General features: G+C 39.2%; 6 annotated features.

The window, feature by feature from the left end:
• Positions 11,618-11,687: an enhancer, noted in NCBI's record as "active region_19588". NCBI's record gives its function as "activates an Ori minimal core promoter by ATAC-STARR-seq in GM12878 lymphoblastoid cells {active_cell/tissue: GM12878}" and the evidence as "EXISTENCE:reporter gene assay evidence [ECO:0000049][PMID:35858748]".
• Positions 11,698-11,747: an enhancer, noted in NCBI's record as "active region_19587". NCBI's record gives its function as "activates an Ori minimal core promoter by ATAC-STARR-seq in GM12878 lymphoblastoid cells {active_cell/tissue: GM12878}" and the evidence as "EXISTENCE:reporter gene assay evidence [ECO:0000049][PMID:35858748]".
• Positions 13,063-13,202: a silencer, noted in NCBI's record as "silent region_14137". NCBI's record gives its function as "represses an Ori minimal core promoter by ATAC-STARR-seq in GM12878 lymphoblastoid cells {active_cell/tissue: GM12878}" and the evidence as "EXISTENCE:reporter gene assay evidence [ECO:0000049][PMID:35858748]".
• Positions 14,260-14,961: an enhancer, noted in NCBI's record as "NANOG-H3K27ac hESC enhancer chr3:23109558-23110259 (GRCh37/hg19 assembly coordinates)". NCBI's record gives its function as "activates a minimal SCP1, AML or CMV promoter by ChIP-STARR-seq in primed H9 embryonic stem cells {active_cell/tissue: H9 hESC(primed)}" and the evidence as "EXISTENCE:reporter gene assay evidence [ECO:0000049][PMID:30033119]".
• Positions 23,416-23,585: an enhancer, noted in NCBI's record as "experimental_68455 CRE fragment used in MPRA reporter constructs". NCBI's record gives its function as "activates a minimal promoter by MPRAs in K562 erythroleukemia cells, with activity observed for the non-introgressed 3:23101019 variant allele {active_cell/tissue: K562}" and the evidence as "EXISTENCE:reporter gene assay evidence [ECO:0000049][PMID:34662402]".
• Positions 46,877-47,377: an enhancer, noted in NCBI's record as "H3K27ac hESC enhancer chr3:23077142-23077642 (GRCh37/hg19 assembly coordinates)". NCBI's record gives its function as "activates a minimal SCP1, AML or CMV promoter by ChIP-STARR-seq in primed H9 embryonic stem cells {active_cell/tissue: H9 hESC(primed)}" and the evidence as "EXISTENCE:reporter gene assay evidence [ECO:0000049][PMID:30033119]".

The raw sequence follows: 72,089 nt of genomic DNA, 5'->3' as shown, positions 1-72,089 counted from the left end.
GGATTATAGGTGTGAGCCACTGTGCCCAGCCTAGGCATTTATTTTCTCACAGTTCTGGAGGCAAGAAGTCTGTGATCAAGGTGATGGAGGACAATTTTTTTGTTGTTGTTGTTGAGAGCTCTCTTTCTGGCTTGTGTCACTGTGTCCTCATGTGGCCTTTTCTCTGTGTGGTGGGCAGGGAGAGAGTGGGAGAGAGATCTCTGGTGTCTCTTCTTCTTCTTGTAAAGACACCAGTCCTATTGGATTGAGGCCCCACTCTCATGATCTCATTTAACTTTAATTACCTCCCTAGAGGCCTTATCTCTAAATATCGTCACATTGGGAGTTAGGGCTTCAACATATAAATTTAGTCCTGGGGAGGGACACAATTCAGTCTATAACACATAGTAGGGTCCAGGAAAGAGTAAGCTAGCAAGCAAGCCAGAGAGCATCCAAGATGGAAGCCATGGAAGCCACAGCCTTTTATAACACAAGTGTCCCTTCACTCCCACCATAGTCATTTGTTTAGTAGTGAGTCAGTAACTTTAGCTCACACTTAAGGGGAGATGGGTAAATGACAGTGTGAATATTAGCAGGTGAGGATCACTGGGGGCCAACGTAGAAGCTGCCTACCATGCTCCACTTTTGTGTAAAAGCAGTTCTTGGACTCCTTTCCTGTCCCATGGACCTTCTGCATTTGAACCAGCTAGTTCCTGACTGTCCCACCAAAGATGGGTCATCCCACTGCAGATGGAGAACCTATGGGACAGTACTTGAGGCTGAGGGCTTTGGGGTCAGGGAGGCCTAGGTTTGATTATTTGCTTTGCTGCTTATAACCTGCGTGACCTTGGACAAGTTTTTAAAAACTTCTCTAAGACTGAGTCTCTTTTATAGGCAAATACAAAATAATTATGGGCTGGGCATGGTGGCTCATGCCTGTAATCCCGGTGCTTTGGGAGGCGAAGGCAGGTGGATCACTTGAGGCCAGGAGTTTGAGACCAGTATGGCCAACATGGTGAAACCCCATCTCTACTAAAAAGACGCATGCACACACACACACAAACACACACACACACACACACACAATTAGCCAGGCATGGTGGTGCATACTTGTAATCTCAGCTATTTGGGAGGCGGAGGCAGGAGAATCACTTGAACCCGGGAGGCAGAGGTTGCAGTGAGCCAAGATCGTGCCACTGCACTCCAGCCTGGGTGACAGAATGAGACTCCATTTCAAAAAAAAAAAAAAAAAAAAAATTACAGAACTCTATGTTCCACCAGAAGCTGACTCAGTGGAGGATTTGAGTGCAAATTGTTTGAGAGGTGATCCTAGGAACCACCAGAAGGGGAGTAGAGAAATGAGACAGGAAAGAGAAGAAAGCCAGTGAAGGTTGTGTTATTAAGCAAGTGACCACCATGGGCAGATAGAGAGCAGTCCCACCAGGGACCCTTGGAAGTTGATGTGGAACATGCAACCTAGAGTTATTTCAACAAAGGGGCAAGGGATCTGGGGCTTTCGCTCACCAACTCCCTTCATGGGTTGAAGGCTGCTTCTGGGTGCATTAACTCTTCAGCACTGGCTTCTCTTTTGCATAGGCCAGTCATGCATCTGGTGCCAGGACAAGGCCCTTGGCGTGGAGTAACATGTTCATAGTAAGCAGCTTTCAGAGTATAGAAGTGAATAGCTAATGCAGCACTGTTCAATAGAAATATAACATCACCCACAAATTCATGCCACAAATGTAATTTTAGGGTGCTTTAGTAGCCGCATTTAAAAAGTAAAAAGTAGCAGATAAAATCATTTTTTTCTTTTTCTTTTCTTTTCTTTCTTTTTTTTTTTTTTTCGAGACAGGGTCTCACTCTGCCTCCTGGGCTGGAATGTAATGGTGTGATCACGGCTTACTACAGCCTCAACCTCCTGGGTTCAAGTGATCCTCCCATCTCAGCCTCCCAAGTAACTGAGACTGTAGGTGTATATTAGCATGCCTGGCTAATTTTTCATTTTTTGTAGAGACAGGGTCTCATTGTGTTGTTCAGGCTGGTCTCAAACTCCTGGGCTCAAGCTATCCTCCTGCCTCAGCCTCTCAAAGTGCTGGATTATAGGTGTGAGCCACTGCACCTGGCAAAAATTAATTTTTATAACATATCATATTTAATCCAATATATCAAAACTATGATTGCAAAAATATAAAAATTATTGAGATATTTTACTTCTTTTTTCTAAGACTTTGAAGTCCAGTATGTATTTTAGACTCATAGCTTATCTTGATTTGGACTAGCTATATGTCAAGTACTTGTAGCCATGTGTGGCTAGTGGTTACCACACGTGGCTACAAGCCATGGTCAGCGTGGGCCTAGTGGATATGGAGGGTACCTATGTTGTCTGCCATAAGTACCCATTTCATTAGGGTTTTGTGAGAAATAAGGTCAAATGCATGTAGCATTTCAAATTTTATAATGTTTCCTACAGCCAGCATTAAGGGGGATCCTACTAGTAATTAATAGGTTGTGATTCCTGGAGGGAGGTATTCATGGAACAATGGTTGAGACATCAGTAAGGGATGAGCTGTATTCTGAAGGGGTACACTGAGTAGATTTTAGGTACTGTGTTAGAAGCATGGCTATCATCTACAATACATAGGTTCCTTTGCCCCATTTATCTCAGCTCTGCTCCCCGAACTCCCCAAAGACATTCTTTGAATCAAGCTCAGGGATAAAGCAAACATCGGTAAGATTATGTAAGAAGGAGAATGAATCAGTTGTATTTATGTGCATATAACGAGGAAAGAGAGGAAGCTGTATTCTAACCAAGGGTGTTATAAACTGAGAACTTGGGTGAGAAAGGTACACAAAGATCGATTTATGGAATCCTGTCAGCAAAGCTGCGTTTTAAATAGCACTTATAGACTTTTTGGCAAAACAAAAGTGAAACAACTGGAACTGCTCCAGGCTTGTAAAACCACCCGTCAGTGAATCCAATAGACAGATGCACATTCCTACCTTGAGCCACGCCTCCTCCCCCACACTCTTCTACAATTCCTCCACACTAGCACTCACAAAGATACCCAAACTGGTTTACAAAATCAAGGCTTAACCCACACTCACCACAGCCACACTCTCTGGTCTTCTCTCCTTTGGCCATTTCCCGATACACTGATTCTCCTTTCCATATTTGCACATCAAAGCAGAGCTTGTCTTCAGCCAGGTCATTCACAAAAGATTTTGAATGGGATGGGATCTTGTGCCACAGTATTAGAGACTTTAATCCATATTTGGATCCATTCTTTAGCTTTCTACAGGAGTGGGGTTCAACCAGCTGAGAATCCCTAGAGTTCTAGGAAATATTTTGAGCTTCTGTTTTACACCAAGCACTGTCCTAGGCACCAGGGATTTAGCAGGGCACAAGTCCTGGTCCCTTCCCTTAAGGGAAGCCTGATATGGAGGGAAACAGGCAAATAGGATGCAGTCACCTTGAGATCACATCGGAGGGGGTGGCACACAGTCATGAAAGGCTCCTTGAGACTGAGTATTTAAACTGAGGTCTAAGAGTGAACAGAAATGAGCAGAGTGAAGTTGGACAGAACAGATGTGAAAGGAATTGAGAGAATAGCATATACAAAGTCCTGGAGGTAAAATTTCATACTAGCTTGCTAACAAGGTTATTATAAGCAAATTAAAGATAGCACCATGTCCCTTGGGTCATGAATTCATGGCCCACAAGCCGGCCATCATACTTGATGAGTTGGAGGAAGAGGATGCAATATTGGTCAGAAGCAATATGCTGAGACCAGGGTGAGTTCTGTTGGGCCAGTAGAATGTATTTGAAAGTTAAAATTTTTTTTTTTTTTTTTTTTTTTTTTAGACAGGGTCTGGCTCTATCACCCAAGCTGGAGTGCAGTAGCGTGAACTTGGCTCACTGCAATCTCCACCTCTTGGATCCAAGCGATTCTCCTATCTCAGCCTCCTGAGTAGCTGAGACTACAGGCACATGCCACCATGCCCAGATAATTTTTTATATTTTAGTAAAGATGAGGTTTCACCACGTTACCCTGGCTGGTCTTGCGCTCCCGAGCTCAGGCAGTCTGCCCACCTCAGCCACCCAAAGTGCTAGGATTACAGGTGTGAGCCACCCAACCGGGCCTGAAATTTAAATTTGAATGCCTTTAGGAAGTGTAAACTTTCTGCAGTTTGTCCCAAATCCTGACACTCTCTGAGATCATAAGCCAGTGGCTTACATAATTATGTTACTTGCCCGACTTCTTTGAGATCTTGATCCCTGGTCTGTATCATTTCCTTGATTTTTAACATAGGAGCTTGATTGCTAGGTAAACAGATCATTCATCTGTTTATTCAATCAATATTTATTTTGACACTATAACGGGGGGCTGTATATACACTGTTAAATTCAGCTTTAACAGAGCTTATAGTCTGGAGAGGAAGACAGGTAAGTAAATAAGCAAATGGGTGTGTAATATACCAGTTGTGATAAGTACTTTGAGATGGTAATAAGGGCCTTCTTTGAGGGGGGCGAGAGAAGGCCTCTCTGAGGATAAACTTTTAAGCAGAGACTGGAAGTCTTTGGGTTTTTTTTTTCTTTTTTCTTTTTCTTTTTTTTTTGGGCTGGAGTCTTGCTCTGTCACCCAGGCTCCCAGGCTGGAGTGCAGTGATGCCATCTCGGCTCACTGCAACCTCTGCCTCCTGGGTTCAAGCAATTCTCTTGCTTCAGCCTCCCGAGTAGCTCAAACTACAGGCATGTGCCACCATGCCTGGCTAATTTTTGTATTTTTAGTAGAGATGGGGTTTCGACATGTTTGCCTGGCTGGTCTCGAACTGCTGACCTCAGGTGATTTGCCTGCCTTGACCTCCCGGAGTGCTGTGATTACAGGTGTGAGCCACTGCACCCTGCCCCGGCCCCGAGACTGGAAGTCTTTGGAAGAGTATGGGGGAAGTGTGCTCCAGGCAGCAAAAGTGAAGCCTAAAGTGAAGTTGGGCAGGTTGGGACTTACACAAGTGCTTCTGCTCTCCAAGCCATGAACCCTGGTACAAGGCCGTGTCTGTCCAGAGGAAGGAATGGGCAAATTGCAGGATGACTAGCAGAAGCCCACTGAGAAGGCCTTGGCTAGGAAAGACCAAAGACAATAGATCCTTGCACCCTGTAGAACAGATATTCTTTTAAGGTAAACTGAATACTGGGGAAGTAGGTGGAGTTGGGAGCTGGATTAAGCTGTAGGAGTTGGTGGAAGTCCAGCAATGCTGGAGAAAGATAGTTTGTGGAGACCAGCATGATGGGGGATGCACTAGGGGGACATCTTTCTAGGAATGCCCAATGAGGCAAGTCTGGTTTCCAGGTAGATCAATGCTCTGGGAAGCAAAGACTTAGTAATATAAAGCAATGAAGGAAGGGAGGCAGGTAGAGCAACCCCAGCTTTAGGCCAATGGGCCCTGACAGACACTGGCCTTCAGCAGCGTGGGAAAGAGGAAGGAGCAGAGGAAAAATAAGAACTAAGTAACACTGCAGGAGCCCAGTAACCAAACCTGGGTCCTAGAATCAGAGAATTAGGACAAAGCTCTCTGGATGTTGCATTATTGATCTAGTGGGCTTTAAGTTCCTTGAATAGTACCCAACTCTGAGGAGTACCTAGGGCAAAGTTTGGTTTGTAGAAAGGAATTAAGCTGAATCAGATTTGTAGATTAAGTGGCTGACGGGTCGGTAGAGGTCCAGGCATGTTGTCACATGATATACCTAACTGATGACTTAAATGAAGTATTTGGGTGCACCAGTGGTCTCTCTCAGTCATTTCTGCATTTTTTCTTGGTTGCATAAGACGTTTCTTCTATACCATCTCAAATCTTCTCTAACATTCCTGTCTGTGGGGTCCTTGGCCATTTGTTTTCCCCATCTGCTATGGCAGCTGGCTTCACGTGGGCATAATCCAGTAATGCCCTGTTTTCTGCACCTCTGCATTTTTTTCTTGCTGCTGTGGGCTTTTGCCTAGCCTCTAACATGTGACATTCTGTGGGATCTGAACTAGCATCATGTACAAGCAACCTGAAAGTGTGGGGGCATTAATGTTCTGTGAAGTGAACTGGCCAATGTGAGACAGAAGCTAGCTGATAAATTCGTCCTTCCTCCCACAGAGACATAGTACCTTATGTGTCTAAGAAAATGATTGTATGAGATGGCACAAATAGTTGTACCTGTACTTGTTTCCAAACAGTGGCCAACTCAGAAACACATCCTCCTAATAGCTCTCCTTCCTTTCCCACTACACTCTTCTTCACCTCGTTTCTATTTCCTGGAGATTGCACCTTTAATAAAGTCATAACACATAAGCTTTTGCCTCAGGCTTTGCCAGGATACAATGATCTGTTTTAGATTTGTGCTAAGGTCAGTAGCTTACAGCTCAGTAGCTGCACAGCCAAGCTGTCCATGTGGCTACAGCGCACTTGAAATGTGGCTGGTCCTAATTAAGATGTGGTGTGAGCATAAAATACACATCAGATTTCAAAGATGCAGTATGACAAAATATGTAAAAGATCTCATTAATAATTTTTTTTACATTTATTACCTGAAGAAATGATAATATTTGGATATGTTAAGTTAAATAAAATGTACTATTAAAATGAATTTCATCTGGTTCTTTTAACATTTTAACATGGGGCTACAATATTTCCATCAGCCAGCATTTGCCTAGAGTTTGTGGAATCCACTCTTAGCCCTTTTAAAAAATTTAGAAAAACACCTGGCAATCTCCCATCTCCTTTTGTTCTTTTGGCACTTCTTTTGTTTTCTATGATTTCTTAAATGTTATTAATCAGTGATGCTGTGAATAAGTGATACTTTCAAAGCAGAGGAGTGCTTTTATTGGGGTCAAAAGAAATAGCAGCACATGTGCACTGACTGCATGAATATGTTAAAATAACCATCCGTATTTGTTAATGTCTAATTTTGCAGGATGTTAGGTTTGTAACTTGAACTACAAATGAATTAGGGCCTCTATCTGATGCCTTACTAAGCATATTAGGATAAGCACAATAGGTGTTGAAAAGGCTAACAGTTTAATCTTCTGGCATATTTTATTATATGTATTTTCCATGTTTTAATTGAATATCATGAGCACAGTGCTTAAGGATTAATTTTGTGCTGTTTTTTTTTTTTTGTTGTTGTTGTTGTTCACTGCTACTTTCAATTACATGTTGCAATTTGGTGGGCTAAATTACATTTGTTGCAGAATTTGGCCCTGCTGCTTTCTGTGGAATTTTCTTGTGGCTTTCTTGCCCAGGGTATTTCATCATGAAATTGTCTTATTAAGCTTTCGTGCACATGACATTGGCTATGCGCTATATACAGTACAAGTCAAATAGCTGTGGATTCTATTCTGTTCTATAAAAAGATAAGCTTCTGGCTTGGAGTCACATTCCTTCTCTTGGAATTTTGTTCTGGCTGGATTGAAATACTGTTAAAGAATAGTTTGGTGAGAAGTTGCTTGGGGGGCAAGAATTGAATGATTTCATACATAAAAGGAATGTGAGTTGAGATGGAGGGAGTAACAGGGTGGATAAGAAGTCAACTTCAAGCTGAGTGGGGAGTGGATGGAACAGATTTTAAAGATTCAAAAAGAGCAATGGTTTTAAAACAACAAATCAAGATTACTTGCCATGGCTCTACTCTATCTAAATATAAGATTTTTGGTTTTAGTTGTAAATCAATGTGATAGCAGAATATCTTACTTACAATTTTGGTTATCAGTTTATTGTTATAGAAAATCAAGAAAACATAGTCTCTAAAATTGTGAAATAATAAAGCTGGACTCTTCATTCCCAAGCATACTTCTAACGATATTCTTTCAACAGACACAGTATTTGAGTTGATCCCAATAGTTATATTCAGGGGTGAGTTTCACATGCCACAGGTGTATTCATTTCCCTTCTTTTGTAGCCCTTAAATTCTGTTTTCTTTGAAACTGTGTTTCTTTTCTTCTCAAATAAAAGAAACCAAATGTAGAGAAACAATTCTATCAAAATTCATTTCGATAAGAGAAGAATTAATTAAAGATGTGCTCATATCTGAATTGTTACAATAATATTAACTTTGCTGAAAAGCATAAATAAGCAGAGTGCTGGGACAATCACAGTAAATCATTTATCTCAAGCTAAAGTCCCTAAACTGTTTTGTAGCCTTACAGGGAGATAGAATTACATGTGGTATACTTAATAGGAAGTAAACCTTTTGTCCCGTTTATATCCCAGAAGAAACTTTATGCCAGATAAATTCTTGTAAAGTTGACATAAACTCATTCAGCATTTGGTGGCAATTGGGACAGCATCCCAAGGTTGTGTCAGTCTCCCACTGGATCAAGGCCCACTACCACACTCATGTCCAATTTGGTTTTGTGTTAAACATCTTTCAAAAGTCAGGATTAACAACTTTCACTGCTCATAAAATTAAGATGACTTTGTTAAAGTTTTATGGCCCAGAGAGGTAGGTTATCCTAGGCAGAAAATAAAGGAAATAAACTGTAGTTTAGAATTTTTTGGCCAACCAACATAAAGTATAATCTCAACAGCAAACATCATCAGAGCAGCCAATTTTGAAAATTAGAAAGAATTGGGCCAGGCGCGGTGGCTCACGCCTGTAACCCCTGCACTTTGGGAGGCCAAGGCAAGTGGATTACTTGAGGCCAGGAGTTTGAGACCAGCCTGGCCAACACAGCAAAACCCTATCTCTACTAAAAATACAAAAATTAGCCAGGCATGGTAGCACGCACCAGTAATTCCAGCTACTCGGGAGGCTGAGTCATGAGAATCGTTTGAACCTGGGAGGCAGAGGTTGCAGTGAGCTGAGATGGTGCCATTGCACTCCAGCCTGGGCAACGAAGCAAGACACTGCCTCAATAACAACAACAATAACAAAATTAGAATTCCAGGGATGATATTCATGCTAAGCTTGGAATACAGGATTTGGCTAACCTGCAACTGCATAAGCAATGGGAAGGTTGGGGTTTGAGTGTGCGGCAACATATTGTATTCATGGTTATGAATAAACTTCCAACTCCTAACATAGCCTTGATGCTTAGTAAGCCCTCTGTAAATGTTTGCATAATGTGCAAAGAGTGGAATGCTGGGATTTGTCTTAGTGGCCCTGGCAACTCATCAGGGAAAGTATGAGATGTGTAACCTGGATGTGGGGCCAGAAAGGGAACAGGTGAAAGCTGATGAGGTCATGAGAGATGGGAACATAGGGAGAACTTGCTGAGGTTTTCTGGTACATTTTGCCATTGACATTTTTTTTGCCTAGAGGTTTTTCACTTGTGCCTTTCTGGGGGGCACGTTAGAGGTGCCTCCCAGAGGAGAGGTTGATCCCGATAAAGACACATCAGAATCAAGTGGAGAAAGGAAAACCTTGAGGCTGCAAAAGGAATATAAGAAAAATTCAGTAAGTATAAGCATACTAAAAACACTGAAAAAATGCTAAGTTCATCTCTGAAGAAAATTTTTAATATGGATTCTTAAAAAGGGAATGAAAATTAAGGGCATAATTGCATTTACAGTATTTCTTACAGTTTTCATTTTTTAAGCATAAAATGACATTTGGGCCATCACAGTTAGTGTAGGATACTAATGACGATGGTATTAATGGGAGGACCAGGGAAAGGGAACTAGGTGAGAATCTTTTGTGCCAGGATTTATGATAAAGGCTTTGCACGTGTCATTCCCTCCAACTCTTACAATAAATTACTAATAATTGAGAAGCTCACAATGCTTGATAAAGTACAAGAAAACCCTTTGTTTTATCCTTAGAATAATTCCATAAGCAATGCACAATTCATGCTTATAAGTTTCAAATGCCAAAGAAGACAGAATAAGATGGAAAACTTTACCTTCAATCCTTGCTACTTTCCATAATCTCTTCCCTTTGTATATGAAATTACTGTTAACAGTTGATATGTGGCCTTCCAATTCTTTTTACTTGCATATATTTAACTTTTAAAATATGAAGAAAATTATTGAGAACAATTCATTGGAACATAAATATGAAATGATTTCATTTCTTAAAAATGACTTTCTCCCATATGTGATATTTTAAGTTTCCCTTTTTTGTTGGGTGGTGAGTAGGTTCCTTAATGAAACTTAGCCCTTTTCTATAGCTTTCCTGTTACTTTCAGTTACTATTAAAGTGGTATTATTTTTGGTATTTCACATTGTATTTATTTTGAAACTTCAGTCGTAAGTGCAATTTGGAGAGGGTCTCCCCCCAGCCTCAGTGAGGGCAGAGCTATGTGTGGCTCTAGCTACTTGGGTCCATGTGGGAGTGGGGGAAGGGAGCTTGCTTACAGCTTTTTCTTGGTGACTGTATCTGCTATTCCAGCCTTTGTGAGCTCAATGAGGATGGTGAAAGTATCAATATGCCCCATCTAAGAGAGGCTTGTTTCCATCAGCGGTGGTGGGCATAGGTATCCCTTTGTCATATTTAGACATCTCTTCCAGCCAAGGATGATATCCAGTCTCATTCTTTGATGGGGCACATCTTTTTCCTCTGCCACACCCAGCTATGGTAGTTCTAAGAAGGGTTCTTTCAGTCTCAACCGCTTGCTGAAACTACCCACCTCCAGAGCTGGCAGACATGCGGGATCCCATCTTCCATGTCTCTCAGAAATCAAGAACTCGAGGCAATTCTGACTTTCTTTCCACCTGGCACCTCCCCTATTCCTGCTTGTCGTCTCTCTCTGCTCTTTGCTATGTAGGTAGCATGGAGCAGATCATCAGGTCATCTGGATAAGCAGACATCATATAGGGATACAATGCCAGTCTTTTATTCTTGCGGTCACCCCAAATCTTTACAAGTGATTCTCTTGGAGCATCAGTGGAGATTGCCTACCTTGTTTTGGGGAAAGGGAAGCAATCCTTTCCCAATCCTCCATGGGAACCAGAGGGAATAGACTCTTGCTGTGAATTGCTATTCTAAGGCTGGTGATCTCCTCCCCTCTTAGTTCTCTTTTTACATAGACTAAAAGAGGGTCATGTGGTGGTGGGTGGTAGGACTGCTTCTGCATTTTTGTTTCCTCTTGTAAGGGCTGTGGGAGGTGGGTGGCCTCAGTGTTGGCTGCTTTGTGCACATAAAAACATGGAGTGTTTAGTGACTCTGTCTTCAGCCCTGCCCATTAGCGGAAATTCTGTACCATGAGATGAATCCAAGTTGACATCTTGTTTCATATCCTCAGTCACTAGAATGTGCTGTCATGCTGGTTGTTCTCTATTTGTCCCTCTGCTCAGGTTCTGTTCTCCATCCTTTCTGTCCTGTAATGTGCCCTGGAGAGCTGACTTCTGTGGATTATATTATCTTGGCTTCCTTCTCCTCTTGCTTCTGGTTTGTTTTGACTCATGGGAGGCACTGGTGTAAGGTTGGAGAGTAATAAGGAAATTGGGGTATTTATAACCCTGACCCTGTCCCAACTCATGTTCCTCTGTGGCTTCAGCTGCTGCCTGGTGGCCCCTCTTCCTTAGCTCCAGCTGTAACTATTCTCTCAGTTTAAGGCTGGTAAAACTTCCTGCTGGTGCTGATCCCTGTTGTATTACCATCCTGTGTGGGTTTCCTCAATCTCTTGCTGCTTCTTTGACTCTGTCCACACCTGTGAAGAGTCTCTTCATTAGAACAGTTTCAGTTAAATCCTTTGAGTGGGCCATCTGTTTCCTGCTGCGACCATGACAAATATGATCCCCCTTTCTATTACCAAAATATCTCGAGGTCTTGAATGTCATTACATATATATTTACTTACATGAGAAATGGCTGTGTAATCTAATATGAGGAAACCTCAGACACATCCAAATTAGGAGGCATTCTACAGAAATAATTGGAGTGAACTATTTATTTAAGAGATAGGGTCTCTTTCTGTCAGCCAGGCTGGAGTGCAGTGGAGTGATTGTGGCTCACTGCAGCCTCAACCTCCCAGGCTCAAGCTATCCTTCTGCCTCAGCCTCTTGAGTTGCTGAGACCACAGATGTGTGCTACCACACCCGGCAACTTTTTAAATGCTTTTATTGCAGAGACAGGGTCTCACCATGTTGCCCAGGCTGGTCTTGAACTCCTGGGCTCAAGCAATCCTCCCTCCTAGGCTTCCCAAAATGCTGGAATCATAGGCATGAGCCATTGTGCCCAGTTGCCTGTACTGCTTAAAAATGTCAAGGTCTCTGGGTGTGGTGGCGCAGGCCTGTAGTCCTGGTTTCTTGGGAGGCTGTGGTGGGAGGATCACTTGAGCCAAGGAGTTCGAGGCTGCAGTGAGATATGATCATACCACTGCACTCCAGCCTGGGGGATAGAGTAAGATCCTGGGTTAAAAAAAAAAAAAGTCAGTCATGAAAGACAATGGTGTCATGACCGCTGCAAAGTTAGAGATAACTGGGTTTATGCATGTTTGTGTCTTTCCATAAGGTCAGGCTTTTATTAATGCTATTTCAATCACAAGAGTCACAAACCGGCTGGGGGCGGTGGCTCACGCCTGTAATCCCAGCACCTTGGGAGGCCGAGACGGGCAGATCACAAGGTCAGGAGATCGAGACCATCCTGGCTAACACGGTGAAACCCCATCTCTACTAAAAATACAAAAAATTAGCTGGGCATGGTGGCAGGCACCTGTAGTCCCAGCTACTTGGGAGGCTGAGGCAGGAGAATGGTGTGAACCCAGGAGGCGCAGCTTGCTGTGAGCCGAGATAGCAACACTGCACTCCAGCCTGGGGGACAGAGTGAGACTCATCTCAAAAAAAAAAAAGAAAAAAAAAAGAAAAAAAGAGTCACAAACCACACAGAATTCCCAAGGAGGCAATTCTCCTTAGCACTTCCTGTTCACCCAGTAGTCAGAGCCACATGCACACAGGCTCAAGCCACTCCACAAGTCAGTCAATATTGCAAACCATACATAATAGTATACTTAATATATAAATGTTATGGATTAAACATTCCACAACAAACAAAGAACATTTAACATCAACAGGAAAAAAGAGATAGGAGAAAGAGGTGGTAAACCACCGTCCAGGATGAGTGAAGAAGATAAAAGGAGTCCTGGGCTGGGCTGGGCTGGGCAGGGCAGTCTGTTGGTCTCACAAGGAAGAGTCTTTGATGTGGTACAGCCTTCTGTGGCAGATGCCGAGTTCTTTTTTTTTTTTTTTGAGACGGAGTCTCGCTCTGTCGCCCAGGCTGGAGTGCAGTGGCGCGATCTCGGCTCACTGCAAGCTCCGCCTCCCGGGTTCACGCCATTCTCCTGCCTCAGCCTCCCGAGTAGCTGGGACCACAGGCGCCCGCTACCACGCCCGGCTAATTTTTTGTATTTTTAGTAGAGACGGGGTTTCACCGTGTTAGCCGGGATGGTCTCGATCTCCTGACCTCGTGATCCGCCCGCCTCGGCCTCCCAAAGTGCTGGGATTACAGGCGTGAGCCACCGCGCCCGGCCGCCGAGTTCTTATCATGAGTGGCTGCGAGACAATGTCAGTTAAGATGGCCTTTTCGAGCTGCTGAATGTGTAAGAGTGTGTTTGTTTGTACTCTTACCTGGTTGGATGCAGTCTTTATGTTTTTTTATTTGTTTATTAAGCTAAACATCATATTCTTGTTGGCAAGGTGCCCTGTGAAATATAAAATGGAGTCTTTTTGTAAGATGCAGTTAGTGTCAAGGGTGCTCTATACAAAAGGAAAACCAAGGAGCTATTACAGATTAAGGGAGACTCAGGAGACAGGACGAGTAAATGCAATGCCTGGTCCTGGACTAGGAGAAAAAAAGTTTATGAATTTTGCTGAAAATGACTAATGCATACGTGTGTATGTGTGTGTATATATACATATTATATATATATACACACATATATACACATATCTACATTATACATATGCATATATATACACATATATGTATATACATATACACACATATTTATATATGTATATTCATATATATGTAGAGAACGAGAAACGAATAAAGCAATTGTGATAAAATGTTAATTTTGACAATCTGTGTAAAGGATATATGGGAATTCTTTGTACTATTTTTGTAACTTTTCTGTAAATCTGAAATTATTTTAAAATAAAAATTCATACAGTGTTTCATAACCCAGATATACATAGCCACTGCCTTGCTCTTAGCAATTTACATAGGTTGTCTCCCATTTTTTTTCTATTGCAAATCGCCCTGCAATGAACACATATCTTTCTGTATATCAGCCAGTATTACTGCTGAATAGAATTGGAGAAGCAGAACTGTTGAGCCAAAGGTCATACACACCTTACATTTCGGTAGATTTCGGCAAGTTGCCAAAGGCTGTTTAGCAAACATGAGGTTTTATTCTCTTGCAAAATTATGAGAAAGGTTTTATTAAAAAGTTAGATTATAACCTATACAAAGGTCATCTTTCAAACTGATCAAATTTAGGTCCTCGGAGTTTAGAAATTTAGCCAACCCTAAGTTGTTTGCGTATGTGTTACTGAGACACAGCAGGGACTCCTCTGAGGGGCCTGCTGGGCCCGCTCAAGCATAAAAATGAAGGCAAATCTTGAGTTTCTTCAAGGAAAATTCCAGGTACCTAGCTAGCTTTGAAAAATAAATGAGCAACCTGACAAGCAAGAAGGTAACAATAGCTTGAAACAATAGCCAAGGAAGTTAGAGCCACAAAATGTTTAGTTCCCTATAGAAACTAAAGATAACACCTTAACACATATCCTTGAGTTGTTTTTCAGAAACCTGGACACCTACCAAATAGAAAATGCCATCCATTGGCACATAGACCTCAGATAAAGGGGAACTGAGGACTGAACTCTGACTTCTGTTCTTTGTTCTCAATTTCTTCCTGAGGGACCTGGAGGAAGTTATGCCCACAGGCCAGAGCTTAACATTCCTTTCGACTGACCCCAAGTTTTTAGACAAAGCTTTACTTCCTTAATCAATTGCAAATCAGGGAATCTTTGAATATACATGACCAGTAAGCTCCCCTGCTTTAAGATATCCTGCCTTTTAAAGCCAAACCAATGTATAACTTCCATGTATTGATTTATGATTTTGCCAGTAACTTCTACTTTTCTGAAATTTACATCTGCCTTTAAAAACCCTTGATTGTAAGCCATCCAGGAGGTTGGGTCTTAAGTGTGAGCTGTCGGATTCTCCTTGCTTGGTGTCCTGCAAATGAATGCCCTTGTTTCTCCTGCTATAAAACCTCAGTGTGGATATTTGGTATTACCATGCTGAGTGGGCAGACCTGAGTTCAGTTCCATTACATTAACTGCTTTTCCCGCTTTATCTCTAACAATTTCAGTGCCCTGCCTTTCTGCATCCTTCCTTTGCCCTGGGGTTTGTAACTCAACTTCTGCCTCCCTGAATTCCAGTTTGCCAGAAATGCTAACAGATTTTAGTCAGGAGAGTAAAAAAGTTAAAATATTACTTACAGAAATTAATTATATGTGGTTTTTAAAATTAAGCATGACATTGCTTCCTTTCATGAACATACGTAATTGTATTGGTTCATTCTCATATTGCTATAAAGAACTATCTGAGACTGTATAATTTATAAAGAAAAGAGGTTTAGTTGGCTTATGTTTCTGCAGGCTATACAGGAAGCATGGCTGAGGAGGCCTCAGGAAACTTACAATCATGGTGGAAGGCAAAGAGGAAAGAGTCATGTCTCACATGGCCAGAGCAAGAGGAAGAGAGAAGGGGGAGGTCCTACACATTTTTAATAACCAGATCCCATGGGAACTCACTCACTATCATGAGAACAGGAAGGGGGAAGTCAGTTCCCATGATCCAGTCACATTCTACCAGGCCCCTCCTCTAACACTGGAGATTACACTTTGACATGAGATTTGGATGGAGACACAAATCCAAACCATATCAATAACCAATAACAGTTATAATCCTTTATAAAACCAAGTGATCTAATATCAAGGTTGAATTGAAAATGTTATAAAGTTGTTTTACAGTTTATAGAACATGCTTGTGTTTGGTCTGTGAATATAATCACAAAATTTTAAAGATGGAAAGAATGCTATAGAGCATTTGGTCCACTCTCTTCTTTTGTAGATGTGAAAACTGATTCTCAGAGTTTGATATAATGACTGAAATCACATAGCTGATAACTGGCACAAGGGTTAAGTACCAGTTTTCTGACTTTTTAAACTACTCCTTCCTGCTTCATGTCTGTACTATCTCAAAGGTCTATAGGCTGTGTCATGGAACAAGTCATGTTATTAAACTACAAGTTGGGAGGTGGTGATTCAGGGTAGGATGGTTGAAATAAAAAATTATTTCTAGTATATAATGAAGAAAAGTTTGTGTAACGTGACTGTGTAAATGATTTATACCAAGCCCCTAACCAGGAAATATACTGATAAATTGTGTACTTCTCTTTTGATTGATGGGAACTACGTGAAAAAGCCCAATAATACGATGAGTATTAAAAATATCTTAACATCATGGGAGCCCCTGAAACTTTTGTGCAAGTTATAATTCCTTCATGCATCATATGTATATCCAATTTTGCTGTATTTAGAAATGATTAGATTTTCCTAGATAATTTGTGAAGTGGAAACTTGGATAATTAAGTTCCTAATTCTCTTTGCAGTGGCGTAATTCAAACTAAGATTGTACCAATCAGCTTTTATAATTGAAATAAACAATTCTTTGAGTGCTTATGCCATAATGAGGAATAATAACATATAATACATTATTAGTGCCAATTCCTCTCACCCCCACCAAATCATTCATATTTTGCTTAAAAAAATGTATTTTTGCTGGCTAACACGGTGAAACCCCGTCTCTACTAAAAATAAAAAAAAATTAACCAAGCGTGGTGATGGGCATCTGTAGTCCCAGCTACTCGGGAGGCTGAGGCAGGAGAATGGCACAAACCTGGGAGGTGGAGCTTGCAGTGAGCTGAGATCGCGCCACTGCACTCCAGCCTGGGTGACAGAGTGATACTCCATCTCAAAAAAAAAAAAGTACTTTTGTGTTAAGTTGGATGTGGGTGTATACAACATTCCAGAAGCTCAGAAAATTTCACATAGAATCCTCAAGTTTGAATGCAAATAGACTATATCTGTAACTTCTTCATGACTGGTGGGATCACTTGCAGAGAATATTAGGAGTTGGAAAACGTACATGGGTATGGGAGAAAATTTTGTAGCATGGCAGGAATAACTTGGCTATGAGTCTGGTCTTTAAGAGAAAGAGGATGGCTTGTCAGTGAAAAGATAGTTTCTATCCCACTGAGTCTTGGGATTTGCTCCTGACTGGGATTGATGTGTTTATTGAAGGGGATCCATCTGATTAGTGAGTGGCAGCAGCAGGAGTTTCAATCAATGGTGATACCATAATTGGGGTGGCTCCAAGTCTTCAGCTGGTGGTGGGCTCAAGAAAGTAGATAATCAATAACTGGGCAGATGGACAGGTCCCAACTAGGTGATTCTCAACCCTCTCCCACCCAATTTCCTCCATTTCAAACAAATATTTTGTTACACTTAACATTTATTGATAATCTACCTACAAACATAATTTAAAAAATCAGTATGCTCTAATTATAAAACAGAGAAGTAAAAGTAAATAATACTATTTATTTTTAATATATAATGCTTGTACAGAAATACACTGGAACAGTGCTTCTCAAACTTGACTGTGCATACAGATATCCAGAGATCCTGTTAAAAAGCATATTCTGGTTCAGTGGGTGTGGGATGGGCCTTGAGATTTCACATTTCTCACAAACTTCCAGGTGATGCTGATGCTGTTGGCACGTGGAATACACTTTGTGAGTAGCCTGGTCCTAGAGGACATAATGAAGAAATCAGAGCATTGCACTGAGAAAGAGAAAGCTTATGAATAGAACTGGACACAGGTGTGCTGAATTGGCAATTGAATTACCAGAAGTGTTGTTGCCATTATTCATGTGATTTTTTTTTAGGCAATTCGCGAACAATTCTTAGTAAAATTGTGATCAAAACAAAGTCTATTTTTCCCTTGATTTGCACAGTAGTTGCATTCCTACAAAAATACTTTGTGTTCATGTGTGAAATGAAGTTAACCTCTAGGCTCAGATTTATACACACATTTTTCACCTAACAGAATGTCCAGTGGAATACTTGACATTTTAATGGAATGTATGCATTCTTTATGTGCGGGACTATCCCATGGATGTCAGGACAATTAGCATCTGTGACTCCTGACCACTAAATATCACACCCAATTCATTGTGACAACAAAAAATGGCCCTGTCAGTTTCCCAACTTCTTTGGGGTGGAGTGTGGGATTCACAGAGTATGAATCAAGGCAGAGTGCTAGTCTCAGTCTGCTAATTAGCAACTGTATTGGTCAGGGTTCTCTAGAGACAGAACTAATAGGATAGATGTATGTATGAAGGGGAGTTTATTAAGGAGTATTGACTCACACAATCACAAGGTGAGGTCCCACAATAGGCCATCTGCAAGCTGAGGAGAAAGGAAGCCAGTCCAAGTCCCAAAACATCAAAAGTAGGGAAGTCGACAGTGCAGCCTTCAGTCTGTGGCCGAAGGCCTGAGAGCCCTGGTAAACCACTGGTGTAAGTCCAAGAGTCCAGAAGTTGAAGAACTTGGAGTCTCATGTTCGAGGGCAGGAAGCATCCAGCATGAAAGAAAGATAAAGGCCGGAAGTCTCAGCAAGTCGACTTTCCCACCTCCTTCTGTCAGCTTTTTTCTAGCTGCGCTGGCACTTGATTAGATGGTGCCCGCCCACATTGAAGGTGGGTCTACCTCTTCCAGTCCACTGATTCAAATGTTAATCTCCTTTGGCAACATCCTCACAGACACACCCAGGAACAATACTTTGCATCCTTCAATCTAATGAAGTTGACCCTTAATATTAACCATCACAGCAACCACAGCAGAAACCATTGTAAGGCTGGGACAAACACATCAAGGATTAAGATAGAGACCCTACAACTGCCTGGAGACAGGCTAGCCTTGGCTGGTCCCTTTGCTTATAACAGAAATGCTACTTCATTGTTGGACATTTGGGTTGGTTCCAAGTCTTTGCTATTGTGAATAGTGCCGCAATAAACATACGTGTGCATGTGTCTTTAATGAGTTCATGTCCTTTGTAGGGACATGGACAAAGCTGGAAACTATCATTCTCAGCAAACTATCGCAAGGACAAAAAACCAAACACCACATGTTCTCACTCATAGGTGGGAACTGAACAATGAGAACACATGGACACAGGAAGGGGAACATCACACACCGGGGACTGTTGTGGGGTTGGGGGAGCGGGGAGGGATAGCATTAGGAGATATACCTAATGCTGAATGACGAGTTAATGGGTGCAGCACACCATCATGGCACATGTATACATACGTAAGAAAACTGCACATTGTGCACATGTACCCTAAAACTTAAAGTATAATAATAATAATGAAAAAAGAAGAAATGCTACTTCAGACCCTGTTGGAGAAGGGATGGGCTGAAACAGAGCATACCTTCCAAATGTTAGTGTGTCTCCAAATCACCAGTGGATCTTGTTAAACTGCAGATACTGCTGGAGCAGGTCTGGGGTGGGACCTGAGATTCTGCATTTCCTGCAAGCTCTCAGGTGATATTCATGCTGCTGCACCAAGTTTGTTCCACAAACTCTGACTAGCAAGAGCTGCAGCATTTAACTTGGTGGGACTGGGGCTGTAGTTTGAAAACATCAGCGCCTAAAACTGAGGTAAGCTGAAGACAGCCAGGGCTGGACATATCATCCAGATCTTTCTTTCTCCCTCTCTAAGAATTATTTTCTCTCCACTCCTTTCACTCTTTGGATTGATGAAGACCAGCATACTAAAGTAAAACTAGCTTTTCTGCATAAGGTTGCTGGTGCTTGTCTTTTCTAGAATGAGGAAGTCATGGTAACATTTTGTTTAAAGGTCATTTTAGGTTTTAATGATACAGAATAAATAGTACAGACATTCTTATGTCATCCAAGGATTTAATTAGGCATACTTTGACATACTGTTAATGGACATTTGAAAGCCTGATTTACTGAAGATAATATCTAATTTAAATAATTATACTCTGATGATTGAGAACTTTCTCTAAAAAAATCTATTAAGGGAGAAAATTGTTATTTGGTTTGAGTCAAGAAGACAGAGATGCAAACAGATGCTATAAATTCCCACACTTGTGTCCAAGGCCTGGGCTAGAGTGAGAAAAGTGAGAGGCCCAGAGCACAACATTTAAGAAGGCACCTGCTATCAGTGTTGTGCAAGTGCATAGTTGGCACCTAAAAGTGAGTGCCTGACCCTGCCAGTGCCCAGGACAGACATTGCTGGGCAAATAGTGCTTGCGGAGGAGTTGATGCCTGTGCCAAGAACTGCATGGTGGATGTACCATCTACCTGGATCAAAATATCTTCCACTTGATTCCACCTCTGGGGACAGGACATATTGGAACAAAAGGCAGCAGACAGCTTCTACAGACTTAAAAATCCCTGCCTGATAGCTCTGAAGAGAGCAGTGGTTCTCCCAGCACAGCATTCAAGATCTGATAATGGACAGACTGCCTCTCAAGTGGGTCCCTGACCCCTGTGTAGCCTGACTGGGTGACACCTCCCAGTAGGGGCCGACAGACACCTCATACAAGCGGGTGGCCCTCTAGGATGAAGCTTCTAGAGGAAGGATCAGGCAGCAATATTTGCTGTTCTGCAGCCTCCGCTGGTGATACCCAGGCAAATAGGGTCTGGAGTGGATCTCCAGCAAACTTCAACAGACCTGCAGCTGAGGGGCCTGTCTGTTAGAAGGAAAACTAACAAACAGAAAGGGATAGTACCAACATCAACAAAAAGGACATCCATACGAAAACCCCATCTGTAGGTCACCAACATCAAAGACCAAACGTAGATAAAACCACAAAGATGGGGAGAAACCAGTGCCGAAAGGCTGAAAATTCCAAAAACCAGAACGCCTCTTCTCCAAAGGAACACAACTCCTCTCCAGGAAGGGAACAAAACTGGGTGAAGAATGAGTTTGACAAGTTGACAGAAGTAGGCGTCAGAAGGTCGGTAATAACAAACTTCTCCAAGCTAAAGGAACATGTTCTAACCCATCACAAGAAAGCTAAAAACCTTGAAAAAAGGTTAGATGATGGCTAACTAGAATAAACAGTGTAGAGAAGAGCTTAAATGACCTGATGGAGCTGAAAATCACGGTACGAGAACTACGTGACACATGCACAAGCTTCAATGCCGATTCAATCAAGCGGAAGAAAGAATATCAGTGATTGAAGATCAAATTAATGAAATAAAGTGAGAGGACAAGATTAGAGAAAAAAAGAGTGAAAAAGAAACGAACAAAGCCTCCAAGAAATATGGGACTATGTGAAAAGACCAAATCTACGTTTGATTGGTGTACCTGAAAGTGATAGGGAGAATGGAACCAAGCTGTAAAACACTCTTCAGGATATTATCCAGGAAAACTTCCCCAACCTGGCAAGGCAGGCCAACATTCGAATTCAGGAAATACAGAGAACACCACAAAGATACTCCTCAAGAAGAGCAACCCCAAGACATATAATTGTCAGATTCACCAAGGTTGAAATGAAGGAAAAAATGTTAAGGGCAGCCAGAGAGAAAGGTTGGGTTACCTACAAAGGGAAGCCCATCAGACTAACAGCGGATCTCTCTTCAGAAACTCTACGAGCCAGAAGAGAGTGGGGGCCAATATTCAACATTCTTAAAGAATAGAAATTTCAACCCAGAATTTCATATCCAGCCAAACTAAGCTTCATAAGTGAAGGAGAAATAAAATCCTTTACAGACAAGCAAATGCTGAGAGATTTTGTCACCACCAGGCTTGCCTTACAAGAGCTCCTGAAGGAAGCACTAAACATGGAAAGAAACAACCAGTACCAGTCACTGCAAAAACATGCCAAATTGTAAAGACCATCGATGCTAAGAAGAAACTGCATCAACTAACGGGGAAGATAACCAGCTAAAATCATAATGACAGGATCAAATTCACATATAACTATATATATATATATATTTATATATATATATTTTTGGAAATGGGAACATATGTTTTATTTATTTTATTTTTATACTTTTAGGGTACATGTGCACAATGTGCAGGTTTGTTACATATGTATACATGTGCCATATTGGTGTGCTGCCCCCGTTAATTCATCATTTATGTTAGTTATATCTTCTAATGCTATCCCTCCCCCATCCCCCCACCGCACAACAGGCCCTGGTGTGTGATGTTCCCCACCCAGTGTCCAAATGTTCTCATTGTTCACTTCCCACCTATGAGTGAGAATATGCGGAGTTTGGTTTTCTGTCCTTGTGATAGTTTGCTCAGAACGATGGTTTCCAGCTTCATCCATGTCCCTACAAAGGACATGAACTCATCCTTTTTTATGGCTGCATAGTATTCCATGGTGTATACACATATAACAATATTAACCTTAAATGTAAATAGGCTAAATGCCCCAATTAAAAGACACAGACTGGCAAATCAGATAAAGAATCAAGACCCATCTGTGTGCTGTATTCAGGAGACCCACCTCACGTGCAGAGACACACATAGGCTCAAAATAAAGGAATGGAGGAAGATCTACCTAGCAAATGGAAAGAAAAAAAAAAGCAGGGTTTGCAATCCTAGTCTCTGATGAAACAGACTTTAAACCAACAAAGATCAAAAGAGACAAAGAAGGCCACTACATAATGGTAAAGGGATCAATTCAACAAGAAGAGCTAAATATCCTAAATATATATGCATGCAATACAGGAGCACCCAGATTGATAAAGCAAGTTCTTAGAGACCTACAAAGAGACTTAGACTCCCATACAATAATCATGGGAGACTTTAACACCCCACTGTTAATATTAGACAGATAACAAGACAGAAGGTTAACAAGGATATCCAGGACTTGAACTCAGCTCTGCACCAAGCAGACCTAATAGACATCTACAGAACTCTCCACCCCAAATCGACAGAATATACATTCTTCTCAGCACCACATTGCACTTATTCCAAAAATGACCACGTAGTTGGAAGTAAAGGACTCCTCAGCAAATGTAAAAAACAGAAATCACAACAAACTGTCTCTCAGACCACAATGCAACGCAATTAAAACTCAGGATTAAGAAACTCACTCAAGACTGCCTGAAACTGAACAGCCTGCTCCTGAATGACTACTGGGTAGATAACAAAATGAAGGCAGAAATAAAGATGTTCTTTGAAACCAATGAGAACAAAGACACAATGTAGCGGAATCTCTGGGACACATTTAAAGCAGCATATAGAGGGAAATTTATAGCACTAAATGCCCACAAGAGAAAGCAAGAGAGATCTAAAATCGATACCCTAACATCACAATTAAAAGAACTAGAGAAGCAAGAGCAAACAAATTCAAAAGCTAGCAGAAGGCAAGAAATAACTAAGATCAGAGCAGAACGGAAGGAGATAGAGACACAAAAAACCCTTCAAAAAATCAATGAATCCAGGAGCTGGTTTTTTGAAAAGATCAACAAAATATACCACTAGCAAGACTAATAAGAAAAGAGAGAAGAATCAAAGAGATGCAATAAAAATGATAAAGGGGATATCATCACTGATCCTACAGAAAGGCAAACTACCATCAGAGATTACTATAAACACCTCTGTGCAAATAAACTAGAAAATTTAGAGGAAATGGATAAATTCCTCGACACATACACCCTCCTAAGACTAAACCAGGAAGAAGTTGAATCTCTGAATATGCCAAAAACAGGTTGTGAAATTGAGGCAATAATTAATACCCTACCAACCAAAAAAAGTCCAGGACCAGACAGATTCACAGCTGAAATCTAGCAGAGGTACAAAGAGTAGCTGGTAGCATTCCTTCTGAAACTATTCCAATCAATAGAAAAAGAGGGAATCCTCCCCAACTCATTTTATGAGGCCAGCAGCATCCTGACACCAAAGCCTGGTAGAGATACAACAAAAAAAGAGAATTTTAGGCCAATATCCCTGATGAACATCAATGCAAAAATCCTCAATAAAGTACTGGCAAACCAAATCCAGTAGCACATCAAAAAGCTTATCCACCATGATCAAGATGGCTTCATCCCTGACATGCAAGGCTGGTTCAACATACACAACTCAATAAACGAAATTCACAAAAACAGAACCAAAGACAAAAACCACATGATTTTCTCAATAGATGCAGAAACGGCCTTTGACAAAATTCAACAGCCCTTCATGCTAAAAACTCTCAATAAACTAGGTACTGATGGAACGTATCTGAAAACAATAAGAGCTATTTATGACAAACCCACAGCCAATATCATACTGAATGGGCAAATACTGGAAGCATTCCCTTTGAAATCTGGCACAAGATAGGGATGCCCTCTCTCACCACTCCTAATCAACATAGTGTTGGAAGTTCTGGCCAGGGCAATCAGGCAAGATAAAGAAAAAAAAGGTATTCATTTAGGAAAAGAGGCAGTCAAATTGTCTCTGTTTGCAGATGACATGATTGTATATTTAGAAAACGCCATCATCTCAGCCCCAAATCTCCTTAAGCTGATAAGCAACTTCAGCAAAATCTCAGGTTACAAAATCAATGTGCAAAAATCACAAGCATTCCTATACACCAAGAATAGACAGAGAGCCAAATCATGAGTGAACACACATTCACAGTTGCTACAAAGAGAATAGAATACCTAGGAATCCAACTTACAAGGGATATAAAGGACTCTTCAAGGAAAACTGTAAACCACTGCTCAACGAAATAAAAGAGGACACAAACAAATGGAAGAACATTCCATGTTCATGGATAGGAAGAATCAATATCATGAAAATGGCCATACTGCCCAAGGTAATTTATAGATTCAATGTCATCCCCATCAAGCTACCACTGACTTTCTTCACAGAATTGGAAAAAACCACTTTAAATTTCATATGGAACCACAAAAGAGCCCGCATAGCCAAGACAACTCTAAGCAAAAAGAACAAAGCTGGAGGCATCACACTACTTGACTTCAAACTGCACTACAAGGCTACAGTAACCAAAACAGCATGGTACTGGTAACACAACAGATATATAGACCAATGGAACAGAATAGAGGCCTCAGAAATAACACCACACATCTGATCTTTGACAAACCTGACAAAAACAAGCAATGGGGAAAGGATTCCCTATTTAATAAATGGTGCTGGGAAAACTGGCTAGCCATATGTAGAAAGCCGAAACTAGATCCCTTCCTTATACCTTACACAAAAATTCATTCAAAATGGATTAAAGACTTAAATGTTAGACCTAAAACCATAAAAACCCTAGAAGAAAACCTAGGCAATACCATTCAGGACATAGGCATTGGCAACGACTTCATAACTAAAACACCAAAAGCAATGGCAACAAAAGCCAAAATAGAGAAATCGGATCTAATTAAAGAGCTTCTGTACAGCAAAAGAAACTGCCATCAGAGTGAACAGGCAACCTACAGAATGGGAGAAAATCTTTGCAATCTACTCATCTGTCAAAGGGCTAATATCCAGAATCTACAAAGAATTGAAACAAGTTTACAAGAAAAAAATACCCCATCAGAATGTGGGCAAAGGATATGAACAGACTCTTCTCAAAAGAAGACATTTATGCAGCCAACGGACATAGGAAAAAATGCTCATCATCACTGGTCATCAGAGAAATGCAAATGAAAACCACAGTGAGATACCATCTTATACCAGAATGGCGATCATTAAAAAGTCAGGAAGCAACAGATGCTGGAGAGGATGTGGAGAAATAGGAACGCTTTTACACTGTTGGTGGGAGTGTAAATTAGTTCAACCATTGTGGAAAATGGTGTGGCGATTCCTCAAGGATCTAGACTTTTTGACCCAGCAATCCCATCACTGGGTATATACCCAAAGGATTATAAATCATGCTACTGTAAAGACACATGCACACGTATGTTTATTGCGGCACTATTCACAATAGCAAAGACTTGGAACCAACCAAAATGTCAATCAGTAATAGACTGAATTAAGAAAATGTGGCACATATACACCATGGAATACTGTGCAGTCATAAAAAAGGATGAGTTCATGTCCTTTGCAGGGACATGGATGAAGCCTGAAACCCTCATTCTAAGCAAACTGTCACAAGAAGAGAAAACCAAACACCACATATTCTCACTCATAAGTGGGAGTTGAACAATGAGAACACATGGACACAGGGAGGGGAATATCACACACTGGGGCCTGTTGTGGGGTGGGGGCCTGGGGGAGGGATAGCATTAGGAGAAATATCTGATGTAAATGATGAGTTGAGGGGTGCAGCAAACCAACATGGCACATGTATACCTATATAACAAACCTGCACGTTGTGCACATGTACCCTAAAACTTAAAGTATAATAATAAATAAATTACATTTCTTCCAACATATTTATCAGCTACAAAAGGGGGGCCTTTTGATCTCCCTCTCACCAACTACTACTTCTATGTCTCAGTTTGTCATTAAATCAAGTAAGGAATGTTTATTCTTAGGGCCATCGTTAAAAAAAAAAAAAGAGAAATATCTTGCACTTATCTTTGGTTGATGACCTAATATATGGAACACTATTTCTTATTAATAAGTTTGTGGTAGGCTGTAATAAACTCCATATAAAGCCATGCCAGTTCTTACCTTGAAGCCATACAAAGGGAAAAATCTCAACAATTCTCTTAACAGATTTCTCATTCTCTGTATCTAAAATTTCTTCTTGGGTTTCTTGCAGATATGATATTATTTCACCATAGAATTACATAGCTTGTATATTTACTATTTTGAAAGCTTACCTCAGAATGAGTAACTTCAAATTTGGTGTTAAAAACAGACAAAACAACAGAACATGAAAGTCAAAACCACAAACCACAGACTCCTTCTCCTACATGACTTGTAGTCGTGATTAAGTCATGAAAAATTTGTTATTTCTGAGAGAGAATAAGATCCTGAAGGCCAAATCCAATACTTGAAATCCTTCTGTTGAAAAAGGCAGTTTAGGATGCTACCTAGCTAGGTTTCAATTGCTTTGTTTCAGACCACTGAGTCAAAATCTCTAAGGGTGAGGGGTGGACATTTGGAATGTACAAAGCTGCCCGGGAGATACTGATGCTCAGGCAGGATGGAGAGCTGGGGCCCCAGGATGTGTCTGTTTTCAGAGAGTCAGAAGATGTTCACATTATTAAAAGTTGATTTTACTATATGTTAATCTAAAGATGTTACCAATTAAAATTTAATTTATGAAAAAAGCATTATAACAATAATGAAGATAAAACAAAAAAACCTATGACCCTTCCAAATAACTGATTTGTTTAAATTTTCTCTCTTTTCAAGTAGTTCTTCTCCAGGCTTCATAGTCCTTTTACTTTTGCAATGTGCTATGTTGATTCAAATAATGAATGAATTTCCTCCAAAATTCATCTGTTGAAACCTAATAATCTCCACTGCAAGAGTATTAGGAGGTGGGACCCTTGGGAGGTGGTTAGGTCATGCGGGTGGACCCCTCATGGGTGGGATTCGTGCCCTTATAAAAGAGCTTGAGGGAGCCTGTTTGCCCCCTGGGAATGCAAGGACAGAGCAAGGATGTGCCACCTATGAAACAGTGAGCACTCACCAGACACCAAATCTATGGGCACCTTGATCCTGGACTTCCCAGCCTCTAGAACAGTGAGAAATGAATTTCTGTGGTTTGTAAATTACCTAGTTTAAGGTATTTTGTTACAGCAGCACAAGTGGATGAAGAGATAGTGGCACAGGGTCTCATACTGAGATGGGCCTCTTGTAGAACATTGGTTTAATGTTCTACTGTCACTGACTGGAGATTCTTAATAACTTTTTAACAAGGGACCCCTCATTTTCTTTTTGTACTGGGCCTCACAAATTATGTAGCTGGTCATGTCTTTACATATCTGAATATAATTTTACATAGCTGTAATACCAGTGCTCATATGAATTTGTCTTTTTTTCACTCAAAATTGTATTTTAAATATTTTTTCATGCCATTTTATACTGTTACACTGTTTTCATGATAATCGATTTTAATGATTTGTATAATATTCAATTAATTGTATCTATAATCAAGCTAATATTCCCATACCTTAATATCTCCCATATTAGGTTGCTTCTTATTTTTCACTGATGTATATTCTATAGCAATGAGAATCTTTGTGCATTTAGCTTTATCTTTTGAAAATGTTTACATAGAATCCATTATCAGGATGAGGACTACTGTGTTGGGCTGATCATGCCTAGGCTGATCATGCCTAGGACAGAGCCAGTTTGTACCTGGTGTCTTTATTAATAGTCCCCATCATTGCTGTTAGAAGTGCCATAGTTTGGGCTATATATTTTATGTTGTTCTTGGCTATGACCAGTATTATGGGCATTGAGTGCTTTTAGAAGGAAGGACTGATGAAAGCAAATGATCAACAATAAGCTATTACAACTCAATAACATTGAGAATAGCCACTTCAGAAAATAAAATATAGTAAAAATATGCCTTTTTTTGAAAAGCCTGTCAAAATAGGTTTAAATTCTCCACACAATCACATAACTAAGAAAAGTAGAATTAATGAAATAAACAATAATATATTTTGACATTTTTATTTGTAGCAAATATATAGTTATTAATGCCTCATGTTAGGGAATACCACTTATAAACCAGGGTGTTACCTTTATTTTTTAAATCCACAGTGAATTCAGGCTTATATTAAAATTTCACTGATCCTAGTAATATCAATTTAAAATTTGTGATAATTCAGAAAGGACTTTATTTTTAATAATTTCAACTTTTATTTTAGATTCTAGGGGCACACGTGCAAGTTTGTGGCCTGGGTATAATGAATGATGCTGAGGTTTGGGGCACAATTGCTTCTGTAGAAGGGATTTTAAATAAGGTTTCTCTTTGCTGTATCAAGAAAAAAAGGATTTTTCTACGTGAAGGAATAGTGTAAATAAGAGTCAAGGAAGAGATGTTTATATACTTTATAGAATAAATAAAAGGCTTCAGTAACTGCGCGTACATAGACAAAGTGAAACGTCTCTGAAAGCTGGGCCGTGTAATGGCTTAGATTGAGGCTCTGATTTGCTAACTGAAATAATTCTTACCTATTCGTTAAATTAGGTCTTCATCCAAGTATGATTGCCATGTGCAGTTCTAGTTAGTACATGGACATGACCATGGCAAAGCCTCATTTCCTTGAAAATAGTGCACCATCATTATTATATTATTTTTCTCTGTTTTAGGCAGGCTTGACCCTTGAATTTGTTCCAAATTCGTGGTATTTTGCTTTTGTCCTTGAAGCTAGAGGCCTTATTTCTGGGATCAATGCAAAAGCTCAGGTGCTTTTAAGATGTGTGCTTGGGGCCAGGCGCGGTGGCTCACGCCTGTAATCCCAGCACTCTGGAAGGCTGAGGTGGGCGGATCAGGAGGTCAGGAAATCGAGACCATCATGGCTAACACGGTGAAACCCAGTCTCTACTAAAAATACAAAAAAAAAAAAAAAAAATTAGCTGGGCGTGCTGGCGGGCGCCTGTAGTCCTAGCTACTCGGGAGGCTGAGGCAGGAGAATGGCGTGAACGTGGGAGGTGGAGCTTGCAGTAAGCCGAGATCACGCCTCTGCACTCCAGCCTGGGCAACAAAGTAAGACTCCGTCTCAAAAGAGATGTGTGCTTGGAAAAGACCTATTTGAAACAAAAATGTATTCCAGGATTTATAGGCCATGGAGATCACAGCTGAGCATTTCTTCCCTTTGGAAGGAAAGTGCATATGGAGGTCAGTGGAGTCGGCCCAGGGTCAGTTCGTGCTTGCTCGGAGATTGAAGGTGGGCTGTTGGGCCAGTCAGGGAGCCTGCTACTGGAAGAGCAGGGTCTTGAAGGTTTCATGGGTTGTACAATCCCCATCTTATCTTTGACACCTAGCAGCTCTGTGACCGGGGACAAGTTTCCCATCTTCTCTGAGACTCAGTTTCCCTGTCTGTATATCACTGAGCGAGTTTCTCTGGGAAGTTACTGCAGTGAGTTTGAACTGCATTCCCAGAAGTGAAAGAAAAGATAAGGGACGCCTGAGAGTGGAGACAGCCAGGGGCAAATCAACAAAGCTGGAGTTTTGTGTGAGTCTCCTCCTGTAGAGCAGAGTCCCATGCCTGAGAAAAACAGACAGGAGAGCTTTGGACAGGATTAGTCATCTTGACTAGCTGGGCCAGAGGGGATGGCTAGCCATTTATGCCCTTGTCAGGGTGCAGGCACCGTTTCGGGCAGTTCAGGCTCTAGAGGGTGTAATCTCGAGGTGACCAGCAGAAGGCAGTGGCCAGAGGGCGTGTACTCACTGTCAGGGCCGAAACTAGAGTAGCAGGGGAATCTTGCCTCTAAGGAGAGGCTACAGTTGGGTAATAAACTAATTCTGAGCCCGGATCTGGATTTCCATCGTAAGACCTTAGTCTTTGATTCAGTAGTCTCTAATGTTAAAAGGTAAACTGAGGCATGATAAAATTTTTTTAAGTGTGTGTTTGTGCAACTTATGAATCAGGAAGTACCAAACCAGAAATGGGTTTAGGGACTCTACCAGAAGTGGTTCAGAGTAGAAGGGGAAGGCTTTTACAGGGCAGACAAGGAAGTAGCCCCCAAAAATGTGATTGCTTAGTTATACAGTTGCAATATGTGGTCTATCCTGATGGAAAATCCCTGGTTATATAGGTTAGTTGCCGGCCTCTTATTGGCTAGCCTTAAGTTTCATTTTTCTTTTAATATGGGCATTTACAAGAAGTAGCCCAAGTTAAAGTTCACTTATGTTTCTAAATCAAGCAAGGTTAAGGTCACTTATGAAGCCTAACTATCTTCGTCTGCTGAAGGATTCTTCAGGCCTCCACTTCAATTATTTCAACAAAAAGGTCACCTTTCGTTTATACATTCTTTCCTTTATTTATCAAGTGCTGACCAGTTGCCAAACTCTGGGGATAAGAATGGACAAAATACAGTCTCTGCCCCTGGAGCTCTCATAGTTTGGGGTAGAGACATTCATTACAGTTTAATGAACATAACAGGGTTTATTCTTAACCAGTGTTGCTTGGAAACAATTCTTAACCAGTGTTGTCTTGGAAATGATAATCCTGCCCTTCTTTCTAGGAAGCAAGCTGTAAACATCGTCTTTGGTGGCCCAATGTCTGAGTCTGGTGATGCATTAGCTTCGTCATCTAACTCCCACTGTATGGTGCCAGTTTGCCAGACTGGTCCTGTCCCACCCATGTTGTATGGTTTCTCCTCCAGTTCTCTCCTGGCAGAGAAAGCTGGAAATCCCCTTCAATTTCCCTATCCCTCTTAGCCCCTCCTTCACGGAACTGGCTTTGGTTTCCTTTACTTCTTACTTCAGTTGGTAGATTGAAGATGTAGGCCTTTATCCTGGTTGCTGTCAGCACTGGACTAGGCCTTACTCCTATTAGCCATCCTGTCTAACTGACCAAGAAGTCCTGATCCTTTATTTCTGTTTTGTTCATCATGGATCTGACTGCTTCTGGCCATTGACACATACTTGGAGGCAGGGGAAAGTAGTTAAAATTAGGTCAGGCAGGTAGTAAGTGGAAATACCAGGAATTTTAACTCAGGCAGTCTGACTCTAGAGTTCATGCTCATAAGTACCATACCGTCTTTCAACATTGTGTAGGCATTCCTCAATTGTGTCTAGTATTCAGGATTACTTGCTGTTAGGAAAATGTGATTCAATTCATGTTACTATTGCTTTGTATACAATCTGATTTTTCCCCTTTTCTTCCCTTCCCTCCCTCCTTCCCTTCCCCTTCCTATGTTCCCTCCCTCTCCACTCCTTGGGAAGCTTCAGTATCCTCACAGCATGGCAGCTGGCTTCTCCAGAGTGAGCCATCCAAGAGAACAGGTGAAAGCTGCAAAGTCTTTTAAGACCTGGCCTCAGCAATCACTCACTGTCACTTCTATATTCCATTGGCCACATAGGGGTATTCCTTATTTAATATAGGACAGGGCCAAACAGGTGCATACCAGGGAGTACGGATCATTGAAGACCATGTTGGAAAATGGCTATCACACTGACTTCCAATTCATTTTCCTATTTTTACCTTTATGTACTTTCTGATGTAGGTTTATTTCAAGGCCTTCTGGGGTTCTGTCAAGAAGTCAAGCAACTTTGTGGCAACATAGTTGCCTCAATGTACAACTTATGCTGTGCCTCTTTCCCTAAGCACTCTTCTTTCCATCTTCCAGGATTTTCTTGAACTCTCCTGTCTGCCAGTGGACTCCCTCCTGTTCTCTTTCTTGCTTTTTTGTGACTGGCTAGTCAATCAATCAATCAATCAATCATCTATCTATCTGTCTCTATTTCTATACACACATACTATATATACATATATATCATAGTCTGACTCTAGGGTTCATGTATATATATAAAATATACATATATTATTTTTTTGCCATGGTGATCTTCTTTTATTTTTCTTTTTTAACTTTTAAGTTCAGGGGCACATATGCAGGTTTGCTACATAGGTAAATGTGTATCATGGGGCTTTGTTATACAGATTATTTCATCACCCAGGTATTAAGCCTTGTATCCATTAGTTATTTTTACTGATCCTCTCTCTCCTCCATCCTTCCAACTTCTGATAGGCCCCAGTGTGTTTTGTTCTGCTTTATGTGTACATGTGTTCTCATCATTTAGCTCCCACTTAGAAGTGAGAATATGCTGTGTTTGGTTTTCTGTTCCTGAGTTAGTTTGCTAAGGATAATGATCTCCAGCTCCAACCATGTCCCTGCAAAGGACATGATCTTATTCTTTTTTGTGGCTACATAGTATTCCACGGTATATATGTGCCACATTTTCTTTATCCAGTCTATCATTGATAGGCGTTTAGGTTGATGCTGTGTCTTTGGTATTGTGAATAGTGCTATGATGAACATACACATGCATGTGTCTTTATAATAGAACAATTTATATTCCTTTGGGGATATACCCAGTAATGGGATTGCTGGGTCAAATGGTATTTCTGATTTTAGGTCTTTGAGGAATCACCACACTGTCGTCCACAATGGTTGAACAAATTTACACTCCCACCAACAGTGTATAAGAGTTCCTTTTTCTCTACAACCTCACCAGCCTCTATTATTTTTTGACGTTTTAATAATAGCCATTCTGACTGGTGTAAGATGGTATCTCATTGTGGTTTTGATTTGCATTTTTCTAATGATCAGTAATGTTGAGCTTTCTTTCATATGACTGTTGGCACATGTGTGTCTTCTTTTAAGAAGTGTCTGTTCATGTCCTTTTTTCACTTTTTAATGGGGTTGTTTAGTTTTTTTCTTGTAAATTTGTTTAAGTTCCTTGTAGATGGTGAATATTAGACTTTTGTCAGATGCATAGCTTGCAAAATTTTTCTCCCATTCTGTAGGTTGTCTGTTTACTCTGTTGATAGTTTCTTTTGCTGTGCAGAAGCTGTTTAGTTTAATTAGATCCCATTTGTCAATTTTTGCTTTTGTTGCCATTGCTTTTGATGTCTTCATCATGAAATCTTTGTGCCTATGTCCTGAATGGTAGTGCCTCAGTTATCTTCCAGGGGTTTTATAATTTGGGGTTTTAAACATTTAATTCATCTTGAGTTAATTTTTATATATGGTATAAGGAAGGGGTCCAGTTTCAGTTTGCTGCATATGGCTAGCCTGTTATCCCAGCACCATTTATTGAATAGGCAATCCTTCCCCCATTGCTTGTTTTTGTCAGGTTTATTTGAAGATCAGATAGTTGTAGGTGTGCGGTCTTATTTCCAGGCTCTTTATTCTGCTCCATTGGTCTATGTGTCTGTTTTTGTACCAGTACTATGCTGTTTTGATTACTGTAGCCCTGTAGTATAGTTTGACTTTGGGTAGTACAATGCTTCCAGCTTTGTTCTTTTTGCTTAGAACTACCTTGGCTATTTGGACTATTTTTTGGTTCCATATGCATTTTAAAATAGTTTTCTCTAGTTCTGTGAAGAATGTCAGTGATAGTTTAATGAGAATAGCATTGAATCTATAAATTGCTTTGGACAGTATGGCCATTTAAACAATATTGATTCTTCCTATCCATGAGCATGGAATGTTTTTCCACTTGTTTGTGTCATCTCTGATTTCTTTGAGAGGTGGTTTGTTGTTCTGCTTGTAGAGATCTTTCACCTCCCTAGTTAGCTGTATTTCTAGGTATTTTATTCTTTTTGTGGCAATTGTGAATGGGAGTTTGTTCGTGATTTAGCTCTCAGCTTGCCTGTTTTTGATGTATAGGAATGTTAGTGATTTTTTCACATTGATTTTGTATCCTGAGACTTTGCTGAAGTTGTTTATCAGCTTAAGAAGCTTTTGGGCTGAGACAATGGGGTTTTCTAGATACAGGATCATGTCATCCACAAACAGGGATAGTTTTACTTCCTTTCTTCCCATTTTATTTGAACGCCCTATATTTTTCTTGCCTGATTCTTTGGTCAAGACTTCCAGTATTTGTTGAATAGGAGTGGTGAGATAGGGCATCCTTGTCTTGTGCCAGTATTCAAGGGGAATGCTTCCAGCTTTTGCTCATTCAGTATGATGTTGGCTCTGGGGTTGTCATGTATAGCTCTTATTATTTTGAGGTATGTTCCTTCAATATCTAGTTTGTTGAGAGTTTTTAACATGAAGGGATGTTGAATTTTATCAAAAGCCTTTCCTTCATCTATTGAGATAACCATGTGGTTTTTGTCTTTCATTCTGTTTATGTGATGAATCACATTTATTGATTTGCATATTTTGAACCAACCTTGCATCCTGAGGATGAAGTCAACTTGATTGTAGTAGATAAGCTTTTTGATGTGCTGCTGGATTCAGTTTGCCAGTGTTTTGTAGAGGATTTTTGCATTGATGTTCATCAAAGATACTGGCCTGAAGTTTTCTTTTTCTGTTGTATCTCTGCCAGATTTTGGTATCAGGATGATGCTGGTCTCATAGAGTGAGTTAGGGAGGAGACCCTTCTCAATTTCTTGGAATAGTTTAAGTAGGAGTGGTACCAGCTCTTCTTTGTACTTCTGGTAGAATTCAGCTGTGAATCTATCTGGACCTTGGCTTTTTTTGGTTGGTAGGCTATTTATTATTGTCTCAATTTCAGAATTTGTTATTGATTTGTTCAGGGATTTAATTTCTTCCTGGTTCAGTATTGGGAGGATGTATGTGTCCAGGAATTTATCCATTTCTTCTGGATTTTCTAGTTTATGTGCATAGAAGTGTTTATAATATTCTCTGATAGTTGTTTGTATTTCCATGGGGTCAGTGATAATATCCCCCTTATCTGTTTATTTAAATCTTCTCCCTTTTATTCTTTATTAGCCTAGCTAGTGGTCTATTTTATTAATTTTTTCAAAAAACCAGCTCCTGGATTCATTGATCTTTTGGATGATTTTTTGTGTCTCTATCTCCTTCAGTTCAGCTCTGATTTTGGTTATTTCTTGTCTTCTGCTAACTTTGGGATTGTTTGCTCTTGGTTCTCTAGTTCATTTAGTTGTGATGTTAGGTTGTTAACGTGAGATCTTCCTAGCTTTTTGATATGGACATTAAGTGCTATAAATTTTCCTCATAACACTGCCTTAGCTGTGTCTCAGAGATTCTGGTACATTGTATCTCTGTTCTCGTTAGTTTCAAAGAACTTGATTTCTGCCTCAATTTCATTGTTTACCTAAAAGTCATTCAGGAGGAGGTTATTTAATTTTCATATAATTGTATGGTTTTGAGATAATTTCTTAGTCTTGAGTTCTAATTTGATTGTACACTGGTCTGAGAGACTATTATTATTTCAGTTATTTTGTATTTGCTGAGGAATATTTTACTTACGATTATTTTAGAGTAAGTGCTACATGGTGATGAGAAGAATGCATATTCTGTTGTTTTTGGGTAGAGAGTCCTGTAGATACCTATAAGGTCCATTTGATCCAGAGCTGAGTTCAGGTCCTGAATATCTTCATTAAATTTCTGTCTCAATGATCTGTCTAATATTGTCAGTGAAGGTCTCCCACTATTATTGTGTGGGAATCTAAGGTCTCTAAGAACTTGCTTTATGAATCTTGGTGCCCCTGTTTTGGGTGCATATATATTTAGGACAGTTAGCTCTTCTTATTGAACGCTTTAACATTATGTAACACCCTTCTTTGCCTCTTTTGATCTTTGTTGGTTTAAAGTCTGTGTATTAGTGTGTTCTCAAATTGCTATAAGGAAATACCTGGGACTGGGTGATCTGTAAAGCAAAGAGGTTTAATTGACTCACAGTTCCACATGGCTGGGAAGGTCTCAGGAAACTTACAATCACAGCAGGAGGTGAAGGGGAAGAAAGGCACCTTCTTCACAGGGTGGCAGAAAGGAGAAGCGCAAGCAGAAAAAATGCCAGAAGCTTATAGGGATCTTGTGAGACTCACTCATTATCATGAGAACAGCATGGGGAAACCTGTCCCCATGATCTAGTTACGTCTACTCGGTCCTGCCCTTGACATGTGAAGATTATGGGGATTACAATTTGAGGTGAGATTTGGGTGGGGACACAGAGCCAAACCATATCAGTCTGTTTTGTCAGAAATTAGGATTGTGACCCCTGATTTTTTTCTGTTCTCCATTTGCTTGGTAAATTTTCCTCCATTCCTTATTTTGAGCCTATGTGTGTCACTGCATGTGAGATGAGTCTCTTGAAGACAGCATGCCAAAGAGTCTTGGGTTTTTTTATTTTGAGACAGAGTCTTGCCAGGGTGGAGTGCATTGGCACCATCTCAGCTCACTGCAACTTCTGCCTCCCAGGTTCAAGCCATTCTCCTGCCTCAGCCTCCCAAGTAGCTGGGACTACAGGGGCATGCCACCATGCTGAGCTAATTTCTGTATTTTTAGTAGAGATGGGGTTTTGCCATGTTGGCCAGGCTGGTCTTGAACTCCTGACCTCAAGTGATCCACCTGCCTTGGCCTCCCAAAGTGCTGGGGTTATATGCATGAGCCACAATGCCCGGCTGAGTCTTGGTTCTTTATCCAGCTTGCCACTCTGTGTCTTTTAATTGGGCCATACTATGCCCCAATACTATGCCCTTTTAGTTGGGGTATAGTATTGTTATGTACGAATTTGATCCTGTTATCATGATGCTAGCTGATTACTTTGCAGAGTTGTTTATGTAGATGCTTTATAGTGTCACTGCTCTGTGTACTTCAGTGTGTTTTGTAATGACCAGTAACAGTTTTTCCTTTCCATATTTAGTGCTTTCTTCAGGAGCTCTTGTGAGGCAGGCCTGGTGGTAACAAATTCCCTCAGCATTTGCTTATCTGAAAAGGATCTTATTTTTCCTTCGTTTATGAAGCATAGTTTGGCTGGATATGAAATTCTGAGCTGGAAATTCTTTCCTTTAAGAATGTTGATTGGGAGGCCGAGGCGGGCGGATCACGAGGTCAGGAGATCGAGACCATCCCGGCTAAAACGGTGAAACCCCGTCTCTACTAAAAATACAAAAAAAATTAGCCGGGCGTAGTGGCGGGCACCTGTAGTCCCAGCTACTTGGGAGGCTGAGGCAGGAGAATGGCGTGAACCCGGGAGGCGGAGCTTGCAGTGAGCCGAGATCCCGCCACTGCACTCCAGCCTGGGCGACAGAGCAAGACTCCGTCTCAAAAAAAAAAAAAAAAAAAAAAAAAAAAAAAAAAAAAAAAGAATGTTGAATATTGGCCCCCAATCTCTTCTGGCTTGTAGGGTTTCTGCTGAGAGGTCTGCTGTTAGTCTGATGGGTGTCCCTTTGTAGGTGACCTAGCCTTTCTCTCTGGCTGCCCTTAACAGTTTTTTCTTTCATTTCAGCTTTGGAGAATCTGATAATTATGTGTCTTGAGGATGATCTTCTCATGGAGTATCTTACTGGGGTTCTTTGCATTTCCTGAATTTGAATTTTGGCCTGTCTAGCCAGGTTGGGGAAGTTCTCATGGATGACATCTTGAAATATGTTTTCCAAATTGGTTCCATTCTCCCTTCTCTTTTAGCTACCCCAATCAGTTGTAGATTTGGTCTTTTTACTTAATCCCATATTTTTCAGAGGTTTTGTTCCTTCATTTTTCTTCTTTTTTCTTTGTTCTTGTCTGCCTGTCTTATTTCAGAAAGACAGTCCTGAAGTTCTGAGATTCTTTCCTCTACTTAGTTTATTCTGCCATTAATACTTGTAATTGCATTATGAAATTCTTGTAGTGTGTTTTTCAGTTCTATCAGGTTGGTTATGTTCTTCTTTATACTGGCTATTTTATCTGTCAGCCCCTGCAATGCTTTATCATGGTTTTTGGCTTGCATTGGGTTACAATGTGCTCCTTTAGCTCACTGAAGTTTATTTTCATCCACATTCTGAATTCTACTTCTGTTATTTCAGCTATCTCAGCCTCAGCCCAGTTCCAAACCCTTGCTGGAGAGATGATGTGGTCATTTGGAGGAAAGTGGGCACTCTGGCTCTTTGAGTTTTTAGTGTTCCTGTGCTGATTCTTTCTCATCTTTGTGGGCTTATCTACCTTCAATCTTGAGGTTGTTGGATGAGGATTTTTTTTTTCCCTTTTAGAAGTATGGCCGCTTTTCCACGGGGCTGCTGTGGTTTGCTGGGGATCTGCTCTAGTTACCTCAGTTTTTCCAGTACCTGGAGGTATCACCAGTGATGGCTGTGAAACAGCAAAGATGGCAGCCTACTCCTTCCTCTGGGGGCTCTGTCCCAGCGGGGGTACAGACATGTTGCTGGCCTGAACACACCTGTAGGAGGCAGATGGAGACCCCAATTTGGAGGTCTTACCCAGTCAGGAGGAATGGGATTGGGGACTCACTTAAATAAGCAGTCTAGCCACTCTTTGGTAGAGCAAGTGTGCTGGGGCACCACTTCCACCCCTGGCTGGCTTGGGATCTTCCAAGGCCACAGACTGGAACATCTAAGTTGTGAAAACAGCAAAGATGGTGGCCCACCCCTCCCTCTTGGGACTCTGTCCCAGGGAGAAATCAAATCCCTGGCCAGAAAACATGGGCAAGGGTGGCTGGAGACCTTGGTTGGGAGGTCCCATCCAGTGAGGAGGAATGGATCAGGGGCCTGCTTAAAGAGGCAGTCTGGCTGTTTTGGTAGTGCAGCTGTGCTGTGCGGGGGGATCCCTTCTGACCCATCAGTTTAGTTCATATATATATATATATGAGTGTTTGGTTGCCCAATGCCTGAGTCTGTATATATATATTTATATATCTTCACTATTATTAGTAGGGTCCTAGGAGGAAGAAGAGAGAAATGTATTTGGTCACTTGTCATTTTTAACTTGAAGGCAGACATTGTGTTTTTTAATGCAGCTCACAGAATGGGACATACTTTTATTTCATAGACTAATTTTCTGATTATCTCTGTGAATAAATTGCCTTCTACTAATAGCTAAGAACAACCAGTTAATCTAATTGATATTGAGGGATTTTAAAAAACCTCAGTTTCTCTATAAAACATAAATAATACTATGTGCAGTATAGAGCTTGACACTTAAATTTTGTTAGTCTTATTTTGATATTAATGTAAAACTAGGACTGCAATTTATAATGGGCTTCATGCTGTGAGGTTGACAGTGTATTTTAGAAGTTGAAAAAAAAAGATGAGTTTGATGAGTGGTGAGCCTGTCATTTTTGTGGCTGAAGCAACTCTATAATGTACTTTAAAAAAATCATTAGAAACATCTTTCCTTACCAAATACAATTCTCTTATAAATATTTATAGCTCTCCATTACCCAGGCTTTTTATTACAGAGGCCCTCATTTACCCTGGTACAGAGCTCTATCTAGTTTTCTTGGTTAATAAAGGGCACACATTTTTCTTTTGAAACAAGAAAGAAACCAAATTGAAAAAAGCCCAAAATATCTACTGTTAGAGTTACTTTCACATTAAAAAATTTTCGTCTTTTTTTCTAAAACACACCATCAACCACTAAGCAGTAATTCATGTTTATTGTTTGAAAAAATTGAAAAACACACACATAACCAGGAATACAAGTAATAAACCGAAACAACCCACAGTTTTGCCACTTCCACTAGGTACATATCCCTTTAGATTTCTTTTTTGCCCCTATGTGTTAATTTTGTCATTTAATGACTTATTATGATCATCTTTCCTTATTAAGATACATAAGCCTAAATAATCAATTTTAATGTCAGCACAGTCGTCCAGTTTATAAATACAATAATATATTTAACCAACTTCCTACTGATAGACATTTAGGTTATTACAAAAGTTTCATTGTAATAAACAATGCTGTGATGAATATACATGTGTATATATACAGACATATACATATACACAGGTATGTATACACACACATACTAGTTCATTGACTATTTTTGAATGATAGATCCTTTGAAGTAGAATTTGTAGGTTGCAGGATATTGACATTTCATGTTGTCAACTTAACCTCCCGAAGGGTGGAAATATTTCTGCAACCACAAACATGTACTCCCATGAATCCCCAGTTCGCCACACCCTCTCTGGCACTGATAAATCATTCTTTTAATATTTTCCAATGACGAGTTTTCCATTTCCACCTCCAAATGTACTCCCCACCCTTCCCCACCCTGCCCTTTGGAGCATTTGTGGGCTCTGTGACCTCTGGCTTCCTTACGGGTCAGCCAATGGAGCCATTGGTGGGACAAGCACACATGGAAGCAGAGTGAGGTCAAAGCAATTATTCCTTTGCCTCCTTTCTGCCAGGTTGTTGGTGGGTGGGCTGTATCCTTCTACCAAAGGCTATAGCTTCTATCTGGTGGTCTCTACTCATTCTAGATTCCAGCAACTTCTCCCATCCTTTTCCATTCTGACCTAGGGTGGGAAATGGATCTCTGCTGGGCTGTTGCTAGCCCTGGGGTGCTTCATCACCTTTGGCTGATTTTCCCTTAGCCTTGTCCACACTTTTGTAAAATGTACTCTTATTAAACTCCTCCAGTCACCCTGCTTGAGTGTGCCATCTGTTTTTTGCCAGGACCTTGAGTAATAGTTGTGAAAAACATCTCATTTTTATGGTAACACTTTGCCTCATGTATTATAATTTCTCTGGCCCCCTTTTAAAATTTAATCTTGTTTTTGGCATTGTTGCAGTTCAGTGTTAAATAGTTTTCTGCAGTCAGATTTATTGGCCTTTTTCAGGTTATATCATCTTTGGACAGTTTTCCATGCCTTGATTATGGGTAATTTCCCTTCTGTATGCTTCTAATTACATTTTAATATTTATATTTTTAATTCATTTGAATTTTATTCTGAAAGAAAGTATGAATTAGGGATAAAATTTTCTTTTTCTATTTGACCACAGATTTTTCTCCAGTTTCCTGGCAACATTTACTGAATACCTACCATTTGTCCACTGACTCAAAGTCCCTCCCTATGACCATTAACCACTTATTTATTCTGTTGTGTTTCTTTTATTTTCTGGCTCCCTTGTCAAGCCCTTTTCATTTTTGTAACTTACTTACTTACTTACTGAGACAGGGTCTTGCTCTGTCACCCAGGCTGGAGTGCAGTAGCGGCATCTCAGCTCACTGCAGCATCAGCCTCCCAGCCTCAAGCAATCCTCCCATCTCAGCCTCCCAAGTAGCTGGCACCACAGGTGTGTGCCACCAGACCTGGCTAATTTTTTTGCATGTTTTGCAGAGATGGGGTCTCGCCATGTTGCCCAGGCTGGTCTCAAACTCCTGGGCTCAAGTGATCCACCCACCTTGGCCTCCCAAAGTGCTGGGATTACAGGCATGATCCACCACATTCAGCCTATTACTTTAAAATGTATTTAAAAACCTGGCAGAATAAGTTTCTGTTATCATTCTTCTTTTTCAGAAAATTTCTGGGTATTCAATTTTCATGTTTTTTATTCTTCTAATCAAACTGGGAATTATTTTTTTTGAGTTGTCTCTCCTCCCAAATTTTCTTACAATTTTATTTGGTATTCTATTAATATTCACATATTATTTTGCAGAGAATTAATATTTTTTCAATTTTGAGTCTTCCAATCCAGAAATATGGTCAATGTACATTTACTTAAGTCTTTTAATGTCTCAGCAAAATTTCTTTACACATATCTTGTACAATTCTTCTTTATGATTAAAAATAAATGGTCATTACTGTTGTGGAATTTTTATTCTTGTTATAACAAGATGAAGTGAGAGAAAGAATTATTCCTATTCACCTTTTGAAAAATCACTAGCAGGTTTAAACTCATAAGCCACTTTGCAAAGCATTTCAGTATTTTTTCTAACATTTATACTCCCAGTAACTGAACCGGCAATTTCATATTAATTTGTAGTTACATAGACTAATTGTTAGTTCACAAATGTATAATAGATTTCCACTTCTAAGATCATCTAGTATCTTAAAGATTTAACACTTTAAATCTTACCAAACATTTGTGGCATACCACAGGAACTGAAGAGGATAGAAATTCAAATATACAAATTATTTATATATAAAAATAAAAACTCCAAATACATACATTTTCAGCTGAGCAACTCCAATGCTAAAAAAAATGCATCAGTTTGAATAGCGCTATTTTCCAAAGCTCTTGCTAAAATGTGAACAACTTTTACTGCAATAAGATGAATACTAAATATTAGCTTGAGAGAATTTAAGCACACTTAACATGTAACTTTTTTTTTTTTGAGACAGAAACTTGCCCTGTCCCCCTTGCTGGAGTGCAGCAGTGTGATCTCGGCTTACTGCAATCTCCACCTCCCAGGTTCAAGTGATTCTCCTGCCTCAGCCTCCTGAGTAGCTAGGATTACAGGCATGTGCCACCACGCCCAGCTAATTTTTGTATTTTTAGTAGAGACAGAGTTTCCCTATGTTGGCCAGGTTGGTCTCGAACTCCTGTGATCACTCAGGTGATCCCGCAGCCTCGGCCTCTCAGTGTGTTGGGATTTCAGGCGTGAGCCACTGCGGCCGGCCAATATGTAATTTTTTAAAAGTTACCTTTAATTCAGTTTCAAAATGAGTTTAGCATTGTTTTAGAAAATTATGAATGTTAAAAGCTCTTTATAGATATACCAAACTAAATTTCTAAGTAGTGTTAAGTTTTTTTGTGGTGAATCTAAATTTGATATGCATTGTTTTGAATTTTTGAATTTAGTTAATAAACTTTTCATTGCTAATGTTTCAATTATTTGTAGGATGTAACATATGTATTGTCTGTATTTAGCAAACTGATAAACTGAGATATGGGAAGATTAAGTGGCTTATAATATTATGTTTGGTCATTGCCTTATTTTAGGTTTTCTACACCTTTGACTTTTACAATCGCAGGAGTCTTTTTGCCAGTCTGTCATCTCTCCAGATTATTGATCTTGGCCCTTTGTGCAGTGACTTCTTTAAGGATAAGTTAGAGCATATACTTCTTGCTCAAAGGACTCAAAGGAAAATGAGAACCTCTCAAGCTTCTTCCGTTTCCGGAGTGATCTTATAATGTCTACATTTGTATTCAGATTCCTTATGTATGTCTGTCCCTTTTGTAATTTGAGGCCTTAGTCAAACCTGTCTCTTCCTCTCCTGTTTACCTATTCTGCCCACATTGTTCTATCCTCCTCTTCACCTCTTGACAGCCTACCCAAACTGAAAGTGGAGGCACATACACTAACTCTTTCATTATGTTTTTGTTGATTTTTTCTCACCTGAAACAAACACTTCGGTTTTTCATGGCATTTTCTTTGTGCCTCTCGTATATATTTAACAATTTTTTGTTAAATTTTTAGTGCACAGATTTTAAGAATCCTTCTAATAGACACCTGAATGGCAGGTAGAATCTCTTGTTTATCTTTCTATGCCTCATGGTGCCTAACATAGTTCAATTTTTACAAATAGAAGTTTGTAGAACTCACTGGTGTTTTGTAATGCTAAGATTCACTGTATAATGTTGACATTAGCCACAGTATTCTTCCAGTGATGGAATGGTTTAGTTATTATAATTAGAGAGGAGCATTTTACCACTCTAAATATAGTGAAGATATTCATCATAAATATTTCTGTGGATGGTTGTAATGGGAAATCATCAATTGTTTAATTTGAGTAATTTTTACTTTTGCATTATTTCCTAAAAGCAAACTTCATGTAATCATTTTTGTAGTGGATTATTGTGGCTATCATTTCAGAGGATTGGCATTGGCTCCAGCTCTTGTTATCACTAGGGGGAATAATTTTACGAGAGACTTTCCAGTAGGTGGAAAATAATTTGGCTGGTTAATAAAATGTTTCTCTATTGTTAGAAGAAGGCAATTCTACAATATAAGATATGGCTTAGCACTTTTCACATTAAACTAGCACTAAATGAGGAAGTATTTCTAGAAGGATTTTGAACATGAATCTTATCTACTTTTAGCTGGGTGCACTTGAGTGCAAACATCTGGACAGTGAGTGCTTAACTGCTAGACATGGCCTCATTTATTTTGATTTAGTACGAGGGAACATGATAAAAAATCTGCAATGGATCAATGGTAAGGGAAAATTTCAGCTTCTTTAGGGGTTAGTGAATATAGATGAAATTTTTGCCTATTTTTCAATAAAATTTGGCTTGAACTTCTACCTGATCTCCAAATGATTCAGGCAGAAAAATGGCAAAATTTAAAACTCAGATAGCAATGGATCATTATCAATATCATATGCATTCCAAAGGCATAAAGCATTCATTTTATAAATTTATGTTTTCCTTACAAATTTAAATTGTATGTAATTGTTTTGAATTGGTTCAATGACAACAAAATGAATTAAGCCTGCTTTTTCATGTCATTGAATGAAGGAGTACCTAGCTTGTGTGCTGTCAAAATATCTCTTTTCTTTTCTTTTTTTTTCTCTTCTCTTCTCTTCAAGATGGAGTTTCGCTCTTGTTGCCCAAGCTGGAGTGCCGTGGTGCAGTCTTGGCTCACTGCAACCTCTGCTTCCTGGGTTCAAGCAATTCTCCTGCCTCAGCCTCCAGAGTAGCTGGGATTACAGGTGCGTGCCACCATGCCTGGCTAATTTTTTTGTATTTTTAGTAGAAACAGGGTTTCACCATGTTGGCCAGGCTGGCCTCAAACTCCTGACCTCAGGTGATCTGCCCACCTCAGCCTCCCAAAGTGCTGGGATTACAGGCGTGAGCCACTGCGCCCAGCCAAAAATATCACTTTTCTAGACAAGGCAGAATAATGTGGAAAATATATATGTGTTGAAAATCAGACCTGAGTTTCAAGTCTTCCTCTGCCCCTTAATAACTGGGAGACCTTGACAAAGTTCCTTCACCTAAGGCTCAGTTTCTTCTCCTGTAAAAATCAGGATAATTTCTGCTTCATATAGTTGTTCTGTGAATAAAAAAATGCTATTTATAGAAAATGCTTACTATTGCCTGGTACATAGTGGGAGTTCAAAAAATGGTGGCTATTTTAGTAGCTAAAGTACTCATATAATTATTAGAACTTTAAAAATCAATAACATGTTTAGTAGGAAACTTAATGAGCGAGGAATAGCTGAAAAAAGCAAGAAAGTAGATACATTTTATATTTTGGCCTAAATGGAGATATTAAAGAAAAGAGAAAGTTTCCTTTGAGAGAAAAAATGAAAAGCAAGGCATTTCTTAGTGGATGGAGGATTTCTGTGCAAGGAGCAGTCCTTGCATCCACCTTTTGGGTGGTGCTGGATTTACCATCTTCATGGTTCCACAGCAAGTGATTTTACCCATCAACCTTGTGTATGTGATGTCATTTACCACTTCCTAGTTTAAACAAATAGTTTTCCAGCAGGACAATATGCACATTGCTCTATTGTACTAAATTTGTTTCACATTCCAAATTGGCAGGAATTTCTCCATGTGCTTGGGTATAATAGCATTTCTTGATATGATAATTATCATCTAGTTGTCTATATTTATGTATCTACCTAACTACAAGAGAAAATTTGCAGCAGAATATCTGTCTTTTCATTTTTGCTTTTTACTCTTATCATACTATAAAACACTTTCATAATAGTTTAAATAATTTCCTGGGGGAGTTAATTTGGCTAAGTCATCGTTCTTTTTTTGGTGCTTCAGTTTCTCTTTGACTCTCATGGAATGTTTGCTTTTGCCCTTTGGGTGTTTAAAGACCACATTTTGTAGCCCCAGTGTTCTTTCTAATTATAGAAGTGACATAAGAAAAACGGAAAGTAAGTAAGAAGTGGAGAACAGAGTCATTAAGGGAGAGTCTAGATCAGAGAGATGTCAAAGAGTTTCGTTGGGTATTTAAGGAAATTAATGAATAACTCATCTGGGACTTAGAGATAGTGACTTAAGTCGTAATTAATCCATTGATATAGCACAAAATAAAAAAAATACTGTATTTAGAAAAAAATAGTATGGTAGAAATACTGGGCATAATTCTTATAAATATAGACTTCACCTTAGTATTCTTGAGAGAAGTCAGACAAGGGGAAGAGTACTCTATGAAAATTAAAAAAAAATTCCATGGAAGTGTTAAAATGTGAAGAAGAAAATTTAATGATTAATATAGTAGAGGGAAGGGATCCATTCCAAGATGGCCGAATAGGAACAGCTCCAGTCTGCAGCTCCCAGCGTGATTGATGCAGAAGATGGGTCCAACCAGTTTGGACAGTGTGTACAGCCCATGGAGCATGAGCCGAAGCAGGGTGGGGTGTCGTCTCACCCAGGAAGTGCAAGGGGTTGGGGGATTTCCCTTTCCTAGCCAAGGGAAGCCAGGACAGGCTGTACCTGGAAAAACGGGACACTCCTGCCTGAATAATGCACTTTTCCCAAGGTCTTAGCAACTGGCAGACAAGGAGATTCTCCCTTATGCCTGGCTTGGCAGGTCCCACGCCCATGGAGCCTTGCTCACTGCTATTGCAGCAGTCTGAGATCAAACTTCGAGGTGGCAGCCTGGATGGGGGAGGGGCGTCCACCATTGCTGAGGCTTGAATAGGTAAACAAAGAGGCCAGGAAGCTTGAACTGGGTGGAGCCCACCACAGCTCAGCACAGCTTACTGCCTCTATAGACTCCACCTCTGTGGGCAGGTCATATTTGAACAAAAGGCAGCAGACAGCTTCTGCAGACTTAAACGTCCCTGTCTGACAGCTTGAAGAGAGCAGTTGTTCTCCCAGAGCAGTGGTTGAGCTCTGAGAATGAGAATGGACAGACTGCCTCCTCAAGTGGGTCCCTGACCCCCGTGTAGCCTAACTGGGAGACAGCTCCCAGTAGGGGCCGACAGACAACTCATATAGGCAGGAGCCCTTCTGGGATGAAGCTTCCAGAGGAAGGATCAGGCAGCAATATTTGCCCTTCTGCAATATTGGCTGTTCTGCAGCTTCTGCTGGTGATATCCAGGCAAACAGGGTCTGGAGTGGACCTCCAGCAAACTCCAACAGACCTGCAGCTGAGGGACCTGACTGTTAGAAGGAAAACTAACAAACAGAAAGGAATAGCACCAACATCAACAAAAAGGACATCTACACCAAAACCCCATCTGTAGGTCACCAACATCAAAGACCAAAGGTAGATAAAACCACAAAGATGGAGAGAAACCAGAGCAGAAAAGCTGAAAATTCTAAAAACCAGAGTGCCTCTTCTCCTGCAAAGGATCGCAGCTCCTCACCAGCAATGGAACAAAGCTGGATGGAGAATGATTTTGACGGGTTGACAGAAGTAGGCTTCAGAAGGTGGGTAATAACAGACTTCTCCAAGCTAAAGGAGCATGTTCAAACCCATCACTAGGAAGCTAAAAACCTTGAAAAAAGGTTAGATGAATGGCTAACTAGAATAAACAGTGTAGAGAAGACCTTCAGTGACCTGATGGAGCTGAAAACCATGGCATGAGAACTTTGTGAGGCATGCACAAGCTTCAATAGCCGATTTGATCAAGTGGAAGAAAGGGTATCGTGATCGAAAATCAAATTAATGAAATGAAGCGAGAAAACAAGGTTAGAGAAAAAAGAGTAAAAAGAAATGAACAAAGCCTCCAAGAAATATGGGACTATGGGAAAAGACCAAATCTACGTTTGATTGATGTATCTGAAAATGATGGGGTGAATGGAACCAAGTTAGAAAACACTCTTCAGGATATTATCCAGGAGAACTCCCCCAACCTAGCAAGGCAGGCCAACATTCGAATTCAGGAAATACAGAGAACACCACAAAGATACTCCTCGAGAAGAGCAACCCCAAGACATATAATTGTCAGATTCACCAAGGTTGAAATGAAGGAAAAAATTTTAAGGGCAGCCAGAGAGAAAGGTTGGGTTACCCACAAAAGGAAACCCATCAGACTAAAAGTGAATCTGTCTGCAGAAACCAAGCCAGAAGAGAGTGGGGGCCAATATTCAACATTCTTAAAGAAAAGAATTTTCAACCCAGAATTTCATATCCAGCCAAACTAAGCTTCATAAGTGAAGGAGAAATAAAATCCTTTACAGACAAGCAAATGCTGAGAGATTTTGTCACCACCAGGCTTGCCTTACAAGAGCTCCTGAAAGAAGCACTAAATATGGAAAGAAACAACCAGTAGCAGCCACTGCAAAAACATGCCAAATTGTAAAGACCATCAATGCTAGGAAGAAACTGCATCAACTAACGAGCAAAATAACCAGCTAACATCATAATGACAGGATCAAATTCACACATAACAATATTAACCTTAAATGTAAATGGACTAAATGCTCCAATTAAAAGACACAGACTGGCAAATTGTATAAAGAGTCAAGACCCATCAGTGTGCTGTATTCAGGAAACCCATCTCACATGCAAAGACGCACATAGGCTCAAAGTAAAGGGATGGAGGAAGATCTACCAAGCAAATGGAAAACAAAAAAGGGCAGGAGTTGCAATCCTAGTCTCTGATAAAACAGACTTTAAACCAACAAACATCAAAAGAGACAAAGAAGGCCATTACATAATGGTAAAGGGATCAATTCAACAAGAAGAGCTAACTGTCCTAAATGTATATACACCCAAGGCAGGAGCACCCAGATTCATAAAGCAAGTCCTTAGAGACCCACAAAGAGACTTAGACTCTCACACTATAATCATGGGAGACTTTAACACCCCGCTGTCAATATTAGACAGATCAACGAGACAGAAGTTTAACAAGGATATCCAGGACTTGAACTCAGCTCTGCACCAAGCAGACCTAATAGACATCTACAGAGCTCTCCACCCCAAATCAACAGAATATACATTCTTCTCAGCACCACATCACCCAGCTTCCAAAACTGACCATATAGTTGGAAGTAAAGCACTCCTCAGCAAATGTAAAAAACAGAAATCACAACAAACTGTCTCTCAGACCACAGTGCAATCAAATCAGAACTCAGGATTAAGAAACTCACTCAAAACTGCACAACTACATGGAAACTGAACAACCTGCCCTTGAGTGACTGCTGGGTAAATAACAAAATAAAGGCAGAAATAAAGATGTTCTTTGAAACCAATGAGAAGAAAGACACAACCTACCAGAATCTCTGGGACACATTTAAAGCTGTGTGTAGAGGGAAAGTTATAGCACTAAACGCCCACAAGAGAAAGCAGGAGAGATCTAAAATCAACACCCTAACATCACAATTAAAAGAACTAGAGAAGCAACAGCAAACAAATTCAAAAGCCAACAGAAGACAAGAAATAAGTAAGAGCAGAACTGAAAGAGGTAGAGACAAAACCCCTTCAAAAAATCAATAAATCCAGAAGCTGTTTTTTTGAAAAGATCAACAAAATTGATAGACTGCTAGCAAGACTAATAAAGAAGAAAAGAGAGAAGAATGAAAGAGATGCAATAAAAAATGATAAAGGAGGTATCACCACCAATCCCCCAGAAATACAAACTACGATCAGAGTATACTATAAGCACCTCTATGGAAACAAACTAGAAAATCTAGAAGAAATGGATAAATTCCTAGACTCATACATCCTCCCAAGACTAAACCAGCAAGAAGTTGAATCTCTGAATAGACCAATAACAGGCTCTGAAATTGAGGCAATAATTGATAGCCTACCAACCAAAAAAGTCCGGGAACAGATGGATTCACAGCCAAATTCTACCACAGGCACAAAAAGGAGCTGGTACCATTCCTTCTGAAATTATTCCAATCAATAGAAAAAGAGGGACTCATCCCTAACTCATTTTATGAGGCCAGCATCATCCTGATACCAAAGCCTGGCAGAGACACAACAACAAAGAGAATTTTAGACCGATATCTTTGATGAACATTGATGTGAAAATCCTCAGTAAAATACTGGCACACCAAATCCAGCAGCACATCAAAAAGCTTATCCACCACGATCAAGATGGCTTCATCCCTGGGAGGCAAGGCTGGTTCAACATACACAAATCAATAAACATAATCCATCACATAAACAGAACCAATGACAGAAACCACATGATTATCTCAATAGATGCAGAAAAGGCCTTTGACAAAATTCAACAGCCCTTCATGCTAAAAACTCTCAATAAACTAGGTATCGATGGAATGTATCTGAAAATAATAAGAGCTATTTATAACAAACCCACAGCCAATATCATACTGAATGTGTAAAAACTGGAAGCATTCACTTTTCAAACTGGCACAAGACAGGGATGCCCTCTCTCACCACTCCTAATCAACATAGTGTTGGAAGTTCTGGCCAGGGCAATCAGGCAAGAGAAAGAAATAAGGAGTATTCAATTAGGAAAAGAGGCAGTCAAATTGTCCCTGTTTGCAGATGACATGATTATATATTTAGAAAATCCCATTGTCTCAGCCCAAAATCTCCTCAAGCTGATAAGCAACTTCAGCAAAGTCCCAGGATACAAAATCAATGTACAAAAATCACAAGCATTCCTATATACCAATAACAAACAGAGAGCCAGATCATGAGTGAACTCCCATCTACAGTTGCTACAAATAGAATAAAATACCTAGGAATCCAACTTACAAGGGATGTGAAGGACCTCTTCAAGGAGAACTACAAACCACTGCTCAACGAAATAAAAGAGGACACAAACAAATGGAAGAACATTCCCTGCTCATGGATAGGAAGAATCAATATCATGAAAATGGCCATACTGTGCAAGGTAATTTATAGATTCAATGCCATCCCCATCAATCTACCAATGACTTTCTTCACAGAATTGGAAAAAACTACTTTAAAGTTCATATGGAACCACAAAAGAGCCCACATAGCCAAGACAATCCTAAGCAAAAAGAACAAACTGGAGGCATCATGCTACCTGACTTCAAACTATACTACAAGGCTGCAGTAACCAAAACAGCATGGTACTGGTACCAAAACAGAGATATAGAGCAATGGAACAGATCAGAGCCCTGAGAAATAACACCACACATCTACAACCATCTGATCTTTGACAAACCTGACAGAAATAAGCAATGGGGAAAGGATTCCCTATTTAATAAATGTTGCTGGGAAAACTGACTAGCCATATGTTGAAAGCTGAAACTGGATCCCTTCCTTACACCTTATACAAAAATTTATTCAAAATGGACGGAAGACTTAAATGTTAGACCTAAAACCATAAAAACCCTAGAAGAAAACCTAGGCAATACCATTCAGGACATAGGGATGGGCAAGGACTTTGTGACTAAAACGCCAAAAGCAATGGCAACAACAGCCAAAATAGACAAATAGGATCTAATTAAACTAAAGAGCTTCTGCCCGGCAAAAGAAACTACCATCAGAGTGAACAGGCAACCTACAGAATGGGAGAAAATTTTTGCAATCTACCCATCTGACAAAGGGCTAATATTCAGAATCTACAAAGAACTGAAACAAATTTACAAGAAAAAAACAAACAACCCCATCAAAAAGTGGGCAAAGGATATGAACAGACACTTCTCAAAAGCAGACGTTTATGCAGACAACAGACACATGAAAAAATGCTCATCATCACTGGCCATCAGAGAAATGCAAATCAAAACCACAATGAGATACCATCTCATGCCAATCAGAATGGCAAACATTAAAAAGTCAGGAAACAACAGATGCTGGAGAGGGTGTGGAGAAATAGGAATGCTTTTACACTGTTGCTGGGAGTATAAATTAGTTCAACCATTGTGGCAGACAGTGTGGCAATTCCTCAAGGATATAGAAGTAGAAATACCATTTGATCCAGCAATCCCATTATTGGGTATATACCCAAAGGATTATAAATCATTCTACTATAAAGACACATGCACACGTATGTTTATTGCAGCACTATTCACAATAGCACAGACTTGGAACCAACCGAAATGTCCATCAATGATAGACTGGATTAAGCAAATGTGGTACATATACACCACGGAATACTATGCTGCCGTTAAAAAGGATGAGTTCATGTCCTTTGTAGGGACATGTGTGAAGCTGGAAACCATCATTCTCAGGAAATTATCAGAAAGACCGAAAACCAAACACCACATGTTCTCACTCATAGGTGGGAAATGAATGATGAGAACACTTGGACACAGGGCAGGGTACATCACACACCGGGGCCTGTTGTAGGGTTGGGGCCTGAGGGAGGGATAGCGTTAGGAGAAATACCTAATGTGAATGACGAGTTGATGGGTGCAGCAAACCAACATGGCACATGTATACCTATGCATCAAACCTGCACGTTGTACACTTGTGCCCTAGAACTTAAAGTATAATAATAAAAAAAAATACAGGGGGAAGAGAGGCATATAGAATAAGTGTTAATAAGATGTGTTGCTGTTTGAGTAAAAATGGTGTAGTTTGAGTAGAAAATTCTTGCAGTTTGATAGGGGAAATGACTATTTTTTTCTCTACTGTTGAAATAATATGAGAAATGAAGTAACACACAGAAGAGCTATACTAAAATAGAATGTACGATAATTTTGGTAAGTAGGAAGGGATAGAAACAAGAGTTCTTAGATAACATAATGTAAAAAGAGAAATTTACTACAGTTAATGAATGGTCTTAAAAGAGAATGAATATTTCTTTTTTTTATAGTTATTTTGGAACTTACGAGAGCATGACAATATTTCTTTCACATTCAGAAAACAGAGGCTACCTATGTCTGAGTTAGTTAAAAACCACTCTGAATGCTCAAAAAGAGAAAATTGGTTAGCTTCCGTATATTGGAGACCTCTGCTGCGTTCAAATGAGGATGAAGATAAGCAATTTCTGCCACAGACAGATGTTTATGAGATATTTTAGGTGAACAACATAGATAAACAATATGCATAACATGGTTTTTTTTGGTAAAGAAAAAAATATATATATATGTGCTCTCCTAGGAAAAATTCTCAAAATGCATTCACCAAAGAGTTAAAAGTGACTGCTTTGCAAAATCATTCATTCACTCAATGTTTATTGAGTATATTACATGCTAGGCACTAGGCAGAACTCTGTGTAGGTATTTGTAAATGAAACAGATATGCTCCCTGCTCTCCTAGCATTTAAAATCTAGAAAAAATGGAAACACTTAACAAGTAAATAGGTAAATAAAAATAATTAGATGGTGATAACTGCTCAGAAGGAGATAAGCAGGGTATGAGTACGCTGTGACACCAAATAATATGGTGGAGGCAGGCAGTACTTAGATGAGCTGGTGGGTTGAGCAAATCCTCTGTCAGGTGGTGATAGTTAATATGACATTTGAAAGAAGGGAGACAGCCACCCTTTGACAGCCAGGAGAAGAATATGAAAAGTGTGGAAATAAAAAGAATATGCACAGACAACACTGAAATTTTTGTTTCTACCTATCTTTCCTGATAGCACTTAAAATTTTTTTGAACTCAAGAGGCTCGGTGATGTGGATTCCAGGAATAGTTTTCTAAAAGTGGAATATACTAGAGTAAGTTTGTTGTTTCTTTCAATACTTGCATCATAAAATCTTTAGAACAGTTACTCTGCTATTTGAACATCTTTTTGTAATTAGGGAAAAAAGCAATAAAGGCTAGGAAAAAGATGTCCAAATTGTAAATGGCCAGAGGTTGAGTCCTTTGGAATTGGCAAACTAAAAGTTATTAAAGATTTAATGAAGGGAAATTTTCACAGGGAAAACAGTAAGATGGGAATTTGAGAGGTGGAAATAAACAAGCAGCGACTATAAGGTATGTTATTAGTTGCTAGATTTTGGTGGATGGAAATTATAGAGCAATGAGAAGGTAAGATGTGACCACGAAGTAATGCCAGATTTTTATTGAATTGAATTCATCTTATTTCATCATTTGAAAGTCCCAATTTACAGAAAAAGGAACAACTCCCCACCAGTCTGGCAAGACTCAGCTTATGCCCCGTTTCCTTCATGGAGGCTTCCTGACTATTGCAGAACCGTTGGTGTTTGTTTTTGGAATTTTTATAGCATTTATAATAACACTATAATTTACAATATTGCAATCAATACTAGCACTTGGTGGGGGTAGCTTGTTTATTTTCTGTTTGTTTTATGAACATGCCTTCTTCCAAATAAAAGTTACATCTTCTTAAATATTTCCATGGACTCAACAGTTGTGACCATATAAAAAGTGCTCAAAAAGTTGGTTAAAAAGAGGAACGATTTTTAACATATTAAGTACCTTAAACATTTTACTTTTATTTGCAATGTAAATGAGCATTCATTTGTAAATCGTTCATTGTAAGGCAAAATTCTTTTCTTGCCATGTGAGTTTGTTGATTGAAATACTGTGTTGTCTTCCTTGTATAAAATTCACCCATTATGAATTATCTAAAATTTTCAATTTCTTGAGCAAGATGTTAAAGACATTCTGTAGAGAAATTAAAGAATGTAAGTCTTCTGGCATTTTACCTTTTCTCCAGTCTTTTAAAAGCTGTTACACTCAGATGTGATTCAACTCTAGTATTTTTTAGAAACTTGACTTTATTGTAACTTTCCAAAAGAAAAAGCTGAGCTTTCATAGAAACAACTCTCCTTTTTTCTTCATCTCATCAGTCAGTTAATAGAATATTAAATTACATTACATAATTTTAATACAATAAAATTCAAGTACATAATTATAATAACAAGTGCAACTGACATTAATAATTTGGAAACAAACTTCACTGACTGCTTAAAATTTAACTCAACTGGTATAATCCCTGTGATTAGTAGGGCATATGTGTGCATACTAGTCATGAGAGTCAACATACTGCTGGTATCAAGTCAATACATTTTCTGGAGGGATTGGAAAAGTCTCAGTTAATCTGTGATTGGATGTGTGAGTGGAAGACAGTTATAAGGGTTTCTTCTTATTAACTTTCTATATTAATTTTTTAATTTTGTCATTTCAGTCTTTCAGCTTAGATGATGGTTTGACCATGATGGATCATTGAAACAATTACTGCATGATGGATCGTTGAAACAATTACTGCATTAAAGAATGGTCACTAAAGTGTTTCCATCAAATAGTAATGTTTTATAGAGGAAGGTTAGAGTCCTTGCATTAAATAAGAAAATGCATGTAAGGTGGTTAGCACAGTGTATGACACAAGATAGATGTACAGTCATTATTAGTTGAATCTTAATACACAATTTTTTTTGAAGACTAATAAGAAAGTTAAGGCAGCCTCAGGAGCTATCTTTGGGATAGTCTATGGTGAGGCTGGAGAGTGTTCCTTTCCTGAGAGATATTTGGGATCTTTCAGTTATTTTGGGACAAACATTACCTTTCTGAGATAGGACAGAACTGGGGTTGTCCATTCTTGTAACCCTGAGTCCTGTTCTAGCTGAAAATTGGGAATGTGAAGCAATTCTCCTTGTGTCTCAATGAAAAGTTCAAGAAGATCTCTATCCATTGCTGTGGCTTAAAGGGCCAAAAACAGCCATCAGGAAAGTATTCCTTGACCCAGGAAACATTAATGCCATGTGCTAGATATCTGATTTAGTTCCTGCACAACCATGAGATGACATCAACTCATTTATGCCTCTTGGGGCTTTATGTAGGAACAGTGGTTCTCAGCCTGGGGATTCCCAGGGAGGAAGCCCCCGGTAATCCTTTCAGGGGGTCCATGAAATCAAAACCATCATCATAATGATACTGAAGTGTTATTTGCCTTTTTCACTCTCATTTTCTCATGAGTGTACAATGGACTTTTCTAGAGGCAAAATAATGTGTGATATTGCAACAGAACAGAAGCAGAATAGGACAATGCAGCTGTCATCTATTGAGGAAAACATGAAAGAGATTTGCAAAAATGTAAAGCAATGCTACTCTTTCACTAATTTTGTTTTGGAAAAATATATTTTTCATGCAATATGCTATTTTGATAACATATAATGAATTTGTTACTGAAATTTATAAACAAGTTAATAAAAAAGTGTTTTAAAATTATCTGTTTTAATTTTAAATACAGTCAAATATTGATAAATATCACTCATGTAAACCAAAAGCTCTTTTGGATTCTTGATAATTATTTTTTAATTTAAATAGTTTTTGGGGAACAGGCGGTGTTTGGTTATGTGGATAAGTTATTTAGTGGTGATTTAGGTGCACCCATCACCCAAGCAGTGTACACTATACCCAGTGTGTTGTCTTTTATGCCTCAACTCCCCTCCCACTCTACCCCTGATTACCCAAAGTCCATTTTATCATTCTTATGCCTTTGTGTCCTCATAGCTTAGCTCCCACTTATAAGTAAGAACACATGATGTTTTGTTTTCCATTCCTAAGTTACTTCTCTTAGAATAATGGTCTCCAACTCCATCCAGGTTTCTGTGAATGCTATTATTTCATTTTTTTTATGGCTCAGTAGTATACATACATATATATATGTGTGTGTATATATATATATATAAAATGAAGATTTATATATATATACACACGCCATATTTTCTTTAAATATCATATATATAGTATATATGTCATGGATATATATATATATACTATATACAGCCAGGAGAAGATTATGAAAAGAATATTCATGAATATAAATCATATATATATCCATTATATACATAAAATTGATATATATTATATATACATATTCTCACACACCATATTTTCTTTATCCACTTATTAATTGATGGGCATTTGGGCTGGTTCCATATTTTTTGCGATTGCAAATTGTGCTGCTATAAACATGCGTGTGCAAGTGTCTTTTTCATATAACGACTTTTTTCCTCTGGGTAGATACCTAGTAGTGGGATTGGTGGATCAAACAGTAGATCTACTTTTAGTTCTTTAAGGAATCTCCACACTGTTTTCCATAGTAGTTGTACTAGTTTACATTCCCACCAGCAGTGTAAAAGTGTTCCCTTTTCAGCAATTCCACGCCAACATCTATTATTTTTTGATTTATTGATTATGGCCATTCTTGCAGGAGTAAGGTGGTATGGCACTGTGGTTTTGATTTGCATTTCCCTGATTTTTAGTGATGTTGAACCTTTTTTCATACGTTTCTTGGCCATTTGTATATCTTCTTTTGAGAATTGTCTATTTTTCGGGAGATTGTTTGTTTCTTTATCTTGCTGATTTGTTTGAGTTCCTTGTAGATTCTAGAGATTAGCCCTTTGTCAAATGCATAGTTTGTGAATATTTTCTCCCACTCTGTGTGTTGTCTGTTTACTCTGCTGATCATTTCTTTTGCTGTGCAGAAGGTTTTTAGTTTACTTAGGTCCTATTTATTTATTTTTTGTTTTTGTTGCATTTGTGTTTGGGTTCTTAGTCATGAAGTTTTTGCCTAAGTCAATGTTCAGAAGAGTTTTTCCAATGTTATCTTCTAGAATTTTTATAGTTTTAGGTCCTAGATTTAAGTGTTTGATTCATCTGGAGTTGATTTTTGTATGAGGTGAGAGATGAGGATCCAGTTTTATTCTTGAACACGTGGCTTGCCAATTATCCCAGAACCATTTGTTGAATAGAATATCCTTTCTTTACTTTATGTTTTTGTTTGCTATGTCAAAGATCAGTTGGCTGTAACTATTTGACTTTATTTCTGGGTTCTCTGTTCTATTCCATTGATCTATGTGCCTATTTTTATACCAGTACCGTGATGTTTTGGTGACCATAGCCTTGTAGTATAGTTTGAGTCAGGTAATGTGATGCCTCCAGATTTGTTCTTTTTACTTAGTCTTGCTTTGGCTATGTGGGCTCTCTTTTGGCTCCACATTAATTTTAGGATTGTTTTTTCTAGTTCTGTGAAGAATGATGATGGTATTTTGATGGGAATTGCACTGAATTTATAGATTGCTTCTGGCAGTGGGGTCATTTTCACAATATTGATTCTACCCATCCATGAGTATGGGTGTTGTCTGTTATTTGTTTGTGTTATCTATTATTTCTTTCAACAGTGTTTTGTAGTTTTCCTTATAGAGGTCTTTCACCTCATTGGTTAGGTATATTGCAAAGTATTTATTTTTTTGCAGCTATTGTAAAAGAGTTTGAGTTCTTGATTTGATTCTCAGCTTGGTCACTGTTGGTGTATAACAGTGCTACTGATTTGTCTACATTGATTTTATATCCTGAGACTTTACTGAATTCATTTATTAGATCTAGGAGCTTTTTGGATGAGTTTTTAGGGTTTTCTACATATATGATCATATCACTGGTGAACAGCGACAGTTTGACTTCCTGTTTACCAATGTGGATGCCCTTCATTTCTTTCTCTTGTCTGATTGCTCTGGCTAGGACTTCTAGTACTATGTTGAATAGAAGTGGTGAAAGTGGGCATCATTGTCTTATTCCACTTCTCAGGGGGAATGCTTTCAACTTTTCCCTATTCATTATAATATTGGCTGTGGGTTTGTCATAGATGGCTTTTATTACATTGAGGTATGTCCCTTCTATGCTGATTTTGCTGAGGATTTTAACCATAAATGGGTGCTGGATTTTATCAAATGGTTTTTCTGCAATTATTGAGATGATCGTGTGATTTTTGTTTTAAATTCTGCTTATGTGGTGTATCCCATTTATAGATTTGTGTATGTTAAACCATCCCTATATCCCTGGTATGAAGCCCACTTTAATCGTGGTGGATTTTTTTTTGATATGCTGTTAGGTTTGGTCAGCTAGTATTTTGTTGAGGATTTTTGCATCTATCTTCATCAGGGATATTGGTGTGTAGTTTTCTTTTTTTTTTAATGTCCTCTCCTGGTTTTGGTATTAGGGTGATACTGGCTTCATATAATTATTTAGGGAGGATTCCCTCTTTCTCTATCTTTGGAATCATTTCAGTAGGTTTGGTACCAATTCTTTGAATGTCTGATAAAATTCAGCTGAGAATCTATCTGATCTTGGACTTTTTTTTGTTGGTAATTTTTTTTTACTACCATTTCAATCTTGCTGCTTGTTATTGATTTCTTCAGGGTTTTTACTTCTTCCTGATTTAAGCTAGGAAGGCTGCATATTTTCAGGAATTTATCCATTTCCTCTAGGTTTTCTAGTTTATGAGCATAAAGGTGTTCATAGTAGTCTTGAATGATCTTTTGTATTTCTGTGGTGTCAGTTGTAATATCTCCCATTTTGTTTTTAATTGAGCTTTTTGGATCTTCTTTTCTTGGTTAATCTTGCTAATGGTCTATCAATTTTATCTTTTCAAAGAACCAACTGCTTGTATCGGTCATCTTTTGGGGTTTTTGTTTCAATTTCGTTTGGTTCTGCTCTGATCTTTGTTATTTCTTTTCTTCTGCTGGGTTTGGGTGTGGTTCTTGATTCTCAAAGGCCTGGAGGTGTGACCTTAGATTGTCTATTTGTATTCTTTCAGACTTTTTGATGTAGGCATTCATTGCTATGAACTTTCCTCTTACTACCACTTTTGCTGTATCCCAGAGCTTTTGATAGGCTATGTCACTATTATCATTCAATTCAAAAAACAAAAATTTCCCTCTTGATTTTATTGTTGATCCAGAGATCATTCCAGAGCAGATTATTTAATTTCCATGTATTTGCATGGTTTTGAGTGTCCCTTTTGGAGTTGATTTCCAATTTTATTTCACTGTGAACTGTGAGAGTACTTGGTATAATTTTAGTCTTCTTAAATGTATTGAGACTTGTTTTCTGGCCTATCATATGGTTTATCCTGGAGAATGTTCCATAAGCTGATGAATAAAATGTATATTCTGCAGTTATTGGGTAGAATGTTCTGTAAATATCTGTTAAGTCTATTTGTTCTAGGGTATAGCTTCTTAAGTCCATTGTTTCTTTGTTGACTTTCTGTCTTGATGACCTGTTTAGTGCTGTCACTGGAGTACTGAAGTCCCCCACTATTACTGTGTTGCCATCTCTCTCATTTTTTAAGTCTAGTAGTAATTGTTTTATAAATTTGGGTGCTCCAGTGTTATGTGCATATATATTCAGGATTGTGATATTTTCCTGTTGGACTAGTGCTTTTATCATTATGTAATGTCCCTCTTTGTCTTTTTTAACTGTTGTTGCTTTAAAGTCTGTTTTATTTGATATAAGAAAGCCTACTCCTTCTTGCTTTTGGTGGCCATTTGTATGGGATATCTTTTTTTTCACCCCTTTACCTTAAGTTTGCATGAGTTCTTCTGTGTTAGGTTGAGTCTCTTGAAGAAAGCAGATTACTTGGTTGGTGAACTCTTATTCATTCTGCCATTCTGTATCTTTTAATTGGAGTATTTTGGTCATTTGCATTCAAAATCAGTATTGAGATGTGAGGTACTATTCTATTCATTGTGCTAGTTGTTGCCTGAATACCTTGTTTTTTTCATTGTATTATTGTTTTATAGGCCCTGTGAGATTGATGCTTTAAGGAGGTCCGTTTTGGTGTTTTTCCAGGTTTTGTTTCAGAATTTAGAACTCTTTGTAGTAATTCCTGTAGTGCTGGCTTTGTAGTGGTGAATTCTCTTAGCATTTGTTTGTCTGAAAAAAACTTTATCTTTCCTTCATTTATGAAGCTTAGTTTCCTTGGATACACAATTTTTGGTTGATAATTATTTTGTTTAAAGAGGCTGAAGATAGGACCCTAATCACCTCTAGCTTGCAGGGTTTCTGCTGAGAAATCTGCTGTTAATCTGGTAGGTTTTCCTTTATAGGTTACCTGATGCTTTTGCTTCACAGCTCTTAAGATTCTTTCTTTTGTCTTGACTTTAGGTAACCTGATAACTATGTGCCTGGGAGATGATTTTTTTTGTGATGAATTTCTTGGGTGTTCTTTGAGCTTCTTGTATTTGGATATCTGGATCTCTAGCAAGGTTGGGGAAGTTTTCCTCGATTATTCCCTCAAATAAGTCTTCCAGACTTTTAGATTTCTCTTCTTCCTCAGGAACACCAATTATTCTTAGGTTTGGCATTTAACGTAATCCCAATATGCTGTTAATACTTTCCAGTGCATTTTGCATTTCTCTAAGTGCGTGATATGGTTTGGCTCTGTCCCCATCCAAATATCATCTTGAATTATAATTCCCTCAACTCCCACGTGTCATGGGAGGAACCTGGTGGGAGGTGATGGAATTATGGGGGCTGGTCTTTCCTCCGCTGTTCTTGTGATAGTAAATCAATCTCATGAGATCTGATGGTTTTAAAAATGGGAGTTTCCCTGCACGAACTCTTCTCTTACCTGCAGCCATGTGAGACATACCCTTCATCTTCTGCCATGATCGTGAGGCCTCTCCAGCCACATGGAACTGTAAACCCATTAAACCTCTTTGTTTTGTAAATTGCCCAGTCTTGGGTATGTCTTTATCAGCAGCATGAAAACAGACTAATACAGTGTGTCTTTCATTTCCAGAAGTTGTGATTATTTTTATTTATGATATCTATCTGGAGATTTATTTTCTTCCATATCTTGTATTATCTTTTAAATTTCTTTAAGTTGGTTTTCACCTTTCTCTGGTACCTCTTTGAGTAGCTTAATAATCGACCTCTGAATTCTGTATTTAGCAATTCAGAGATTTCATCTTGGTTTGGATCCATTGCTCATGAGCTCATGTGATCTTTTGGGGGTGTTACATTGTTTTGTCATATTACCAGAATTGTTTTTCTGGTTCCTTCTCATTTGGGTAGACTATATCAGAGAAAATATCTGGAACACGAGGGCTTCTTTTCAGATTCTTTTGTCCCGTGGGGGGATCCCTTGATGTAGTGCTCCCCGCCTTCTCTTAGAAATGGGGCTTCTTGAGAGCCAGACTGCAGTGATTGTTGTTGCTTTTCTGGGTCTAGCCACCCAGCAGAGCTACTGGGCTTCTGGCTGGTACCGGGGAGTGCCGGCAAAGAGTCCTGGGTGTGATCTATCTTCTGAGCTCTCAGCCGTGGATATCAGCATCTGCTGTGGCAGAGGTGGCAGGGTTTTCCCGAATGCTGGTTTTGCTAGCAGTGAAGTTGTCATGTGGGCAGACTCAGGAGCTCTGGTCAGTGAGGATGTTGCAGGTGGTGGAATTAGCTGTTGTTTTCTCCTTTCTTGGAGCAGGGTTGTTCTGTTATGAGTTGCTGTAATGGCTTGAGTTGACTGGCCTCCAGCCAGAAGGTGGTGCTTTCAAGAAAGCGTCAGTTACGGTAGTATGGGGGTAGGGGAGGATACAAGCTTGCTCTAAAGTCACCTGGATAAGTATTCAGGTTTCTCAGATAATGGGTGGGGGTGCAGAGCTCCCACGAGTTTATGTCTTTTGTCTTTGGCTACCAGGCAGGTAGAGAAAGACCATCAGGTGAAGGTGGTGTTAGGCATGTCTGAGCTCAGACTCTCCTTGGGTGGGGTTTGCTGCATCCACTGTGGGGGTGGATTGGGTGGTTCTCAGGCCAATGAAGTTATGTTCCAAGGGGGATTATGGCTTCCTCTGGTGCTTTGTACAGGTTGCTAGGGAAATGGGGGAAAGCCAGCAGTGACAGTTCCCACTCAGCTCCCAGGTACCCAGCAAGGCCAGTCCAACCCCCATTGTGCTCCCCCAACAGCCAACAGAGCTGAATTCATATCCAGGCCTCCAGTGTGCAGGGATCAGATCTTGCCCCAGGCTATAAGCTTCCCTGCTGAGAAAGCAAGCAGGGCTTGCAAGCTTCACCCCTCCCTGCCTGCTGTGGCTTCTGTGCTCTTATCTGCGCTTCCCACTCACCCCCTGGATTCTGCCCAGGAAATTTCACGCTAAGTCAAAATTATTGCAAAGTTCAGCTGGACGTCTCCCTGTGGCCCTTCCCCAATTTTATTGGCTGCCCTCCCCAAAAACCCCTGTGAGACAAAGTCAGAAATGGCCTCCTTGGGGACTGGGAGTGCCTACAGGGCTCTTTCCCCTGCTTCTTCTACTTTTATATTTTGCTGCACTCTCTCAATCTGGATCTAAAATCTGGATTTTCAGGTTCCCCGGTGAGGATGTGTGTTTGGAGGTGGACTTTCCCCTTCTCACACTTTGGGCATTCACAGTTTTTCAGCTGTCTCATGGAGTTTGCAGTGGCAAGCTGCTTCTTTCAAAGGGTCTGTGAATTCTTTCCATTTTCCTGGTATGTTCCTGTGGTGGTTCATGGAGCAAAAATTTATGATGTGAGTCTCCACATGCTTTTCTGTTTGTCTGAGTGGGAGCTGCAAGTTAGTTCTACTTCTTATCTGCCATTTCTCCCCCAAACCTCTATGCAATTTTTATAAGTATAAAGAGATCCCAAGACCAATACGTTTGAAAACCAATGATGTACAAGGAGAGAGCAAGGACTGAACTCTAGAAATGGTACAATCAAGAGATGTAAAATTTTGCATGACCAATTAATGTTTAACAGATTATATAACTCTGGATATTTTATTCTAAACACTCTTGAAGGAAAATAAGTAAATTCTAAGAGCACTTGAAAATTTTGCCTCCGACCTTTGAAGCAAAACCAGACACAATGCTGAATAATTAATAAAAAGAAAAAAAAAACACAGACAAATGTTTCTACAGAATTATCCTAGCAGGAGAGGAATTGATGTGAGGTGAGTAAATTATCAGGACTGTAATGGCACAGCCTTTAACTAGTGAGCTTTGAAACTTCCTAAAAAATTTCTGCTTTTATTTTATTTATTTAAAAAAGGCGGAAATTTGTCTGAAATTGCAATATTGCTAAATGTCTTAGTCAGCTTAGGCTTCTATAACAAAGTACCATAGACTGGGTGGCTTACAAACAACAGGAATTTATTTCTCCTGATTCTGGAGGCCTTGATGTCTGATATCAGGGTGCTAGCATGATCAGGTTCTGATGAAAGCTGTCTTCTGGGCCACAGACTGCCAACTTCTCATTGTATCTTCACCTGGTAGAAAGGCAGCTAAGTAGCTCTCTGACCTCTTAGAGTAAGGGCACTAATCCCATTCATGAGGGCTCCATCCTCATTACCTAAATACCTTCCAAAGTCTCTGCCTCCTAATATTGTCACATTGGGTGTTAGGAATTCAACATATAATGCATTCCTTAAAATAACATTTATTATTTGTTTCATATTGCAAAAGGAATATGTGTTCATGGTAGAAACTATAGAAAGCATGGAGAAGCAAAAAGAATTAAATAAAAATCACAGGCGAGTTCTTCTCATGAAGATTACCCACCCTATTAACATTTTGATAGTATCCTTTCAGTTTTCTTGACATGTAGATATATATCTATATTTTTTCTTTTGCAAAAAGATCATACTATACATACTGTTTTATACAGCGCTTGTTTTCCCTGGCAGTGTTTCATAAACATCTTTCTTTCAAGTATACATTTTATTAATATTCATATTATCTGAAGGTCTCCACATATTTTTATTGCCCTTATCTTAGATTATGAGAATGTATTGTGATGACTTGAAGGTTATATTACTCAGGGTTCTTGGTTGCAAATAACAGGAAATAACTGGCCACATTTTATAGGAAAAGAGTCTACTGGAAGTATTGGCAGCTCCAAGGATGCGGGGAGAATGGGGCCAACCAAGCTCAGAAAATGGAAAACAAATGCCCACTACAATGAAGCATTAGAATATTCTACCTAAATATGTGCACATTTAAAAATCAGCCCTACCTGCTTGACTCTGCAGAATGTATTCTCCTTACTTAGATTAGAGCTAACAGAGAATAGATACAGGCTAAAGGCCAGAATGGTAAAAAAAAAAGATGAACAACCCAGACACTGATATAAATTGGAAGGGCTCCTGCAGCTTGGAACCAGAGGGGTTATTATGTAATGAGAATAGCACACTGAAGATCCTTCAGCTTGCTGTGCCATGAGTCACATACAGGACAGGCAGGTTTGCATTTTTCACTTATTGCTGTTTTTGCAGCACACGATTTTGTTATTTATTTGAATGATGGGAAAGACCACAGTGGACTGCCCTGAGGGTTGTGATAGTGAGCTGGAAATAAGGGCTGGATGACCTGAATGTGAAATGCTGAGTATGTGTGGATGTGGAACAACAGAGGAGGTGAAGCCAGGACTTGAAGAAACCCTAAAGATTTAAGGGCTGTGCTATACCATCGTGGCAAATCAAGCCCTTTCATCTCCCTCTCCCCTCCCCTACCCCTAAATTGCTAAGCCTGTGACCATGTGTTAGCCTGACTGATATAACAGCTTGAAACTAGGCCATTTGAAATATAAGATGAATTCTTGGGGATAGGCGAAAAAATATGCCATTTTGAAAAGCCGACTTCTACTAAAATCATTGCATAATGGCATTCAGCAGCATTAAAAATGACATGGAGAAGAAATAGTGCTTCGAGAATAGAATTGCTCTTAGCTTTCTTTAGTGTTCTCAGGAGTTTTTCCAGATAAATGTACTCTTGGTGGATTCGGTAAAACTGAATATCCAACAACTGTTATAACTGGGAGAGGCTGTGCTCCATACGGCACTGGGCTGTGAGTGGTGCCAAAAAAATATTAGTCTCTGTTCTCCTCCATACCCTCTCATCCCCATAAAAGAAAAAAGCCCTTAGTGATGCTTAGTTCTTAAAATGTGATCTTGCTGAGAAAATTAGTGTCCCAGTCTGCACAAATTTAAAAAAATCCTTGTGTTTTCTCAGAAAATAAGAATTTCAAAATGTTGGCAATAGGAGAGGTCAAGGAATAGGAAGTAAATGGAGAAAGAAAAAAGAGGAATCTCACATGTGTGAAGAACCTACCAGTATTTGTTACTTTGCACATGTCTTCTCAGTTAATGCTCCCAACTACTCTGTAAGTGGCTTAATTAATATTTCCATTTACAGAAGAGTTAACCGAGACTCAGAGAGGATAAAAGATTTGCCCCTGACCACAGATGCTAAATAGAATAAATCAAATTCAAATTGCAGTTTTTTTTCCATTTCAAACTGTTTCCATCGTAATTCTTGAAGGCAAGGAAAAGGGAAGAGCTGAAGGACATTTCAGTGATGGGGACAGGAGAGAAGAAAAAACAAGGCTGTTTTATATTTGTTGATGTTGATGTCTATGTTTGTAATTGATCACAATAAAATACATATACAATTATAAAAATGTGATTTAATGTAAAGAACTGATTATTAACTCAATTTAAAGATACAGTAGCTTACCACTGATTAATATGAAAGCTCTGTCTGTTCCTTACATATCCAACTTGTATTATCAGAAGCATTTTTGTGATGTCATTTTAATATATGATAAGTTTCATAATGGCTCTGTCATCTATCCATCCATCCATCCATCCATCCATCCATCCATCCATTCATCCATCCATCTTTCCTCATATGTATATCTTACATCTATAATACACACACACACATAAATATATATTCAAAAAGATTTTAATTATTGGGACATCTTTAGGTTTTTACATTATTCAATAATATTTTCTTATGAAAATATTTGTTCATTGAACAAAAGTATAAACATGTGATGAAAATAAAAATTAGTCAAATCTTACACATTTCACCCAGTCATACCCAATGGTTCTGTTTTATATAACTAAAGTACAATGTCAGAAGCCAGGAAATTAACATTGGTACAATGAGTGTATATAGTTCTATGTCATCAGAAGCCAGGAAATTGACATTGGTACAATGAGTATATATAGTTTTATGTCATTTTTATCACCTGTATATATTTGTATAACCACACAATAATAATTATATATGTATATTCTAAAAATGGAAACAACTCTGTATAATCTGCTTTATAACTTTTTTCCATTTAACAATATACTGTATGGAGTACATTTTTCAATATAATTACTATCTGTCCTACAATGATAACATTTTTACGTCTGTCTTGTATTCCATTGTATACACATGCGTCTTTGTATGTGCATCTGGGATAATTTCTTTAAAATAAGTAAAATCAGGTGGCCAATGGTTATGGACATTTTAAAGGTACTTGCTGCATACTACTGAATCACCCCTTGAAATTTATCAATTAATACTAATGTGAGCCAAAATGAATAATAATGTTCATTAACCAGTGACTTGGCCAACATCTGTATTAACATTAAAAGAAATCAATGTCTATTTGATAGGAGAAAAGTATTAATTTATTGGGCTTTAATTTACATATATTTAATTTCTTGTAAGGTTGGACCCTTCTTATGTTTTTTGAACATTTATATGTCCTTCTTATAAATTCTTCTATACTTTAGTCAAATTTTTCTATGGAGGATTTTTCCTTTATTTATTTGTAAATGTCCTTTATGCATGAAGGGTATTATTCCATTGTCCATATATAGTTACTTTTTTTGTATGTTTGTTAGGTTTTAACTTTTGTTTATAATGATTTTCCTGCACAGAAGTTAAGAATTTTTGTGTTATCAAACCTATCAATCTTTTTAAAGTAGTTTCTGCCTTTGGAGAGTCCTTTTCCATATTAAAATAATTGTTATATTTTCTTTTTGTTCTTTTAGGATTTATTTTTAAATATTAAACTCTTTAAGCTATCTGCCATCTTTTGAAGTATATAAAGTATTGAATTTAATTTTTGTTTCAAATTGTTAGCTCTTCCAGTAACAGCTATAAAAATAGCTGTTTCATTAATTTGAAATATTTCATTTATCCTAAGTTAAAAATCATATGTGTACTGCACAAAGGATAAAAGTGAATTTGAACTCATATTCATTTACCCATTTACTCATTCATTCATTCACAAATTCACTCTTCCATTCACTTATTCTACAAACTTTTATTTAGCACCCACTCTGTGTGTTAGTTGCAGTGCTTAAAATTATGCAAAAGATGGACAAGGTGTCTATGCTCATAGGACTTTGGTTCTTTCAGGGATGGGTTGAGGAATGAAAGAAGTTATAGCAAATGAGTTAAAATGTATGCAGGTTTTAGGCAGAAGTTCTATGAGAAAGAGAAAATATGACTGCTTCTCATGATCCCACATCCTAGTCCAAGTCTAAGTCACCATCATCTCTTGCCTGGATTATTGCAATGGTTTCCTGCCTGGACTCCTTGATTCAGTGCTTGCTCTCTTTTAGCTTATTCTCCATGCCACTTCCAGAGCACTCCCTATAAAACAAATCAGATCACTTCACTCCTTTGCTCAAAACCTTTTTGTCTCCCTCTTCATTATCTTTTGCTGGGTAATAAATTACTACAAGTAGTGGCTTAAAACAACACACGTTTTTTTATCTCACAATTTCAGTGGGTCAGTGGGGATAACTGGGTGTCCTCTTAGTGTCTATCTGCCACCCCCCACTATATCACCGTGATAAGAAGGCAAAGAGTTTAAATGGCCCTGGACGCCTTGTATAATCTACCCGATGCCCTTCATACCTCTCTGAGCACAGCTCCCCTTTTTTAGGACTAACCTTTTCTCCTTCTCTGTCCCTTCACTGCAGCCCAATGGCCCCTTGAGGCCCTCAAACAGGCCGGGCACACTCCAGCCTCCCGGGCCTGGCTTCAGGGCCTCTGCTCTGGCCGTTATCAATGCATGGAACACTATTCCTGACCATCACCTCTGACTAACTCCTTTGCCTCCTTCAACTCTTTGCTTAGATGCCACTTCTCAGTGTCCCTGGCCACCCCATGCAATGATGCAGACTAGTCCTTCTCAGCCCCTCTCCTGCACTCCCCACCCCACTCACTCTGCTCTCCATTTCCTGTATTCTCCAGCACAGATTGCTTCTGACATGATATATTTGTATGACTATTGTTTATCTTCTGTCTTACCGCACTGGAGAGTCAGTTCCATGAGAGCAATAATCTTTACTTGTTTTCTTCATACTTGCTCAGCACCGAAAACAGTGCCTGGCACAAAACAAGCATTTAATAACTATGTATTGAATACATGGAGTTAAGAATTAGTTAATGAGGGGCTTAAGGTGAGGACATTTGAACTGAGTTCGGAATGATAGGAGGCCTTTTCTGAAGAGATGTGGGGAAAGATCATTTCAGGCAGATACTTTAAGAAGTTTTATATAAAAGCTCTTCTAAGCAGTTTTCTTTTTTTTTTTTCTTTTTTTCTTTTTTTTTGAGATGGAGTTTTGCTCTTGTTGCCCAGGCTGGAGTGCAATGGTCCGATCTCAGCTCACTGCAACCTCTGCCTCCTGGGTTTAAGCGATTCTCCTGCCTCAGCCTCCCGAGTAGCTGGGATTACAGGTGTGCGCTACCGTGCCTGGCTAATTTTTGTATTTTTAGTAGAGACAGGGTTTTGCTGTGTTGGCCAGGCTGGTCTCGAACTCCTGACCTCAGGTGATCCGCCTGCCTCGGCCTCCCAAAGTGCTGGGATTACAGGCGTGAGCCACCGCGCCTGGCCCTAAGCACTTTTCAAACATTAGTTCATGTAATCCTCTAACAACCCTATGATGTAGATATGGTTATTATTACCATGATACATATGGGGAAAGTAGGCACAGGGGAATTAAGTAACTCACCGAAAGTGTCGTAGCTGGTATTTAAACACAGGCAGAAAGCCAGGCAGTATGAAGCCAGAGTCTGCACGCTTAACCACTATACTTCATTGCCTTTTAAGGCAGAGCCAGTGCAAAGACTCCGAGGCTGGAACAAACTTGGGGTTTTTGGAAGGACAGCAACAAGGCCAGTGTGGCTGGTGTTTAAATTTAGGGATGAGAAACATGATGTGAAGTGGGTCCAGAGAGGCAGGCAAAGGTGAGAGCATTGAGGACCTTTCAGACTGTGGGAGAGTGAGATATAGATTGTTCTCACTGCTGGCAGCTTCCAACAGTAGTGATATAATCTGCTCTAGGCTTAAAAAAATTTCTCTGGATCCTGGATGGATAAGGAACTTTGTGAGGGCGTAGAAGAAGGTAAATTAAGAAAAGTCCTTATAAACAATTCTGTTTCCCATGGATATATATTTTTTAAAGTTATATTAGTTTATATATGATTCCCAGATTCCTGGTTAGATTAGCTAATGGAATGTATTTACATTTTAAAACACGTTTTAGTATTTTAGTATTTTTTTTTTTTTTTTTTGCATAGTGAGATCTAATTTCTGGAAATGCAGATAATTCAACATTAGAATTTTTGAGGACAAACAGAAAGAAACCATGTGCACTGATGCCAAGCTACAACTAATCTGCAATATCCTGGCTGATTTTCAGAATTCAATCTTATTTTTAAAAATGACTTTATTGAGGCATAATTTACACACTGTAAATTTGACTCAGTTTAAGTGACTAATTTAATGACTTTTAGCATATTTACAGGATTGTGCAGCCATCACCGCATTCTGATTTTAGAACATTCCCATCACACCAGTAAGAAACTGTGACCATGTGCCAGGTGCGGTGGCTCATGTCTGTAATCCCAGCACTTTAGGAGGCTGAGATGGGCAGATCACGAGGTCAGGAGTTTGAGACCAACCTGACCAACATGGTAAAACCCTGTCTCTACTAAAAATACAAAAATTAGCTGGGCGTGGTGGCACACGTCTGTAGTCCCAGCTACTCAGGAGGCTGAGGCCGGAGAATCGCTGGAACCCAGGAGTTGGAAGTTGCAATGAGCTGAGATCACACCACTTGCACTCCAGCCTGGGCGACAGAGTGAGACTGTCTCCAAAAAAAAGAAAAAAGAAACTGTGACCATTAGCAGTCATTTTCCATTCCCATCTCTAGCCTAGCCAACCACTAAGCTACTTTCTGTCTACAAATTTGCCTTTTCTAGACATTTTATATAAATGGATTAATACAGTATATGATTGTTCATGCCCAGGTCCTTTCAGTTAGCATGTTTTTGAAGTTCCTCCACATTTTAGTATGTATCAGTACCTCATTGCTTTTTATTGCTGAATCGTACTCCATTGTATGGATGTACCACATTTTGCTTATTATTCATCATCTGATGGACATATGAATTATTTCTACTTTTGGCCATTATAAATAAAGTTGCTTTAGATATTCTTGTACAAGTCTTTGTGTGAAAATATGTTTTAATCTCTCCTGAGTGAAGGTTTCTTTTTAGAGTAGTGGAATTGCTGGTTTTGGGGGTATGTTTACATTAATTTTCAAAGTCTTAAAACCAGAACAATGTACATCATAATTTTATTTTGATAAGTTGCCATCTTCAAGTAATTTTAATTATTTTGCTATTACTTATAAATTTATAAAACTAGCTTTTGTGATATGCTTGAAGTTTTAGTTTATTTAAGTAAGAAATGTCTTTACACCATACTGTTTTAAATATTGAGAAATAATTTCTCTATGCTCATAGGTTCTTTATCTTGGTGCTCAATTTGTGATTTGATTAAGAGTGTCTTTAAGGATGTTCTCTAAATTTTTGTTTCAGCACATGTAACATATGGAGTAAATTCTCTGTCTTTAAAATAATCTTCTGTGGAATAGGAGGTTTGAAAATCACGGAGTGAATATCTTTCTTCTTTGTTATTTTAGCTGCTGACATTTTTAATTCAATTTAGCTGTGGCCTTATATTTTTAAAGTTAATGAAGGGGATTTCAGGTTCAGTTAGCAGTAATTTAAGATGACAATTCAATCATTAGTGAAGCTAATTATTAAATGGAAAACTCACTGTAATCCTTAAGCTCATAATGAAATAAAATCTTAGGTCCAAGGGCTATGCAAAGACTATGAGCTGGTTGGCGTGTAGCTCTTTTAATAAAACAGCACAATAGTAAGGTTGGGAGACAGTAGTCCTGTACACAGTATTATTTTCAGTGGGCTGAAGTTTAAATATTTAGGTTCATTTCTAGTCATGATTTTATTTAGCTAAATCACATAGCATGTAAAGAATTTTGTTTCACAGATTCTCCATCAGTGTTTCTAAATATAAATATATCCATTATCCCACTTATCTCAAACTCATATGACAGTTATAGTAATTGCCATGTTCACGTAATAAAAACAAAACAGAAGTGATGTTGTTATGAATGCT

The sequence above is a fragment of the Homo sapiens genome, chromosome 3 (genome assembly GCF_000001405.40).
Source record: "Homo sapiens chromosome 3, GRCh38.p14 Primary Assembly".
Lineage (NCBI taxonomy): Eukaryota > Metazoa > Chordata > Mammalia > Primates > Hominidae > Homo > Homo sapiens.
The sequence above is the reverse complement of the archived record's forward strand: the minus strand, read 5'-3'. Positions and strand labels throughout refer to the sequence as shown.